The following is a 72,089-nucleotide window of genomic DNA, read 5'->3' as shown; positions in this document are numbered from 1 at the left end:
GCTTTCTCTGGGTCAATATAAGAGATTAAGGCAGTGGGATCGAACTGGTTGTCTTTTAGAGCGATGTTGATGATGTCCTCATAGTCGAGATGCTTGATATTGTCTTCTCCGAAGAGGAGACTCACGGCTTGCCCGTCCAGACAGGGGGTGATTCAGATTTGGTTGACGCAGCTTTTGTGTTGTCGGGGATGAAGTAGCAGTCTTGAAAGACCTCTACGCCCGGGTGTTTGACCTTTACTACGGGGTCGTAGATTGGCTCAGGAAAGCCGTTGTAAATCTCGGACTCTCCTTGGGGATGAAGTAACCATTGAGAGTCAAGTGATAGGGACGGAGGATGACTCCGTGCTTTTTGCGCTTCCGCACTAGGAGACCCATTTCCTGGATGTCTTCATCGGTCGGCTCATAGCCTAGCCCGAAGGGGATGTTGGGGACCTTGGCTTGTTTCATGGGAGGCAGGATGCTCTTTAGCGGGTTGAGAGGTAGCCCCGGGAAATAAACCTGGCGTATCAAGACGCATTTGACTGTGAGGTTCGAGAACGGGTCACAATAAAAGGGCGTTGATTCATCGGTTAGGGCATTCACAGCTTGGAATCCCCACATTTCGTTGTCGTCCTCCTCAATGACTTGAGAGGCTATTCCCTTTTTCATGATAGCCTTGATCGGGGAAGCAGGAATTGTGATTGTTTTCCCGTTGAATGAGACCCTGATTTTCTGATGAAGGGTTGAAGTGACGGCCTTGGCCGCATGAATCCAGGGGCGTCCCAGAAGCATGTTGAAAGAGGCGTCGATATCGACCACTTGAAAACTGGCTTGTTTTTCCAGGGGTCCCGTTGCAATGGTCAAGGTAATGAGCCATGCGACCTTACGACGAGTCCCGTCATAAGCACGTACTCCTTGATTAGTCGGGACCAAATCAGCTTCCTTGATACCCAGTTTATGAGCCGTCTTGAGGGGAATGACGTTGACCGCAGATCCGTCATCCACTAGGACCATAGGCATGTTCTTCTTCAGGCATTGCACAGTGATGTACAAGGCCAAGTTATGGTTGGCTTCGAACGGAGGGATATCTTCGTCGGAGAAGATGACCAAGTTGTTCAATTCAAGGACATCCCTGGTCATGTGTGCTACCACTTCTTGAGGAGAGGAGGTAGAGGGAACTGTCAATTTCCCCAAGGCTTGTAGCAAAGTCTGTCGATGTTCGAAGGATGTGGCAATCAGTTGTCAAATGGAAATTTCGGCCTTGGCCTTTTGCAGTTGCTTAAGGATCGAGTTCTCGGGAACCTAGGGTTGAACGTCCATGTCCGGGACGATTTGGTCATTTGTTGTCGGACCCGTTGTTTTATTGTTCGGATTCTAGTAGGGGCGTTCGGATCGGGTAAGGTGACCAATCTCTTTTGCCCGTTTGCCTTTTCCCGAAATAATGTAGCCATCCTCTGCGTCGTCTTTCCAGATACCGTTGATTTCGGGATCGCGAGGGCACCTTGGAGGGGTATTCCTTGGCGGATAGTTTGTGTAAGGGAAGTTCTTGTGGGGGTAGTTTTTTGTGAGGTTGATTATTGTGGGGTTGATTATTGTAGTGTGTATGCCAGAATGGTCGCGGGAGCAATCCATTTTGGAACTGGGAGTTTTGGGTGCTTAGAGGACGCTTCCTTGGGTTTGGTGCTGGTGTTGGCGGGTTGAATACTAGCCGGTGGTAGGCGTCTTCAAGTAGGGTGATCCATATGAGAGACTGGCTATGGCTTCTTCAACCTGCTGGAACATGGTGAGCATGGTTGTGGCGTTGAATATGAACATCCCGTCCGGGGTGCCCTTTTCTAAGGTGTTCACCTCGTCCTCAATAGGCAGGATGAGGTGTGAGCAATCCAGGGTTGATTCGTCATCGGAGATGGCATGGATTCCTAAGGGGTTTGTCTTGTTATTTTGTTTTGTTGGCGGAGGTAAGGGTAATTCCCCTTTCTCAATCGTATCTTAAATGGCGTGCTTCAGCTTGAAGCAAGATTCTGTGTCATGACCTTTGCCCCGCTGGTATTGGCAGTAGGTTTTAGGATTCCAGAAGCGAGGTTTCTTGGCGTCGGGCGGGTCCGGAGTGGGCCTAATCGGCTGTAGTTTCCCTTGGTCCATGAGTCTTTTTAGGGCGTTGGCATAGGTTGTTTCCAAGGTCGTGAATAGCCTTTGAGGACGCTCAGTTTCCTTCGTAGTTGGTTCGAGGAGGTTGACCTCATCGATTTTCTTTTTCTGACCACAGGGACGAGATCGAGTTGATGTAGACTGCTGATAGCCTCTACCGGTGGTTTTGGCTAGAACGCCCTTACGCAGGTCATCCTTAATGCGGGTTCCGAGAATTTGTAGATCCTGAAAGGTTTTGATGTTTTGATACCTCAGCAGATTGGCATAAACTGGACGGAGGTTGTTGACAAATTTCTCCACCAGAGTTGATTCACTCGGCTTACTGATCAATTGGTTGCTTACCCTCCTTCAACGGGTTAAGAATTCTGTGAATCCTTTCTTGTCATTCTGAGTCAGGACCTCAAGAGTGTTGGGATTCATTAATCTCATTTGTTTACATATCCAATATATGAAAGTTTAATTTAGTCATAAAATTAAATCGGATCTTATGCATGCAAAACAATTACTAGTATAAGGAGAAAATCAATTCTTACATTGATGATTTCGGAATATGGGCACTAGTAAGTTCACCTTCTTACTAGTTCTTCATCTTTCCAAAGGTGGAAGAACAAGATTCAAGTGGAGAATCTCTCCCAAGGAATTATACCCAAAGCAACACCCTTAATAATTATAATTAATATGATCTAGTATTAATTAAAATCTAACTTAAAATTGACACAAAAATTGATTTTGGCCCTTGAGAATTTCGGACAAGGGGAGTATTTTGTGAGGTTTCTTTCTCTAAGTTTATTTCACAAATTGTAGAGAATGGTTCTTTTTCTAACACTAGAAAAAGTAGTGAAGTAGTGAATAATTATAGAGGAAAAACCCTTGGCCTTTTTCATGTAGGAAAACCGGTTGGGGGGGGGGGGGGGTGTTATAGAGGCCAATGCATGGTCTTTGTTCTTCTCAAGATTAGACTAGGTGTGCATGGCCATGTGTAGAGTTTAATCACTGTGTTTCCATTTTAAAATAATCAACACAATTAAAAACCTAACCCTCCCCATTTTTCGGTACACACATGTATAAAATGGGGTTCCATTTTATCTTTGTCAATTGTCAATTTTGTCTAATGTCACATGTTACATGACATGTGACAATATTATGTAATTTTTAACATATTAAAAATCAACATATTTATAAAATATGTCACATATAAAATTAACTAGTAATTCTTAATTACTTGTACCAAAATTGGTTTATATAATTATAAATCACAACTACTTGTGTTCATAATAAATTATTCATCCTGTTTTAATTGTTTCGTAAACAATAATTTAATCTAAATAATAAAACGATTCGATTACTTAGACCGTATCTTATTTAATCGAATTACAATAAGACACGTTAATTTTACTCACAAAATCATCCGTCAATTTTAAGCATTTTAATTAACTCGTATCGGCATACGATTAATTAAATAATCAATTAAGAGCATTACCCTATAGGTATGACCTTAGGGGATCAACTGAACACCACCGTCGTACGACAGTAATGTCAAACTCTAGTCAGCCAATCATTACCGATATGTGTGGACCAGCTGACTGTAAAATATTACTTTCCCTCATGTATTCTTAAATATGAGATTTAAACATGTGATCATCATGATCAACAATTATGATCGCATTATTTTCGGGGACACTTACTCCAACAATCTCCCACTTGTCCTCGACAAGTGTGCGTCACCAATTCTCTTGTCCTATTACTATCTCCTACTCAATGCAAGGTGTCTTTCGGTTCGTGCTCGCAAGTGATCATATCGAGAGTGGTTTCCTCGATCTGGAGAATAACTGATTGACCGGAATTATCTACCATAGATACCTTCCGAGCGTGGCCACGCATTTCCAGTTCATTACTCCTCAAGTGGCCCTGAGATATTGTTTTAACCCTGAAAAAGGGGTGGACAATTCCTATCGCACTATTCCCTTCGACGAGCCACGGCTCATCATAACCCAAAATAAGCCCTTTAAACCCCATTTACGAAGGTCGTAGGGCCATAAATCAAAGTTACTCTGAAACCGTGCCACCTTAGGTGAACAGTCTTTAGTCAAAAGAATCGACTCATTAGAATACTATAGAAGCTCTCGCCACGACTAGGCTAAATGAATTTTCCAGAACTCTATAAGCGGTCATTGGCCCGACAGAGTGTTCCCAACCGTCTGCCTATGTGATCGATTAGTCATCTCATATGACTCTATGGCACTTGAACTTGCCATCAATCGCATCACACTTTAGTCACTTCGAGACGCCATCTCATACAAGTGACTATGGGCAAATACCATGTTAATCTGGTTCACTTTAACGGGGTTCAGTATTGTCTCTACAACCCGTTTGGATGTAACAAAGTACAAGATGAGTTAATGATAACTCAAACAATAAATGTAGACAGTTCATTTGAGTAGTCAATACCATATTACTACCATATGTCTAACAAGTGTGTTAACACTTGTTGATGCAATAAAAGTTCAACACACCATGTGTCCACGTGCTCAAACTTTTGAATTGCGATTTCCCTTATTTTCATGTCATCTCTCATAGCATGAACTCTACCAAGTACATGTCTAGTCTTCAAACTAGACTTTGGTTCTTTAATCTTGTAAGAAACCCTTTTGTTATTATCACATAACCAACAATTTGTATTATGGTGGATGATACAACTTATACTAGTCAAGTGTTCCACCAACTCACAATGCACTAGGTATATGTTTTGTAGGATCCTGCAATAATTGTCAAGATGATTAGTCTAGGACTACTCACAAATCCTTGCATATTAGAAAATACTAGTTTTGTGTAACTTCTTACGACAACCAAGTATCCTTCCAAATTCTTATTTTTCTTAGCGCAATTGGCTTAGGATCTTCATAAATCCTTATGTGTTTGGAAACTCCAGCATGTGTAACTTCTTATCACACAACTGAGTGTTCTACCAAACTCGAGAATAGCTCATTAGTTCTCCTCGAGAATTCATGATGATTCTTATATGGCTTAACAATGACTCATCATGCTCTAAGCATATGATTTATTTAAGACATGTGCATGATTATTCTAATGGCGGAAACATCAGTGATCTTAATCATGCAGTCAACAGTTCTTAGGTTCAATGAATGACCATGACCTTCTCATGGTAATTCCATCTTCATCGATATGAATACCCTACGTATCTTGTTGATTTGATGTGCGCAACTTAATGCCAATCCAACATCCCATATTTTAACTGGATTCATCTTAGTCCATATTCATCCAGAATTGAAAACTTAAGTGCTTTCTTTATCAAAGATAGTATATGCTCGTCATTCTCAATGAGTAATAAGTTGAAAAATTCATGGAGGATGATTACTCCCACTAAATCTCATGTCTATACATGACAATTTCAAACTTCCACTCAATTCCACATGTTTCGTGTTTGACCACTCAATCGAAACATTTCATGAATTGAAATCATTTTTGCTTTGCTAGGTTGTTATGATAAAACCACATATGTTATCAACATATCCTTTCAAAATACCTATCTGGAAAGAGGTTTCGATCTCTAACAATGGAAAGAGATTTTAATCTCTAACTTATTCATTTTTAAAATGAAGCGAAGCAATGTCATTACTAAAATGTAAAATTCAATATGGAGTTCATACGTCCCTCTCAAAATACTCATTTCGGAAAGAGGTATAACTTGTCCATTTTCATGAAGTTTAGCGATGCCTCTAGCATGGTTAACCATTAACTTAGCTATTATAGACATCGATATGTCTTTCTATGCAACTCTTAATCATAAATATCATTTATATTCAAGGACGCATTTCATTTCATTAGGCTCTTAAGTAAACGTTAACGTTGAATCTTTATGTTTAGTTTGATCATAATCAAACAAGAATCTTTATGTTAAGTCTTTTCATTAGTCATGTTCCTTTAAGCACTTTCTTTTGGTCTCCTTACGTAGTTTCCTTAAGAACATCTTCTTTTGGTCTCCTCACGTAGTTACCCTAAGAACATCTTCTTTTGCTTTCTTCACATGGATTCCATCTATACATAATTAGTAATGTATACAAATTATTTTCTCTTATATAGATCTCATCTACCCAAGGTATACAAATCATTCTTTGTGTCTTAATATTACTCCCACTGTAACACCCGCGAATTTCTCATTTTGACATTTAAAATTTAATTAACCGTTCGATTACTTTATTTCATACTTTTAAATTATTTAATTTAATTAATCTCCTTTTGAACATTAATTTTATAAAAGTTACATTTTCACAAGCTTGTTTATATAAAATAAATATTTTTGTCGGATAATATTAATAGCGACAAATCGACAATAATAAAGCTCCGTCTTAAATTATAGTAGGTTTAAGACGAATTTCCATCTAGCCATAGACCGTCACATTTTCATATGTGAGACTATTTTTAATCTCGACCAATCAAAAATGGACCAACACTCATACCTCCCTCTTACACTCTATTATTATTATTATTATTATTATTATTATTATTACTATTATTATTATCTACCGTCCCCACCCCCCTCTTCATTTCCCTTTCTTTGTTTTCACGCAGCAAAGCAGCAACAACAATGGAATAATCCCCATTTTTATCCCGACCTTAAAACCGAGATCCCGACTTCGTTTCTCAACCTTTTCCTCTAATTTTTGTACCACTCTCCTCCTTACTTCCTCCTTCATCTTTCAAGGTAATAAAGTCTCATTTTTGTGACGGTTTCGTTTTTCGCCGTCTTATAAAAGTTTCGATTTTTGCCTCAGTCCTTTCTTTTTCTTGCTCCTTGATAAATGTTTCGAAGACCCGGTGGAAGACTCAAGCTTTGGGGACTGTTTATTCGAAGAATAAGGAGCGTTTGAGGTAACGGTGATAGGTTACTCAACAAAGTGTCGAAATTTCGTCCCTTAGCTCGATTTTATTCCCTTAATTGTCTTAAAGTTTAACTCTTTATGTACCTCTCATATGTGTGGTTGAATGTGTGTGATATTGTTAGTCTTTTACGAATTTCACCGAAGAATTTAACTCTTTCAAAAGTTGAATAATAGTTAGTTACCTGTGTAATCATTACCAACCCCATACAGTTTTATCTTTGTAAAACTATCACTAGTATTTATGAAATTCCTATCTATTCGTATTGTGTTCCAAGTATTTATTTACAACTTTCGGTCATTGCTATTAGTACTCGACACTAGCGATGATAATGGGTTAATTCCAATTGATTGATCTTGCACCTAATTCCTCTACATGTTGTTTACTGATGATTATGGAAATCTTTTTCATTTACTAAAATATTAAAACTATCGTGGCACCATAACATCTGTATCACTTCATTTTGTTAGAGGTAGTTTTCATGGCTTGGTCTCCCCATGAAGTGTCGGGTAATGTAACGTTTTAGCTGAATACATTTCCGTCTCAATGTGCTCGTAAATTGGATTGTTTTGGGATGACTTTGTATAAGTTTTCGGGACTGTTTTAAGACGGGAAGTGGACTGTGTTGTGCGGTCAATGTTATGCGGTTTTACGGGTCAATTTTTGGGCATGAAATCGGTGCCTTTCGGGACTGTTGGCTTTGTTTGTATGCAGTTGAAATGGCTGTTTTGGCGCGGTCTTAAGTAGCTGTACTGGACTGGTTTTTAGTCACTTTGTGCAGGTTGTTCCAAGGTTGTTTCATGGACTGTGTGGGGCTGCTTTGGGATGGTTTACTCGGGTTTTTGGGGACTGATTGCAGGTTATTTGGTCAGCCATTGCATGATGTTTGCGGGGCTGGTTTCTGGCTGTTTGGCAGCCGTGGGGGAAGTGTTGAGCAGGCTGGTTATGTTGGAGTGTCCCCGACAATAATGCGATCACAATTGTTGATCATGATGATCACATGTTTAAATCTCATTTTAAGAATACGTAAGGGATGATTCAATTATATATAGTCAACTGACCAACATTAATCGGTAACGATTGGCTTGCTAGAGTTTGACATTACTGTCGTGGGACGGTGGTGGTTAGTTGATCCCTTAAAGTCACACCTAAAGGATGATGCCCTTATCTGTAAAGTTGATTAATTGTATAACGATACAAGTTGATCAATTCCTTAAAATTGAACAATTCAATTGTGAGAGAGAATATTATTTCTTATTGTAATGAGATTAAATAAGATTTATTTTAGTAATAAAAATGCTTTGTTACTAAAATTGTTTATTGTTTGAGAAACAATAGAGATGAGAATGAATGGTTAATTATAATTATAAGATGTTGTAAATTATAATTAAATGACCCATTTTATTTATGTGATCAAGTATCACTAGTCAATTTGTTATATGTAATTTAATTAATTTATTAAATGATATTTATGTGATAAATATGCATCAAATTAATTAATAACATGTATTATACTACATGTGACATATTGTGTGACAAATGACAAATTGACAAAATAAAATGGTAGTCCATTTTATAGAAGTGGACCGAAATGGAGGGAGTTATAATGCATTATGGTTGATTTATTTTATGTGATAAAATAGAGCTAATCATACCTATAGCATGATAGCCTTACACACCTATTTCTTGTGTAGACCAAAAAGCATAAAGTAAGATGCCATCCTTGGCATTTGTGGCTCTCCAACCATGCTCCCTCCTTCTTTTTAGAGAGTTCTAGTTCTCTTATTTTATTCTTACACATCACATGCAAAAGTTTATGCATTATTCTCTCTTCTCACTTTAATCTTCATCTAAAATATGAGAAGATTCAATCAAATTGTTCAAATCAAATTACTAATATTATTAATGTAATATATGAGTATTAGTAATCAATTTTAAGGTAAACTACTAAACTAATATCTAGCAAATATTATTTAGTGGGGATAAGGGATAATCATGGGTGCAATCAAGAGGAGAATCTCTACTTTGGGATTTTTGGAGGATCATCCTAATATTCATTATAGCTCAAGAACTAACAAGTGGGAGATCTTGTTGGTGCCCAAATAGCCAAAATATTCATATGGTATGAAACGTTTTTTTTTTCCTTACTCTTATTCTAGTTTTGCATGCATAAGATCTTTAAGTTTTATGACTAAAACTTTAAACCAAAATATGTGATATTTAAAATATAATTTCCTACAAGTGGTATCAGAGCATTATGGTTGTTGCTTGCAAGATCGGGTTAGTTTTTCCGAGTTAATTTAATTAACATATAAAACTTGTTTTTAGGATTTATGAAGATAAATCATGAAATAATTTTGAATGTTAAAAGTTTCTGGTCCTAAGTGATTTTTAGGACATTTTGGTTTATTTATGGATTTTTATTGTTCATTTTATATATTATTGGCATTAAAATGTGATTTTTATGATAAAAATGTCATTTTTGGACGAAAAATAGCTAAACTTCGAAATTTTCAGTGGTTTTTGGATATGTTTTCACATATATTATCTACTGATTGCCTGTACATTTTCATGATAAAATGAGTTGTTATGCTCGAAATATGGATTTTTCAAGTTAAAATCGTATTTAAATGGGAAAATAGGTTAATATGAGTTATATTTTGAATCTGGTCATGGAAATTTATTATGTTGTCAAATGCCATTTTATAAGATGTGTGTAAAATATTTGGCTATAATGAAGTCTTTATGCATGATTTATGAATTTTTGATGAAAAATCACATAAATAGTGACTTTAATTAGTAAAAATGCTAAAACATACTTCATGACTAAGTAAAAACGTCACGTGTTGCATTTTATCATATATTTCAGATCTAAAAGTGAAAAGTTGATAAAAATAATTTTTCTCATATTTTTATGGTAATAATTGATAAATCCGATAAACCGCAACATTGTTTTTCTCGATAAATTTTCAAACTTTTTAACCTAAGTTTTTGAACATTATGAGTGTCATGGTATTTTTCCAGAATGTTCATGAGTTTAAATTTCAAATTTTGAAATTATTTGAAATTTTTATGATTTAATTTGAAGTTTATGATATAATTTTGTATTTTTAAGTCCATTTATGAACAATATTAACAAATCAAGGTTAATTATTGTCAAAATGTTAGTGGAGACTAATTTTTGAGTCCTAAGATGGTTAGGGTAATTAACTTGTACATAAATATGAATTTATGTAATTATTGTGATTTTAAAAGGTTAAATCACGCAAATCCGTAAAAACCGTCCACGATATTGGCTCTTTAAAGGCGATTTAGCATAAAATTTGGCATGTTCATACATATTATAATGCTGCAGTTTATTTATGATTGTCATATTTTAATTTTATGTAATTTTTGAATTATGTAATTTTACTTAGTATGGCCTTAGTTTTTAATTGATATTACCCGAAATGTACGGGAATATCGATTTGGTTGTAATTTATTGTGATCTCATATCACCGTTTTGTAATTTAATAGATTTATTTTTATTTTTAATTACAAATGTAAAATAGGAAATTATGTAATTTATTATGTAATTTATTTATTCCGGAGTACCTTGAAGACGGTGCCACTCAAGAAGGCGATCCACTAAAGAAAGTATTGCCTTGAAATACGTGCCAAGACTGAAGTTCAAGGGACCAAAGGAGTTGGTTTCCGAATTTGTAATAGTTTATTAGATTTACTATTCTAGGAAGGCCATACTAGGATTTAATTTATGCTTTACATTTTATTTATATGTTGCATGCATCGCTAAATCGCCATAACTAAACATGCATTTTAAATCGAGTTTATCGACCGTGTCAATTAGAATTATCGTAGTTCACCGCTTTAGTTCACTTAAAACGTGATAGATAATAAATTGACATGACCTCTCGCTAAAAATAAACAATTGAGACTTAGCCTTACCAAAAAGTAGAAACCATGAAAACCTATTTCGTGAGGGAGTGCACTCGGCCACACCGGGGTACAAACCTTGTTACGTAGGGGAAGTGGGTGATAAATGTCTATCCACCGAATTCATGTTGATGAGGGATTTATCGGCTACACCGTGCCCAAGTTAATGTGGGTTTGGATTGTTGGGAAATGTGTCCTCCACAATAGTGCGATCACATGATTTAAATATCATTATTAAATCTCAAATTAAGAATACGTGAGGGATGATTCTTTATACAGTCGACTGACCGTCATTAATCGGTAATGATTGGCTAACTAGAGTTTGACATTACTGTCGTGTGACGGTGGTGGTCAGTTGATCCCTTTAGGTCACACCTATAGGATGAGGCCCAAATAGATATTTAATTAATTGTATGCGATACAGATTAATTAATTCCTTAATTATGGGAGTGCAATTTTGCGTCTTATTTTAATGTGATTAAATAAGATTAAATTTAGTAATTAAGTGTTATATTACTAAATTGGTTGAGGCATTAATAGAAGTTTTGAGGTAGAGGTAATTAGTTATTTAAAGTTACAAGAAGTTGTAATTTTAACTAACTAGTAATTATGGGACCCATTATATGATGATATAATGGTAGTATACTACTCAAAAAGTGGAGTGTATATTATATTATTAATTATAATATTTAAGTGTTAAATGATTACATTAATAATTAAATATGTAAGATTGTTAAACATAAGACTTATAAGCATTTGTGGGACAAATGACAAAAGGCAAAAATGGTCCATAAAAGGACCAATATTTCGGCCATAATAAGATGAGCAAAGATGCTCTTTTGTCTTATGTTGATGTTGTTTATTGTGTGATTATGACATATCACACTAGGCTTTATATACTACATCTTACAAGCCTACATCCTACACTCTACCTATAACTAAACAATAGACTAAAAACAAAAGCACAAGATTCCCTACATGGGAAGAGGGCCACCGGTTTTGGCCTTAATAAGAGAGCATTTTTGCTCATTTTTCTTGTTGGTGCTTGTGTTGTTTTTCTCTCTAAGTTTTCTTCACATGCAATTGCACAAAACTCTCTATAAATACTAATACACTCATCATATATTACTAGAGGTAGTAATGCAAGAATATTAGTATTATTAAGGAATTATTTCTACTATATATCTAGTTAATATTAGTAGGAATTTTTGGGATTCATCTTGGGTGCAATTTATTGGAGTGGTTTCTATACTTGGAGTCTTAGGAGGATCATCCACAATATTTAGCTCAAGAACAAGTGAAGGAAGGTGACCTTACTTGTGCCCACATATTTCGAAACCAATAACAATGTAAGGAACATTGTTTTTCTTATAAATCTCTCATTTTGTTATGCATGCACTAGATCTAAAGAACAAATAATTAACAAGTTAATTAGTTCACTATTAGAGGAGTCTAATAATAGGTATATAAACCTAACAAGTGGTATCAGAGCTTAAGGATGTTGCATGCATAATCGGTTATTGTTTTTCCGAGTTAAAAGGTTAACATATAAAACTAAAAATTTGTGATTTATAAGTATAAGCCACGAAATCACCATGCATGTTATATATTCTGGTCCTAAAGTGTTTTTAGGTCATTTTTATGATTCATGGAAATTTATTGCTCATTTTAAGGATTTTTGGTCATTTTATTACATTTTTATGACTAACATGGGAATTAAAATGCTAAAAATAGTTAAATTTCGTTTCTGACCTTGGAAAATTTATATGACCTCACATGCATATTTTACAAGTTGTGTGTAAAAGGACGAGTTAATTTGATTAATTTTGCATGATTTATGATTTTTATGAGATAAAGATTGATTAAAAGAGGTTAAATGGTTAAAATTAGTTAAATTTCGAATTAAGCCATGATCTTTTAATATGATGTCACATGAAAGATTTACAGAGAATATGTAAATTTTTAGATTTAAATATCTTCTTTAGCATGATTTATGGATTTTTGAGTAAAAATGGTATAAATAGTGACTATTTTAGCAAAAATTAGCTAAAACGTATTTCATGGCTTGAGAAAATTATTTTAAGTTGCATTAATATCCCACTAATCAGATCTAAATTTGTAAAAATTATTGGAGTAATTTTCGGATACTTTATGTATTTTATGAGATAAAACCGATAAAATGCAACTATATTTTCTCAAAATTAATTCGAAAATTTTAACCATGATTTTTGACATTATGAGTGTCATGGATTTATTCCAGAATGTTCAAAAATTTAAAATTCAAATTTTGAAACTTTTATGATTTAATTTGGATTTATTTCATAAATATTGTATTTTTAAGGTCAAAAATGAGCATAAAATTAAATCAAGTTGAATTATTGTCAAACATTTAGTTATGACTAATTTTTGAGTCCTAAAAGGTGTTAGGATAATTAACTTGAGCTTAGATGTGATTTAAGTGTTAATTAGTGATTTTAAAAGGTTATTATCACGCATTTCCATGAAACCGGGTTATATGTACGACATAAGTTAAACAGGGCGATTTGGCACATGATTTTGCATGATAGGTACATATTATAATGCTGCATATTTCAATTGTTGAATGTCTTTTATTTATATAATTTTGAATTATGTAATTTTATCTTAGTATGGCCTTAGTTTTAATTAATATTACCCGTAATGAAAGGGAATATTGATTCGGTTGTAATTTAATGTGATCTCATATCACTTTTATTTTATTTTATTAGTTTTTCCATTTTACAAATGTATAATAGGAATAGCTTTGTATTTTTATTATTATTTGTAATTATGGAGCATCTTCAAGACGGTGCCATTCGAAAGGGTGATCCGACAAAGACGGTGTCTTGGGAGGCGTGCCAATTGAAGATTCAAGGGACCAAAGGAGTTGGTTTCCGAATATGTAATAGATTATTTGATTTTCTATTTTAGGAAGGCCATACTAGGAATTTTATTTATTGCTTTGCGTTTCTTTTAATATGTTGCATGCATTGCCAAATCGCCATATCAACACATGCATATCATATCGAGTCATCGACCGTGTCAATTATAATTATCGTAGTTCATCGCTTTAGTTCACTTAAAACGTGATAGATAATAAATTGACAAGACCTCTCACATATAAAAATTGAGAAATAGCCTTACCAAATAGTAGAAACCCATGAAGTACCAATTTCATGAGGGAGTTAATCCGGCTTCACCGTAATACAAACCTTGTTACGTTGGCGAAGTGGGGTAGTAAAATGTTATTACATCGAAATTTGGATTGAGCTCAACGGAAGTATTGTTGACCGTAGTCGCATGTGTTCCGGGCTAAAGATGAGAATTAGAGTAATTTTTGTCGACCGAGAGTTCTAAAAGTAGAATCGATTAAAGAGTTAATCCACCGAGTTATATTAATAAGGGATGAATCGGCTCACCGTGCCCAAGTTGATATGAATTTGGATCTCGGAATCATTTATGTAGTTGGGTGGAGGTCACTATATAAATGCAATACTTGTAGTTAAATTTGCGAGTATTATTAAAACGATAGATGATAATTATTTCCTTTATTTCCATTTTTTGTAGTTAATTATACGCAATGAATTCGTCTAATACTCCTACACCAATCACCGTTGAAACATGGCTCCAATCATACGATGAAAAATGCTCCGATTATGACAATGAAACGATTAGAGAATTACGCATTGGCATTGGTCACGATGGAAATTTTTGCTTCTTTACCACCTCCACTCCACCCACTCCAATATTATTGCCCACCACCTTGGAAAGAAAATCTTGTGAAGAAAATCTTACAAAACCCAAGGCATCCTTGTTTGAAGAAACAATGAAAAATATCAAATTGAGTGGGAGTTCTAGCAAGAGTGTCCTTGCAAATGAAAGGGGTTTTGGTTTTAATAAAGGGAAGGCAAAAATGGGCGAGAAACCCAAACCTGATTATAAATTGGAAATGGATAGTGGGACTACCAAGACCAAGACCAAGAAGGGTGCCAAATCCTATGAGGAATGTCATTATTGTAATGTCATGGGCCATTGGAGGCGAAATTGCCCCAAGTATTTAGAAGATATCAAAGTTGGGCTTGTTACTCCAAGTGGGACTTGGAAATGTGGAAAAGCTAAACAAGAGTGATATGAATCTCCAACAATGAAATGGAGCTCGGGTAGCCGCCACTTCAAAGAGAAATTTATGTACTTGTTTTGCTAATAGCTTTGAGTTATAATTTACATAATTGTTATTATGTATCCACTTAGTCTAAAACATTATTTCCATTTCTATGTGAGACATGAAAGGATTTATGTTTTGTCTTCAAAGACAATTATTGTATTTTGTTGAAAATAGACATGGATGTGAGCCATGTCACTTATCTTTATGATACACAAGTTTTAGACAGTTCCAACTCATGTAAAGATATCTGCATAATACGCACCAAAAGACTCATAACAAGTTATCCAAATGATTTGTACATTTGATTTTTCAATTAGGTTACATAAATGAGAAACGCATTAAACGCTAGTGTCGACTAGAATTATTGAACCATTTGATTTTCAATCATATGGAATATGCAAATCTTGTCTCCTTTGCAATATAATTTGTACTTCCTTTAGTGGTAAAGGGACACAAGCAAGTGATTTGTTGAGACTAATACATGCCGATGTATGTGTTCTAATAAGCATCACCGCAAGAGGAATTTATGACTACTTCGTCACTTTTACCAATGATTCAAGTAGATAAGGGTATATTTACTTAATCTAATAAAAGGTGAAGCATTTGAGAGATTTGAGAAATTTCTAAAATGACGTAGAGAACCAATTGAATAAAGTTCTAAGCATTACGACCCAATCGTAGTGGCAAAGATCTAAGTAATAAATTTGATTTATTGAAGATGGATTATGACCTAGGGTCACTACCCATAAAATCAAACTAATATGAGTTGGTTTGAGTTGTTGAACTCAATTTTGGGAATTTGCAATCCAATACGGACAAGTAATTCTAATCGGATGGTCAACCATGAGATACCTAGAATAGAGAGTCTATTAAACCATATGACATGAATCGATCGCCATATATGTATCAAGTCGCCATGTTTGGGATGGCCTTTTGAAAGCTAATACATAGTCTAAGTAAAACACCTAATACTCCGTTAAATATATATGTTTATGTCTCACAAAACTATCTCTCAAGAAGATAGATGTATTTCTGAGAGATAGAGTGGGAGAAAATTGTATCGGCACAAACATCTCTTATAGTTGAAATGTTACTTTGTGAAAGTAATAGAATTATAGAGTGGGAGTTGGTATTGAACTATTATCTATGAAGATAGTATAAGAGCATAGTTCAGTGGGAGTTTATCGCACATGTCTTATTGTTCAAAAATTACTTTGTGAAAGTGATAGTATCATGACCTTGTTACATACGGGCCGAAGCATTACAATCCGAAAATTGTAGCTCATGAGTATATTTACTTTAAAGTGAGGGTCTCTTTAAAGGTAAATAGAGCTTTAGAGTACACAAATGCATAAGATTTACATGAAGATGTTGATCAAGATAAATTATGTTAGGAATTGCCGCATTTCATTATAATGAAGAATGGCAAATATAAATTCGCTTTTCTAAAATGGGAATTTTGAGAAGGAAGTGTTTGAAACACAAAACCTTAGATGAAGATCTAAGAATCCTAACATATTATGCATAGCTATCTTAAGTGATCACAGGATGGTCTTAAGCAAGCATTAAAGGATTATATTTTTCGTTCATGTGATTATAGTGAATTGTTTCATTCACATGATTGAAGAATCATGATATACATGAAGTTAAGTGGGAGCTAGAATTGTTTCTCCATGTCTTATATGTTGATAACATATTACTTATTGAGAATAATATACCAATGCTCTCTTCTGGTAAGAGTAATTGGAAGACTTGGAAAGGGATACAAAGTATTCAAGATTTTGAATCTATGTGAGAGTAAATTGGCATAGAGTTGAGAGTCTTATGAAGATAAGTTCTTTCGTATCTGTTTAACATCAACAAAGTTGAATGGCTTATTCATGATGATGAAAGTGGAATTACTATGATGGAATCATAGTCGTTCACTGAACCCATTAAGTTGTTGATTACATGAAATCGATTGCTAATGTTTCCGCCATTAGAACGATTATGTATGCCTACAGACGCACGTGCTGTGATGTACCATATGCTAGGTGCATGATAAGTCAATAATAAGTTAATTCATAAGATGGGCTTGTGAAAGCCTTAAAGTACAATTGATAACTTGTACACATGTTTGGATGATAAACTAAGGGTTGCACCAACTTTAGTTTCCAAGCTTAAAAGGATTTGATGAAATCCTAAACAAATGTTATTGACAAAGGAGTAAGAAACTAAGAAATGTGTTTTAGTTTCGCGCATTGCAAATTCTACAAAAGGAATCTAAGTAAGTTGTAATAAAATGGTCAACGTAGGGATTAAGGATGAATCCCTCTACAAATGACTTTATCACATGTTATGCGATAACAGTGGGAGCTTCTTTCAAGTTAAAGAGCTCGGGTCTAGTATGAAGTCTAGACATATACTTAGAGAAATTCATGTCATTAAGAGATGACATTGAATGGAAGGAAATAGCAATTAATTAAGTTGGTATATATGGATATCGGGTATATCCACTTGCCAAGTTTGTATTGCATTTTAACTAGTGTTTTAATACACTAGAGATTAAAGAATATGAAGTAGTAATAGTGTATTGACTATTCATATGTGATAATCACATTTATCGTTTGAGTTTTATTAAACTCACCCTAAGGTACTTAATGTCGTGTCCGAATGGGTTGTAGAGACAAATTGAACCCCATTAAAGTGAACTGGATTGACATGGTATTCGCCCCTAGTTATTTATATGAGGTGACGTCTCGAAGTGACTAGAGTGTGATGCGATTGATGGCAAGTTCAAGTGCCATAGAGTCATATGGGATGACTAGTCGATCACATAGGCAGACTGTATGGGACAATCATCGAGCGATGACCGCTTATAGAGTTCTGGTAATTCATAAAGCCTGGTCGTGGCAAGAGCTACTATAGTATTCTTATGAGTCGATTCTTTTGACTAGAGACTATTCGCCCAAGTTGGCACAGCTTCTGATTAGCTTTGATTTACACTCTACGATTTCGTAAATGAGGTCAAACTGGGTATATTTTGGGTTATGATGGACTGTGGCTGAACGAAGGGAATAGGGCGATAGGAATTGTCCACCCCTTGTCAGGGTTGTTTGAAATCTCAAGGCCACTCGAGGAGTAGTTAATCGGAAATGCGTGGCCACGCTCGGAAGATATCTATGATAGATAATTCCTGTCGACAGTTAATCTCCAGATCGAGAAAACCACTCAAGATATGATCAAATGTAAGTACGACCTGCAAGACACCTTGCATTGAGTGGGAGATTGTAATAGGACAAGAGAATTGGTGACGCACACTTGTCGAGGACAAGTGGGAGATTGTTGGGAAATGTGTCCTCAACAATAGTGCGATCACATGATTTAAATATCATTATTAAATCTCAAATTAAGAATACGTGAGGGATGATTCTTTATACGATCATGATGACCGTCATTAATCGGTAATGATTGGCTAACTAGAGTTTGACATTACCGTCGTGTGACGGTGGTGGTCAATTGATCCCTTTAGGTCACACCTATAGGATGAGGCCCAAATAGATATTTAATTAATTGTATGCGATACAGATTAATTAATTCCTTAATTATGGGAGTGCAATTTTGCGTCTTATTTTAATGTGATTAAATAAGATTAAATTTAGTAATTAAGTGTTATATTACTAAATTGGTTGAGGCATTAATAGAAGTTTTAAGGTAGAGGTAATTAGTTATTTAAAGTTACAAGAAGTTGTAATTTTAACTAACTAGTAATTATGGGACCCATTATATGATGATATAATGGTAGTATACTACTCAAAAAGTGGAGTGTATATTATATTATTAATTGTAATATTTAAGTGTTAAATGATTACATTAATAATTAAATATGTAAGATTGTTAAACATAAGACTTATAAGCATTTGTGGGACAAATGACAAAAGGCAAAAATGGTCCATAAAAGGACCAATATTTCGGCCATAATAAGATGAGCAAAGATGCTCTTTTATCTTATGTTGATGTTGTTTATTGTGTGATTATGACATATTACACTAGGCTTTACATACTACATCTTACAAGCCTACATCCTACACTCTACCTATAACTAAACAATAGACTAAAAACAAAAGCACAAGATTCCCTACATGGGAAGAGGGCCACCGGTTTTGGCCTTAATAAGAGAGCATTTTTGCTCATTTTTCTTGTTGGTGCTTGTGTTGTTTTTCTCTCTAAGTTTTCTTCACATGCAATTGCACAAAACTCTCTATAAATACTAATACACTCATCATATATTACTAGAGGTAGTAATGCAAGAATATTAGTATTATTAAGGAATTATTTCTACTATATATCTAGTTAATATTAGTAGGAATTTTTGGGATTCATCTTGGGTGCAATTTATTGGAGTGGCTTCTATACTTGGAGTCTTAGGAGGATCATCCACAATATTTAGCTCAAGAACAAGTGAAGGAAGGTGACCTTACTTGTGCCCACATATTTCGAAACCAATAACAATGTAAGGAACATTGTTTTTCTTATAAATCTTTCATTTTGTTATGCATGCACTAGATCTAAAGAACAAATAATTAACAAGTTAATTAGTTCACTATTAGAGGAGTCTAATAATAGGTATATAAACCTAACATGGATCATGGACACATTTATTCGAAATTTGGATTGAGCTCAACGGAAGTATTCGTGACCGTAGTTGCATGTGTTCTGGGCTAAAGATAAATGTTAATGAAATTTTATCGACCAAGAGTTCTAAAAGTAGAATCGATTAAAGAGCTAATCCACCGAGTTATATTGATAAGGGATTTATCGGCCACACCGTGCCCAAGTTAATATGAATTTGGATCTTGGAATCATTTATCATAGTTGGGTAGAGGTCACTATGTAAATGCTTTACTTGTTATTTACAAGTATTAATAAAACGATAAATGTTAAGTTTTCCACTATTCCATTATCATATTGTTCTATTTCTTTACCACAATTCATATACGATATCATTTCGATTTTTGATTCAAATCTCCATTAAAACATTGTAACTAAAGACAAATATGAATTTGCTTCTAAAACTTCATATGAACCATTGCTAAGGATCTCTTGTAAAGAGTATAGATAAAAGTTATTCGTGATCAAAAGGGTTTTTGATTCTTGACTAACATATCTACTTACAATGAATTGTTTCTCATATGCTTAATTGAGTTAAGTATTTTGAAACGTTACATCATTTTGGTAACTAGATTTGTTTGAAATCAAAATTGACCAAAATACCGCAACCACTTCAATGAAAATTTTAAGATTAAACAAACGAATGAAGAGTAGTCTTCATGAATTTCAATTTTGCTTCTCTTAGCAAAGACTCATTGAAATAAGTGGGAGCATTCTCTTAAACCGTTAAGAAAAGGATAAGGTTTTAAAGAAGTAAAATTAGAATGGAATTGATACAAGGTAATGTTAAAAGTAAAGTTATTGAGAATAACGATACTAAACCTATCAATCCCGACCGATAAAGTTTCCATTGTCTTAATTGTTGGACGCTAGAAAGGAAACTACCCCAAATTATTGAAGAATCAACAAGTTAGTTGTGGGACATCTAATGGGACCTTCTTCTTTAAATGTTTATTTGATTGACATAAATTTTGCTAGTACTACTTCGTCAATATTAGAAACCGGTGGTGGTTTTCATCATTGTATTTGATATATATGATGATTAGAATATGACGACTAGCAACAATGATGTTGAGAGATAGAGTCATTGTGTACTCAATTTAAGTTTTGGGTTTAGAGTTGTACTTAATTGTGACTATTAAGTGCATAAACTCTAAATAAGAATATAAACTTGCTAAGATACAAAAGAGGTTTCACTTTTGTGACCCTATACACCATGATTTGATGTATGGCTAAGCCCATTATCAAGGTGATTATATTCTAAACCAAACTAGAATGATATATCATGAAGATGATGCAAGACTCAAATTGGTAACCCAAGATTAAACCTTAAATTCTGGAATGATGAATGCAAAGAGTTATCGAGTAATCTTGAAACCATTAGATTGTTAATCTTATGGTATATGCGTATCTTGTATTCAAAGCAAGAGGTCTCGTGCTTTTGGTTGAAAAGGAGATCGAGAATGTAAATCATTGATACAGAATAGGTTGATCATTTACTTTTACCAACGATTTAAGTTGACACTAATCTGTTCACTTAATAAGATAGAGAAATCTTTGAAGAAGTTCAAAGAGTTCAAGGAATCACGATTTAGTCGTGATGGGATTATCAAAGTGAAGACTTTGATATAAGCCAAATGAAATATGAAATAGTATCACAAGTTAATCTCTCTTAGCACGCATTATGGGATAATGTGTGGTTGGATAAGAAATCAAACGCTATTCGATATGGTTTGAACTTCAATCAAGTTACTTTGAGTTACTTGATTCTTTTGGGGAATTTATCATTTTGTCTAAATTATTTTTCCACTAAATCTAAAACAAATCATATGAGATATGAAATGGTAAGGTACCATGTTTGTAATTTTTTCAAAAGAAACATATGCTCATTTTTCCTTACTATAATCACGAGTACAACGGTTTTGTGGCTCGTGAAGCTGTCTTTCTAGAATACAAGTTTATTTCTAGAAGACAGAGTGGGAGAAATTATTCAAGATCCACAAAGAATGCTATGTCGCAAGAAACTGGTCTTTCTTGGCTACATAAGACGTTTTGTGTAAAACGTTGTTTCTTCAAAACCTAGGAGGTTAAAGTCATCACTTGTTGAAGATGATGAATTAATGTTACTTTTAGAAAGTAAATAGCTTGTAACTTACAAAGAAATTGTTTGATTCAAGTTGATTACTTCTGGAAAGTAATGAACATATGACTTACATGAGAATGTTTAAGTCACAACTCAATACAAGGCTTAGAGCCATAAAAATCCGAAATAAAAGGCTTGATTAGTGACAAAGGGTTTTGCACTAATAAAGAGAGATTTCAAAGCTTGATTGGTAGCAAAGAGTTTTGCACTAGTTGAAATGCTTAAGTCTATTTGGATCTCCTTAGGGATTGTGTTTCATTATGATGATATACATATAGCGAGTGAATCTAAAACCCACTTCTTCAATTAGAAGGAATGTATTCAATACATATCTTGAGTTTTGTAGATTCTTGCAATCCTAAGATAATGTGAAACTTAAGAGAGGGTCTTAAGTAGGACATCAATGAGTTGGAATCAACATTTTGATCATGTGATGAAACTTTTCTCAATAAGTTGAGAAGTTATGTTTATACATGAAGTTTAGTGGGAGTTATAATTAGTCTAATATATGGATGACATTGATCATTGGGAATGATTTAAGACTTTTGGAGTATTATAATACATCTTAATATCAAGATTTATGGAGATAAATCCACATGATATTAGCGTCAAATTAGAAGTCTTATGTTGATAAGATTCATGACTAGTTCAATCGAGTTGAACATATTTGATTGATTTCAATTGCTTCCGATGCCGAATCAATTAAATGAGTAATGATGTATAACACTTCATATACTTTGAGTATGATGAATTGTTTCAAATCGAATTTAAGTAATATTTACCAAGTAAGCCATAAAGATTACCCTTAAGTGCTTGCAGAAGCATTAAGGATATAATGCAAAGTGTTTTTGATGCAATTTTGTGTAAGGATGTTACACAAATGACAATTGACAATTGAGATTGCGCATGGTTTCCGACAAAACCATAATCAAAACACATCAGGATGGTTAAGATACCATTGTGGCTGGGTTATTTAAGAAATAGATTTGCTAGAATCCTTCTTGGCAATAAAGAACAATGAGAAATATTTACAACGGAAATTGAGTACACTTGCAATCATGGGATGTGCAAGAGGGATGAGTCCCACACACTGTGAAAACAGTGGGAGCTATTCTAAGGCTAGAGGGCCTATGTCTAGATTGGATCTAGACACGTACTCAGAAAGTTTTGTAATACAAATGTATACATTACAAAGGAAAACGAGTATAGTAAGGTTAAGTAAGGTACAAGAAGTTGATAAAACCTACTAACCAAAGCCTTCTCATAGGCTTAACATGATGAGTCATGTCATTTCAATTGGATTGAGATGAACAACTACATACATGATCAAATTGGATTATAAGAATATGAAGTAGTAATCAGGTATTGATTATTCATATGTGATAAACACATTTGTCGTTCGAGTTTTTATCTAAAAACTCCTTTTATACTTTGTTACATCCAAACGGGTTGTAGAGACAATATTGAACCCCGTTAAAGTGAACCCGGATTAACATAGTATTCGCCCATAGTCACTTGTATGAGGTGACGTCTCGAAGTGACTAGAGTGTGATGCGATTGATGGCAAGTTCAAGTGCCATAGAGTCATATAAGATGACTAGTCGATTACATAGGCAGACTGTTAGGAACATTTTGTCGGGCAGTGACCGCTTATAGAGTTTTGGCAAATTTATAAAGCCTGGTCGTGGCGAGAGCTACTATAGTATTCTAATAAGTCGATTCTTTTGACTAAAGACTGTTCGCCTAAGATGGCACAGTTTCAGATTAGCTTTGATTTATGTTACTACGACCTTCGTAAATGGGGTCAAACGGGCATATTTTGGGTTATGATGGTTGTGGCTAGTCGAAGGGAATAGTGCGATAGGAATTATCCACCCCTTTGTCAGGGTTAAAACAATATCTCAGGGCCACTCGAGGAGTAACGAACTGGAAATGCGTGGCCACGCTCGGAAGGTATCTATGGTAGATAAATTCCGGTCAAATCAGTTATTCTCCAGATCGAGGAAACCACTCTCGATATGATCACTTGCAAGTACGACCTGAAAGACACCTTGCATTGAGTGGGAGATAGTAATAGGACAAGAGAATTGGTGACGCACACTTGTCGAGGACAAGTGGGAGATTGTTGGAGTGTCCCCGACAATAATGCGATCACAATTGTTGATCATGATGATCACATGTTTAAATCTCATTTTAAGAATACGTAAGGGATGATTCAATTATATATAGTCAACTGACCAACATTAATCGGTAACGATTGGCTTGCTAGAGTTTGACGTTACTGTCGTGGGACGGTGGTGGTTAGTTGATCCCTTAAGGTCACACCTAAAGGATGATGCCCTTATCTGTAAAGTTGATTAATTGTATGACGATACAAGTTGATCAATTCCTTAAAATTGAACTATTCAATTGTGAGAGAGAATATTATTTCTTATTGTAATGAGATTAAATAAGATTTATTTTAGTAATAAAAATGCTTTGTTACTAAAATTGTTTATTGTTTGAGAAACAATAGAGATGAGAATGAATGGTTAATTATAATTACAAGATGTTGTAAATTATAATTAAATGACCCATTTTATTTATATGATCAAGTATCACTAGTCAATTTGTTATATGTAATTTAATTAAATGATATTTATGTGATAAATATGCATCAAATTAACTAATAACATGTATTATACTACATGTGACATATTGTGTGACAAATGACAAATTGACAAAATAAAATGGTAGTCCATTTTATAGAAGTGGACCGAAATGGAGGGAGTTATAATGCATTATGGTTGATTTATTTTATGTGATAAAATAGAGCTAATCATACCTATAGCATGATAGCCTTACACACCTATTTCTTGTGTAGACCAAAAAGCATAAAGTAAGATGCCATCCTTGGCATTTGTGGCTCTCCAACCGTGCTCCCTCCTTCTTTTTAGAGAGTTCTAGTTCTCTTATTTTATTCTTACACATCACATGCAAAAGTTTATGCATTATTCTCTCTTCTCACTTTAATCTTCATCTAAAATATGAGAAGATTCAATCAAATTGTTCAAATCAAATTACTAATATTATTAATGTAATATATGAGTATTAGTAATCAATTTTAAGGTAAACTACTAAACTAATATCTAGCAAATATTATTTTGTAGGGATAAGGGATAATCTTGGGTGCAATCAAGAGGAGAATCTCTACTTTGGGATTTTTGGAGGATCATCCTAATATTCATTATAGCTCAAGAACTAACAAGTAGGAGATCTTGTTGGTGCCCAAATAGCCGAAATATTCATATGGTATGAAACGTTTTTTTTCCTTACTCTTATTCTAGTTTTGCATGCATAAGATCTTTAAGTTTTATGACTAAAACTTTAAACCAAAATATGTGATATTTAAAATATGATTTCCTACAGGTTATGGGTTGGTCATGGGCACGGTTTACACGGTCTTGTATGGGCTGTTTTGTGACAGTCAAGCAGGGGTTTTGGTGGTTGATTTGGGTGGTTAGACAGGGTTTTGGTGGCTGTTTTGGACAAGTGTAAGGACTGTTGTAGGGAGTGTAGGGGAATGTGGCTAGGCACCAGCCTGGCTGGCCTAAGCAGTGGCCTGGCAGCGGGGCCAAGGCTGGCTGGATGCGGCCTGGGTCACGGCTAGTTGTGAGTCGAGTTTAGGGCTGTCCAAATGACACCCTTGAGTCGTGTCTAAGGATTGTCTCGGCATAAGTTGGTTTTCGAATTATTAAACCCCGCCTCGTGATTAATATAACTTAATTCGTTAAATATCGTTCATTCATATATTTTCCTCACATTAATCATAAATGTGGAATTTATTATTTATTCAAGTTAAACTTTATGAAATGTCTTCCTTTACTTGTAGTATGAATTTTAATCCGTTCATCCTCATTTGTTTAGCGTATCTCAAATACGAGTGAATTATTCTACTTATTTAATTAAATTGAGTCATTTATGATTGGATGTTTGTTTTGCTTATTATAAATGGTTCACCTCCGTTTGTTTACATTTTTATTCAAGTGACAAATATTGAGGAAATGGGTTACTTATTCATATTCATGATTATGATGTGGCATTAAATGTCTCACCTGGATTATCATCGGTTCATTACTTGTAGTAGTCTCTTTCCAAGTTGATCCGTATCGCTTGATTGAGTCGTATTCTTGATAATGCCTTTATGCTATACCGTATTGCTTGAATTATCTTTACGCCTCTTTCAGACTGTCCTGCCGATTGTGGGTTTAGCTTATATCTTCCGCCTCTTTCGGACTTTCCTGCCAATTGTGGGTTCTCGATTTCCGATTTAGGGTTCGGGTCTTGGATGCGGAATGTCGTGCCGCATGTCGAATCGGGAACTGTGTTGTACCGAGAGTCTGGCCAGATTTAGACTAGGACTGAGTCTTGGGAGTACCATTGTCGTCCTACCAGGGGAATTATATTTTGATATATGAGTAGTACAGGTCTTGCTTGGTTATAGATATTGGTATTTGTCTTTCAAGGCAAGAGTTATGCCTTGTGTTGTTTGTCCTGGTCCTATCGGATACTAGGGGTGAGCTATAAGCCCTCTAGTTGTGATATGATCGTCGGGATTGATGTTCCCATCCGTTCTTATGGTGAGATTCAAGCCATAAGTATGAATGGGACATTAGTAGCCACGTCCCGTGCAATGTTTGCTAAGTGGTTTTCCAAGTAATGGCTATAGTTTCTATTCTTGTAATTTGCATTGATTGATCCCTACTTAACTGTTTCACATGATTCGGATTCTAATCTCACATCTATATTGTATTTCCTTAAAATGCGTGCCTTGGTGTTGATTACCGCATTCTTATCTTTCATATTATTTAATTGTCTCACCTGAATAGTTTAATCGTTATCATGCTAATGTTGATCTATCTCGTTCCATCTCATTTAATTGTCGTGTTTAAATATAAACTTGATATTCATATCTTTTGTAAGTATCTTACATGACTTACCTGTTTTAGTTCTTTGTTATGTTCGTTTCGACATTTTGTGGCTGGGAGAACCTTGAGTTACTCCCCACTGACTGTGACGTTCATGTTTCCATGAATGACAGGTATTAGTGGTGCATTCATGGGGTGAAGACATGTGTGAGCTAGCGAGCACTTTGGCCTAGTAGTCGTTTTATTAGGATTGATTAGACTCACCTTTTATTGTATTGTCATTCGAGGGATATATTTTCCCTCACTATGAATATCACGTTTGTATAATTTAATCTTTATTTCCGCAATCTTTATTTGTGTTTTGGATTTTAATGAACCCGCGCTTTAAATTTTAAAAGTTTCAAAAATTTCCTAAATTCCCGCTTTAATCTATTAGTTATACTTTCCGCGTTATCGCGGGGTGTCACACCCACTCTATCTTTAGAATAAATACACTAAATATTCAAAAGATAGCTTTTGTGACACAAATGTGTTGGGGCTGGTGTCCTCTACAAGTAGTGCAATAACATTTAAATCTCTAAAAGGATCAAAGGGTATACTTTTGTATTATAATCAGTTGATCCACGTTTATCAATAACGGTTGGCTTGCTAGATAAGTTTGACGTTATTGTCATACAGATGGCGGTGATCAACTGGTCCCTAAAAGTCACACCTATAGGATACGTTTGAGAGATGTGACGGTATGAAAATACAGTCATGTTGATGCCAAAGTTGACTAAGCAGTTAGTCGGAGTCATTGACTAATAATTAGTCAAACGCGATGTTGAGATGATTATTTGATACGGATTAAATAATAATGGCTAAGACGAATTAAGCGGTTAATTCGTAAATTAAATATTAACGATTATATTTAATTGATGTATATTGAATTAATTATACAATATTGTCTTTGTCGGACATGTATTAATATTTCAACTAATCCGTGTTATTAGTTGATGTTTTAATAACCGATAACCGATGACGATTTATAATAAAAGCGTGTCATATACATTTAGCGTTTTTCGAGCCGGACCACGAGGTAAAATTAAGAGGAAGTGGAAGGCCACTTCCCCATGTAGGCTCACGGTTGGCCGAGTGAAGGAACAAAAGGAGAGCTTCTCCTCCTTTCTAACCTAATCATTCATTTGCAAAATTTTTAGGGTTTTGAGAACATTTTTCTCTCAAAACCTAGATCTCACATCTGAAAAACTCACAACAAATTCTCTCAATATTGCAAGGCAATTAGAGAATACATTCTAGCACAAGGGCATAATCTCAGACGGTCTTGGGTGCAACAATTAGGAGGAAATCTACGTTGATTTCTATTCATTTTGCCGATTTGCACTAGGACCCGAGGTTGATTCTTTACCTTTATCATTTTTATTGTATTTTCGTTTATGACCATAAATCACATGTTAATTTTGCGTTATAGTCCGAATTTTAAGGGTATTATACGGATATTACCCCACAAAATGATGTTCTGATGAAGAAGGAGAGATATCACATTGATTAATAGACTTATTTGATTTTTAAAGATTTAATGGGTGTATGTAGGTTATTAAGTTTCCCTTAAGTGAGTTCATTAACTCAATATTACTTTATAATCGATCATACACAAACTCCAAGCTTATGGACATATAATGAATCTATCATTATAATTGTCTATTGGATCAATTTAAGTAGATATTCATATGTTTCTATGTCAAGCATATAAAGATGAATTTTAGAACAATTAAAATACGATAAACGTAGTGACTTGGGTTGAAAACCAAGTCACTATTAATCCAAAATTACAACCATTGTTCAAAGGATTGAAACAAATTTCCATGTCAAACAAGGAAATTAAAATAGTTCTAGAATTCAAAACATAACATGAAATTAAAGACAATAAATAAAGCCAAGCTTCATGGGTGGCTACTCCTAGCTCCCTCACGATCTCTTAAGCTTGCTTTTCCTTGCCCTTGTTGTTGCTTGGAGGAGGCCCTAATTACAATAAAAAGGGGATACTTTATCACAACTTGTATCAAAATACCAAATTTGAAATAGAAACATAAAAGAAGGGATAGTCATTTACCTACTGGAGTGATATTTTCAGATTTGATGTCGCCTAGGTACTTAGGACAATTCCTCTTCCAATGCCCAACACCATTACAATAGCGGCATTTGTCCCCGGAGGGGGCACCCTTCTTGGGCTTTGAGGAGCTAGCTTCACAAGCCTTTCCTTTGTTCTTGTAGGGAGTTTGCTTCTTTCCCTTGTGACCACCTTTCTTGAAATTCCATTTGCTCTTTTGATTAATGTTGAGCACATCCTTGGTGGTGTAAGCATTTAGCCCCATGTCCCTTTCGGCTTGCACAAGCATTTTGTGCAACTCATCGAGGGATACTTTCAAGTTTTACATATTAAAATTCACCCTGAATTGGACATATGCTTTAACCTTGTTCAAGGAATGAAGAATTCACTACTACAGATACAGGCTATAACAACGGTCAAAAACCGTTGTTATATAAAAAAGCGGACGTTGTTAAAGCGTCTGTTGTAAAAGGTTTTAACAACGGTTGGTTTTCTTAAGGAAACCGTTGTGAAAAATATTAACAACGGTTTTAAGTATAAAAACCCGTTGTGGAAAGTGTGACTCAATTTTGGGGGGAAAGTTATAACAACGGGTTTTAATATACAAAACCGTTGTTATAACTAAAGACAACGGGTTGTTTGTAAATAACCGTTGTTGTTTGTTCTTAAAAAATAAAATAAAAATTAAATTAAATATTACTAGATGCATGTATAATTACGGCCCGTTAGAATTCCGATGCATGCAGAATATCCCTTAAATTAATTACCAACGGTTTTGAAAAAACTTATAAATGTGACTATAAATATTAAAGCATCCTTTACTAACATTCATTAATTGAAACAACATGGCAATGAACCCTAATTTTATCAACAACGAAGAATGGCTTACACAAACGATTGAAGATGATGGGAAGGTTCTCGCCAAGCTTCCGCGATCAACACCCATTAATCAAAGCATCCCTTGAATATCAACGGAATTATTGGATTAAGAGGCGTGAAGCAGTCCGGCTTGTCAACAAAGCCTCATCATCATCATCATCTTCATACCCTCGTCGGCACTTTACTCGCAACTTGGCTGCGACCCAGAGATATGTTGAGTTGTACTCTTCCAACCTTATCTCCACATACAAGTCGTGTCCTTGCATATATTCAATCTGTTATTGCAAAATAGGAAGCCAATGACCCGAAAGTTAGCGGTATACCAGAGTGGCGTGATTGGTGGCAGGTTGAGAAGCGCTTTTTACGCTTAACCGGGGTTGTTCCGGCTTATTATACATCTTTTGATTTCTGATAATTGCTGTAATGTATTTGGTTTAAAATTAAATGAAATGATCATTTTGAAAGTGTTGAGTTATGCTTGTTTGATTTGCTTCCATTTTTTGAACTCCATAGATCATCATCATCAAGATCCGTTATTACCGCCATCATTTGTGCATATGAACGGACAATATGGAATGAGGAGGGTTAGTAATAAGATTTGAAGCGAAAGATTGAGAGATATGATGATGCTGATTATGGCACAACTTCCTAACATATATATTAATTAAAAAACAACTCAACCCACACATTGCTTAGTATAAATACATTGCATTATCTCAACTAACATGCATTTCCATTATCTCAATATATTCTCCAAACCCTAACTGCTAAAACAAACTCCAAATAAATTAACCCTCTCCTTAATCTTTCAAAACAAACTCCAAACTCCAACAAAATGAATGATATCATCCTTAAGACTCTTACTATGCTCGATCCGTACTGAAGGACGCCAAAGAAGATGGCTTGACGGAGCGGCGAAGAAATGCAGCTATATGACGATATAGCGGATCTTTGAACGAGCCTAATGGTCGATAAAAACACATACATGGAAATGAAATAATTAGAAAAATAAAATAATGACGATGAAACAAACCTGATAATTACAGAACGTACGTAAAGAGACGATGAAATCAACAGTGACGGCGAGAAGATAAAGCGACGATGAGAAAGAGAGAAAGAGACGATGAGAAAGTGTGTGTTTTGTGTTTGTGTTTGGCTCACTGCTTTGGGTTTGTGTTTGTGTATTAAGGTTTGTGTTTTGTGGGCTGCAGAGACTTGTGTTTGTGTGGTTTATAGTATGGAAGGTATTGACAACGGTTATTAAACAACAACCGTTGTCAAATAAGTTTTAACAACGGTTGTAAATTTACAACCGTTGTCAAAGAAGTTTTAACAACGGATTCCAAAAGCAACCGTTGTGATTACTTTTCACTAACTTTGCGTCAATTTTGCGCCACATTAGTAACAACGGTTGTGTATGTGTAACCCGTTGTTAAAACTAATAACAACGGTTTTTATAACCATACCTGTTGTAATTCATTTTAGTAAAATTCGCGCCATACATTCTACAACGTCTATTGTGATTTTCGTGAATACTCGTTGTTAATGGGGCGTTGTAGTTGCCTGGATTTGTAGTAGTGATTCGATCAATGATGAGTTCCTCGGGAATCTCTACCTTTTGCATTTTCAAGGTCTCAACATGCTCCATCAACTTGAGCACATGAGGGCTAACTTTTTGGCCCTTCTTGATGTTGAGATCAAAGAATGCGGAAGCCGCTTCATATTGAATGATCCTCGGAGCTTGTGAAAACATGGTCACAAGCTTCGTATAGATCTCATAGGCGGTGCTAATCTTTATAGCACTCCTTTGGAGTTCGGCCTCCATTGAGAAGATCAACACATTTTTGATCGCGGCCGACTCCTTTTGGTAAGTCTCATAGGCTTGCCTAGCGGCGAGGGTAGACCTAGAGGTAGGTGCAGCGGGAGAGGCCTCGGTAAGGTAACGAAGCTTGTCGTCACCCTCCGCGGCCAAGCGAAGTTGTGCGTCCTAATCGGCGAAATTTGACCCATTCTTTTCAAGTTTACATCGATCCATAAAGGATCAGAGCCATGAAACATTGGTGAGAGTGTTCGAGCTAGTGGTTGCGTTTGAATTTGGAGTTGCCATTGCAATAGAGAAAACAAATTTGACTACAAAATAAAAGTGAAGGAATTAATAAACATCTATTGTTTTGATAATACTTGTAAACATTTTAAACAAGTTTTAAGCATTTATATAGTGACCTCTACCCAACTATTATAAATGATCCCGAGATCCAAATTCATATCAATTCGGGCACGGTGAGCAGATTCATCTCTTATCAATATAACTCGGTGGATTAACTCTTTAATCGATTCTACTTCTAGAACTCTCAGTCGATAAAATTACTCTAATATTTATCTTTAGCCCGGAACACATGCGACTACGGTCACGAATACTTTCGTTGAGCTCAATCCAAATTTTGATGTAATAACATTTTACTACCCACTTACCCAACGTAACAAGGTTTGTATTACGGTGAAGCCGGATTAACTCCCTTATGAAATTGGAATTCATGGTTTCTACTATTTGGTAAGGCTAAATCTCAATTATTAATTTAGCGAGAGGTCATGTCAATTTATTATCTATCACGTTTTAAGTGAACTAAAGCGGTGAACTACGATAATTATAATTGACAAGGCCGATGACTCGATTAAAACAAAATGCATGTTTAGTTATGGCGATTTAGCGATGCATGCAAACATATAAATAAATGCAAAACATAAAATATAAAATCCTAGTATGTCCTTCCTAAAAAGAAAATTTAATTAACTATTACAAATTCGGAAACCAACTCCATTGGTCCCTTGAACTTCACTTGGCACGCAGTCCAAGGCAACACCGTCTTGTCGGAACGCCTTTCCTAATGGCACCGTCTTCAAGGATCTCCGGAATTACAAGTAATAATTAAAATTACATAATTTCCTATTATACATTTGTAATAAAAATTAAATCTATTAAATTACAAAACGGTGATACGAGATCACAATAATTACAACCGAATCGATATTCCCATACATTCCGGGTAATACCAATTAAAACCTAAGGCCATTCCGGATATGTATGAACATGCTTAATTTTATGCTAAATCGCCTTTTAAGAGCCAATATCGTATATTTTATAGGTTTTTATGGATTTGCGTGATTATAACTTGTTAAAATCACAAAATGTTACATAAATTCATATTTATGTTTAAGTTAATTACCCTAACCATCTTAGGACTCAAAACTTAGTCTTCACTAACATTTTAACAATAATTTAACTTGATATTTAATATTGTTCATAATGGACCCAAAAATACAATTTTATATTATAAACTCCAAATTAAATTATAATAATTTTAAAATTTGAAATTCAACTCACGAACATTCTGGAAAATACCATGACAATCATAATGTTCAAAACTTAGGTTAAAAATTTCGAATTTTTTTCGAGAAAACATCGTTGCGGTTTATCGATTTTATCAAATATGACCATTAAAATATGAGATAATTAATTTTAATCAACTTTTCACTTTTAAATCTGAAATATGGGATAAAATGCAACATATGACGTTTTTCTTTAGTCATGAAATATGTTTAGGCTAATTTAAGTCACTATTTATTGAATTTTTACTCAAAAATTCATAAATCATGCATAAGGAGTTCAATCCATCTAAGATTTTTATATATACTGAGTAAAAATGCATGTGACAACATATTAAATTTTCATGACCAGATTCGAAATTTAACTCATATTAACCTAATAAACCCTTTAAATTCGATTTTGATTTATAAAATCCATATTTTATGCAAAATAACTTAGTTTTTCACGAAATGTAACATGCAACTAGTAGATAATATATGTGAAATTATATCCAAAAATCACTGAAAAATTCGAAGTTTAGCTATTTTTCGTCCAAAAATGACATTTTTAATCATCAAAATCACATTTTTATGCCATTTATAAATAAGATGAACAATAAAATCCATAAATCAACCCATATGACCTAAAATCCATTTAGGACCAGAAACTTTTAACATGCAAAATTATTTCGTGATTTATCTTCATAAATCCTAAATAACAAGTTTTATTTGTTAACTAATTAACTCGGAAAAACAAACCCGATTTTGCATGCAACAACCTTGTGCTCTGATACCACTTGTTGGGATTCATTAATCTCATTGTTTACATATCCAATATATGAAAGTTTAATTTAGTCATAAAATTAAATCGGATCTTATGCATGCAAAACAATTACTAGTATAAGGAGAAAATCAATTCTTACATTGATGATTTCGGAATATGGGCACTAAGAACTTCACCTTCTTACTAGTTCTTCAGCTTTCCAAAGGTGGAAGAACAAGATTCAAGTGGAGAATCTCTCCCAAGGAATTATACCCAAAGCAACACCCTTAATCATTATAATTAATATGATCTAGTATTAATTAAAATCTAACTTAAAATTGACACAAAAATTGATTTTGGCCCTTGAGAATTTCGGACAAGGGGAGTATTTTGTGAGGTTTCTTTCTCTAAGTTTATTTCACAAATTGTAGAGAATGGTTCTTTTTCTAACACTAGAAAAAGTAGTGAAGTAGTGAATAATTATAGAGGAAAAACCCTTGGCCTTTTTCATGTAGGAAAATCGGTTTGGGGGGGGGGGGTTGTTATAGAGGCCAATCCATGGTCTTTGTTCTTCTCAAGATTAGACTAGGTGTGCATGGTTATGTGTAGAGTTTAATCATTGTGTTTCCATTTAAAATAATCAACACAATTAAAAACCCTAACCCTCCCCATTTTTCGGTACACACATGTATAAAATGGGGTTCCATTTTATCTTTGTCAATTGTCAATTTTGTCTAATGTCACATGTTACATGACATGTGACAATATTATGTAATTTTTAACATATTAAAAATCTACATATTTATAAAATATGTCACATATAAAATTAACTAGTAATTCTTAATTACTTGTACCAAAATGGTTTATATAATTATAAATCACAACTACTTGTGTTCATAATAAATTATTCATCCTGTTTTAATTGTTTCGTAAACAATAATTTAATCTAAGTAATATAACGATTCGATTACTTAGACCGTATCTTATTTAATCGAATTACAATAAGACACGTTAATTTTACTCACAAAATCATCCGTTAATTTTAAGCAATTTAATTAACTTGTATCGGCATACAATTAATTAAATAATCAATTAAGAGCATTACCCTATAGGTATGACCTTAGGGGATCAACTGATCACCACCGTCGTACGACAATAATGTCAAACTCTAGTCAGCCAATCATTACCGATATGTGTGGACCAGTTGACTATAAAATATTATTTTCCCTCATGTATTCTTAAATATGAAATTTAAACATGTGATCATCATGATCAACAATTGTGATCGCATTATTGTCGGGGACACTTACTCCAACAAAGAGTGCGGGCGTTGGCTTGGATTTTGACGTTGTCAGCGTATTATTTAGCAAATTCAACAGCAAATTCGTCCCAAGTGGTAATACTCTTTAGGTCGAGGGAATAGTACCATTGGCGGGGTATCGGTTCCAGGGATGATGGAAAGATCCGGGTGAAAAGTTCTTGTTTGACCCCTTTGATGGACATGTAATCCTTGAAGGTCCGAATGTGATTGAGTGGGTCCTCCACTCCTTTGAACTTGGGTACATCAGTTAAGGTAAAGTTTTCGGGCAGCTGATCCCCAACGGGTTCAAATCTTCGATTGTTCTCAAGATGGATGTTGTTACCATGGGCTAGGAGTTGCTCTTCCAAGAGCTTGAGCCTTTTCTCAGTTTCGGTTAAAGGCGGAGTGTTATGTTCTCAGGTTTCCTTGTTTTCCACGGTGTCGATACGGGTCTCGACACGGTCCAGGGTAACCTTGAGGGCAGTGAGCAAGCTGGCTAGCTGAGCCGTTTGAGATCTTTGTTGTCATCGTTGTTGTTGGACGAAGCTGAGGATAGGGCCATGGCACTGAAGCAGAAAATGGCTCACGTTACATCCCAATCTGACACAGTTTAATGACTAAGCGCAGACAACACAAAAGACGGAAAGACACTTTGGACTTAGCGAGACGAGGGCAATCGTATATGGCGCTTCAGTGCTAACTCGATTTATGGTGTGACGGTGTTGACCGAACTTTGACTCGCGTTCAACGTAAGGGCGTGACGTCGTTAAACGAGTCTCGAGGTGAGACGACTCATAAGTAAAGACCCATAAGTACGTTTGCCTTAACTCGATAGACACGAGGCAGAATTGGAATGGTGGACTGAAATTTTCGAAAATAGAAATTTTCAAAAGATTCATTTATCGTTTTATGTAGACCTGGCAAAAGTATACCGAACCCGAAAAACCGATCGAAAATACCCGAATTGACACCTGATCGTACACCCGAAAGGTATAACTGAACTTCACCCCGAAACCTGAATCGACCTGAATTGATTCGAAATCGAACCGAATTTGTAATATCCGAAATAGACCCAAGATCGAATGAACCTGAACTGTTTCAACCTGAATTGTTTTAATCCGAACCGATATATACCTGAACCGATTTCAACCCGTACATTGATGACAGAAACCCAACATTGAAACCCGAAATGACCCGAATGTACCTAGGCGTCACATTTAGGGTGTCTTTTTGTACATGAGTGTCACCCTTTTGACGTCAATGAATTAATATTATATCGTAGTTATTTAAAAAAACATTATTTATTACTTTTTTTAAAAAATTATTCGTATTATATAAAAAATTTTGAATAAAGACTTAATCCCTTGATATCCGATCCGATTATGACCTGACTCGAATCTCATCTGCTCTGATATTGACCCGACTCGAACATTATTTGTACCGATATTGACCCAACTCGAACCTGAACCAACCCGAAATATCTACAGCCGATTAAAAGTGAAAACTGAATCCAACCTGAATTGAACCGAACTGAAATCGAAAAAAAGGATAAACCGAAATAACCCGATCCGAAAGAACCCGAACCGAAACTAATCCGATTGACCCGTTTGCCACCTCTAGTTTTATGGATGGCTTTCGAAGATTAGATATCTTCAAAAGTCGGTTAGTTAAAAAGTTGTCTTAGGTTTGTTTTCAAAAGACGGTTTGAGTTCGAGTTGCGGCGGGTCTGAAAACAATGTGTTTTTTTCGAATACGGCTTTTGAAATTCAAAGTCGTGCATTTTGAAAATCGAGTTTTGAAAGGTTTGAAAAGGTTGTGGTCTCGAGGACGGTGTATAAGCCTCGAGATTTGAAAAGCCTCGAAAAAGGGTGTGTGTCATTTTCGGGTTTCGGAAGAGCCATTGTGTCGGCGCGAGACGGGTTAAAATCTGTGTCTTCACGCGGCGATTATAACGGCGTAGAAAGGTGTTTTTGAAACGGTTGTAGAAAACGGGGTTTGAAAATCATCATTACGACGGCTGTTTGGCCTAGAAATCCGCAAATATTTCAGGATGATATTTTGCCTTACCCTGACCATCAAGGTGTCAGGACGTCAAGCCACCGGGGTACAAGAAGAAAGGCGCCAGCCATGGAGAGGACAACGGTCAAAATATATCTTCTCTATTAATGCTCCAATTATTGTCCAAATATTATCAATAATATAGTCATTGAATTGGGTCAAATATTGTCCTTTGGTAATAAAAGACAGCAATTAAGAGAGTAATAAAGAGCATTAATCCGAGCAATTAAGGAGGAATATTTACCATTAAAGTAAAAGATCTGGCAGCCGTTCAACATGGACTATATAAGGAAGCACTTGAAGATTATTTCCGACACACAACATAGCACATACAAGAGCATACAATATTCTCTATACTTGAACTATATTACCATTTGTGCTAAAAACTTAATATCATAGTGAAATCCTCTCCTTGCTTGGTGCTCGTGGTTTTTTCCCATTTAAGAGTTTTCCACGTACAAATTCTTTGTCTCATTACTGTTCGTTTGTCTTACTTTACTTTTCTAGTTTCGTACCCTGCCCTGCATATTTATAGATAAGTTCGAGCTAGTTAACCCTGCCTAGACCTACCCTGACCTGATTTCGCTTTGCGCAAAACCCATACAAAATAATTGGCGCCCACCGTGGAGCATCTAGCTCTTTAAAATCTTTTTTCCTTATCTCACAAATATCCAAATAACCTACAAAAATGGCCCAGCCTACCATCGAAGAACAATTGAACGCAGCCTTCCAGCAACTTGCTGAGTTGGAAGGTTTGAAAGACAAGGTAGCCCAAACTGAGGCTGAAATACTTCAGTTAAGAGAATCTGAGTCAGCTCTGAGACAAAAACTAGAGAAAACTCAAGGAGAAGGCTCTAGATTCCAGCCATGAACGCCTTTTGCATCAATTATCAAAACATTGATTTCTCCAGCTTTGGGAGTCCAAGTGGCTCTAAATTTATCAACATTGATGGTGATGGTGAGCCAAACAATAACAATGAAAAACCTGATGAATCTACAGCAGCCATCAGGCAGTAGTCCAGGAAATCAAGAAACTAAATGAAAAATTCGAAAAGATACCTGGAGTTCCTGCCAGCGTGGAGGAAGCTGCCCCTGATAGTTATACTGATTTGCCTTTTATAGACAAAATAGCAAAAGTGGATCTGCCTAAAAAATTTGTGATTCCGTCTATGAAGATTTATGATGGGACCACAGACCACAGAATCATGTAGCTCTCTATAAACAGAAAATGTTAGCTGCATCTATCCCTAGCGAGCTCAGGCAAGTTTGCATGTGTAAGGGATTTGGAACAACCCTGACCGGACCTGCTCTACAATAGTACATCAACCTGCCAATTAGGAGCATCCATCCTTTTGCCAACCTGATCAACAACTTCAACCAGCAGTTTGCAAGCAGCAGGGACTTGGAGAAGCGGTCAAGTGATCTTTATAGGATTACACAGAAGCCAGAGGAGACTCTTAAGGTATTCCTCGCCAGGTTCAATAAGGAGAAAGTATCTATTCCCAGGTGTGACGTTAGAACACCAGTGGAGGCATTCAGGCAGGGGTTACTACCTCATAGTGACTTGTACAATGAACTCACTAAGTATCCCTGCCATACCTTCGAAGATGTCCAGGCCAAGACCCTTGCAGATATCAGGCTGGAAGAAGACAAAATCTACAAAGTCGGATCATCCAATGGATCAAAGGACTATGAAAAGACCAATAGGAAGAGCAACAAAGGAAACAATTACAGACCTACTCTATATTCCAGGCCAGGCCATTCAGAAGTCAATCTGGCATATGAGTATCAAGGTAAGGCTAAAGTTTTTCCACCTATTTCAGAACATAACTTTATTGTTGATATTGCAGGCTTGATCCAGAGACTTAAAAACATGGGATCAGTAGTCAGATGGCCTAGGAAGGTGGAAAATCCCAAACCTAGGAGAGACAACTCCAAGTGATGCGAATTCCACATGGACATTGGGCATACGACGGATGATTGCTTTACCCTGAGGAAAGAAGTGGCCTACCTGTTAAAATCCGGATACCTAAAAGACCTGATCAGGACGAAGGGTAGGAATACAGACCAGAGCAAGGAGAACCAGGAGCAAAAGCAGGACCGCAACCTTCCTCCACCACCCCCAATCTATGAAGTAAAATTCATATCTGGTGGATCGGAAATTTGTGGCCTGACCAGTTCAGCAGCAAAAATATAGCCAGGACGCCAAGGACTACATCACCCTGCAAACCGAATCATGTCCCATCAATCACTTTCAGTGATTGTGACCTGGTAGGAATTCCTGATGTTCATCATGATGGCCTGGTAATTTCTATGCAGATTGGAACTGCTACAGTGAGGAGAATCCTAGTAGATGGAGGCAGCTCAGTAAACCTGATCATGCTTGATGTACTGAAAGCCCTGAATGTTAAAGAAGACCAAATCACCAAAAAATCCAGCGTTTTGGTAGGGTTCAGTGGAGAAAACCAAAAGCACATTAGGAGAAATTCATCTTCCAACCTATGTTAAAGGAGTCTCATCCTATGAGAAATTTGGAGTCCTGGATTGCTTGTCATCCTACAATGCAATCCTGGGTAGGCCATGGATCCATAATGTCAAGGCTATACCATCAACCTACCATCAATTTATCAAGGTACCAGGAGATTGGGGCATAGCCACAATCAAAGGAGAACACAAAGCAGCCCAAGAATGCTATACAGCGGCCTTAAAACCTTTCAAGGCAAGTAACTCTCTTGCATAGCAATTGCCGTATCCTGTCAGGAGCACTTATATGGCACCATCTAGGATAGAAACAGATCAGGTAATCCTAGACCCTGAGTATCCTGACAGGTATGTTCTAGTAGGGTCTGACGCCCCAGATTGTGTCAGGCCGAAACTGGTAAAATTTCTCAAAAATAAATCATCTTGGTTTGCTTGGTCTCATTTTGATATGACTGGAATTAGTGCTGATGTAATTACACATAAACTTAACATTGATCAATCTTTTAAGCCTGTGCAACAGAAAAAACGAAAATTTACACCGGATAGAAATGTAATAATCAATGAAGAAGTGGAAATACTTCTGGATATGGGAATGATTAGGGAAGTAATGTACCCTGAATGGTTAGCTAACGTGGTTGTTGTGCAGAAAAATAATGGTAAATGGAGAGTTTGTGTAGATTACACTGACCTGAATAAAGCCTGCCCTAAGGATCCATTTCCCCTGCCACATATTAATGCCATGGTAGATGCCACAGCAGGGCATGAGATGCTGACATTCATGGATGCCTCCAGTGGATTCAACCAAATAAAGATGCACCCTGCTGACCAGGAAATTACTACATTCATTACAGACCGGGGCATATACGGTTACACAGCCATGCCTTTCGGCCTAAAGAATGCAGGGGCAATGTACCAGTGCCTGGTCAACATGATGTTCAAGGATCAAATAGGTGATATCATGGAAGTCTATATAAACGACATGGTAGTAAAATCTAAAAATGCAGAAGATCATGTGAAACATATGGAAATAGCATTTCAAATATTGGAAAAATACAACATGAAACTCAACCCTGCAAAATGCCACTTCGGAGTCTCTGCAGGTAAGTTCCTTGGATACATGGTGACAAAAATAGGCATAGAAGCCAGCCCTGAACAGATAAAAGCCATCCTAGAACTCCAGTCACCCAAGTCTGTTGATGAGAGTGTCGTCGGGGCTCTCAATCAAACACATTTATATTTCTCAACAAACAACTAGTTAGTGGTTAAGTCGAGGTCGATCCATGGGACGGGGGTACTCAAATTGTTCAATCTAATCTTGAGGTTGTCACAATTGTAATGGGTTGATGATTCTAGTCTAATGAAAGCAATGGAAAGTAAACAAGCAACACAAGGGAAAGATGTAAACAAATGATTAAAAGTGCTAGGATATCATGGGTTCATAGGGGAATCATGGGAGTTGATCATACAAACATGTTCTCAATTATATGCAAGCATTTATTGTTATGATGGGATCGAGTTAGTGTATATCTTACAATCCCTAAAAAGGTTTGGGTCCCGGAGCCGAATCGATTAGATTATACAACACCTACAAGTCGACTTAATCCTTCCTATTCAACTATATGCATGATCTAATGAGGCTCGAGTTGGTTTATGTCTTACAAGCTTCATTAAAAAGATAAGTGATGGGTAAAAAAGGCAAGGATTCATAGGCTCGCATTTCATCAAACATAACATGTGCATAAGTTGAAATTACAACAAGCAAGCAAATAAATTATGTGAACATATTAGATTAAGCATGAATTATTCCCCATGTTGGTTTCCCTTAATTACCCATTAATCCCAGCTAGAAGACTACTCACTCATTATCAAGTTCAACATGCTAATAAGGTTGTCAATCATATTAACAAAGCAAAATATGATGAATAAATGAAAATGATTAATAATTAAAGCAAGCGTAAAGGAGAATTATACCTATGAAGATGATTCCAAATAATAAAGCAAAGAATAAAAGAAGAGAACTTGATTGATTAATGAAGAGTTGTCAATTCTCCAATAATAACCCAATAATCTTCAATTACCCAATAATAAACTTGAATTACTCAATAATAAACTTGAACAATAATTAAGGAAAGATTAGTATGTAATTTTGTGGAATAATTGAGATTAATCTATTCTAATCTACTCCTAATGAAAATTTAATCTAATCTAAGGAAGGATGATGATTAAACGAAAAAAAGATGAGAGAGAAACTTGAGAGAGAAAGCTCTAACATCTAAACCCTAAAATTCTGTGCGCAGTCATGGCGATTGTTCGAAATTCTCCAACAATCATCCGTTCTGCACCAAATTCCACACAAAATCACAAAAATTCTACTACCTCTGCTAATAAAAACCAAAAAAATACCAATAATAAAAATTTGGACCATCGTCTTCTGACGTTAATAAGACGAAGAGTGTGAATGAAATTACTGGTGTTACTCCTTTTGATCTTGATCATTTGGAGGTTGACGAAACAAAGTAGGAATGGCTAGTTCAGGGTAAAAAGAAATCGCTTTCCAATCATTGAGGAGGAACCGGATTTGTTGCGTTCTGAGGATATTCAGGAAGAGCTTAACTACTGGAAGTCCTCTGTTTACTGTTTCATTCTGGGTGCTAACCCTCCCTGGGATATTGTTGAAGGCTTTGTGAGGCGTATTTGGGCCAATTACCCTATTGACAAGGTATCATTCCTCCTGATGGAATTTTCTTAGTTCGTTTTAGAATGAGGCTAGTAAGGAAGCTGTTTGTTCTCGGACAAGGTCATTACCTTTTTGATAATAAGCCGCTTATTGTTCGTAGTTGGATGAGACTGTCACCCTCACAAAACAAAATGTTATGAATGTTCCTGTGTGGGTTAAAATCCTGGATTTGCCATTGAAATATTGGGGTAAATGTTTACCACCAATAGCTGGACTTGTTGGCAAGTATATCCGTAGTGATGCTTCTACTGAGGAGAAAACTAGGCTTGGTTTTGCTAGAGTCCTCCTTAAAGTTCCATTTGGTAAGGCTCTGCCTGACTCTGTGAAATTTTTAGATGAGGATGGTAAAATTGTCAAGCTTCGTGTTGAATGTGAATGGAAGCCAATTGTTTGTCAAACTTGTGGTGGAACTGGGCATGAAACTGATAAATGTAGGAAACCAAAGAAGAACAAATCACAACCTGCCCCTGCCACTAAGACATGGATTCCTAAGAAACCTGCAGTGCCCAAACCTGTCACTACCATACCTACTGTGACTACTCAACAGCCTGTAGTGCAATCCCAACCTGTGTCTCCTGTAGTTGTTCCAACTGATTTATCTAAGACACCAGAAGATGTGCAGCATAAACTACAGGTTACCTGGAATAAGGATGGTACTCAGCAGCAGGCCAACACCCCTGCCAGGCCTATGGTTACAATGAGTAGGAAAGAAATCATCAATGCAGGAAAGACCTCATCCTCCAACTTTAGGAAATACACATTCCAAGATGCTCTTAATAATGCTACTCCTAAGGTTGGGATTGGAGTTAATGGTAGTGTGTTACTCCCTTCAGGGAGTAATGCATAGCCTAGGTTTCTGGAACATCAGGGGACTTAACAGCTTATCTAAACAAAAACACATTAAATGGTTCCTACATTCTCATCAGATAAGTTTGTTTGGTCTCCTTGAGACAAAGGTCAAGCCTTTGTCTCTAAATGCTATTAGAAATAATATTTGTGATGGATGGGCAATCACTACTAATACTTTTTGCCATCCAGGAGGTAGAGTTTGGGTTCTATGGAAACCACATGTCTTTAATGTTAATATTTTGAAGTATAGTGCTCAAGCTATCCATATGAAGGTTACTGAAATTAGTACTAAGTTCCACTTCCTTTGTACCATGGTTTATGATTTTAATGATACCCATGAAAGGAAAGCTCTTTGGTTGGAACTCAATGCTTTTGCTGACTCAATTAGTTCCCCATGGATCATCTGTGGTGATTTTAATTGTGTCTTAAGTCCTACTGAGAGGTTAGGTGGTCAGACTACTATAGAAGAAATGGAGGATTTCCAAGCATGTATTGACTATTGTGGCTTGTTGGATAGTCCTGCTGTTGGTTCCTTCTATACTTGGAACAACAAGCAAGACCCATCCACTAGGGTCTATTCTAGGCTTGATAGAGTTTTAGTAAATCAGGAATGGCTCCTATCCAGGGGTGATGCTTATGCTCATTTTTACAATGAAGGACTTTTTGATCACTCCCCTTGCATAATTCAGGATTCTGATACTACTTTTGTGGGTAGGAAATTAAAAGCTTTAAGTACTATAATATGTGGAGTCAAGTTGATGAATTTTTGCCTTGTGTTCAGCAATATTGGAGTAAATTTTGGCAAGGTACTAAAATGTTTAAGGTGGTCATGAAATTGAAAAGCTTGAAGAAACCTCTGAAAGACCTGAATAAAAATCTTTTTGCTGATGTGGAGAATAGCACTGCCTATGCCTGGAAGATTTTGGATGCTATTCAGACGGCTCTAACTTCGAACCCAACTGATCCTCAGCTTATTTCTCAAGAAAGAGAAGCATCACAGACATATAGAGATCTTCAGAATGCTTGTGACAGTTTTCTCCTTCAAAAGTCTAAAGCTTCTTGGGTCAACCAAGGTGATAACAATACTAGATACTTCCACAGCTTACTCAAAGGGAGAAGTACTAAATCCAAGGTGTTTAGAATTACCGATGTTGCTTTGGTCATACTTTTTACCGATGGAGACAAAATTCAAGATGCCTTTCTAGGTTATTATGAGCAGCTTCTGGGCACTTCTGCAACAGTTACTCCTGTGAATGTTCCTTTGGTTCAGGCTGGTAAACTTTGTACCCAGGATCATTGGGCTATTTTATTATCCCCAGTTTCAAAAAAAGAAGTTAGAGATGCTATTTTTGCTATTCCCAACCATAAGGCACCAGGGCCTGATGGTTTCTCTAGTGCATTTTTCAAAGATAGTTGGTCTATTGTGGGTGATGATGTGTGTGCTGCAGTATTGGATTTCTTTGATACTTGGCAAGCTTCGCAGCAGTGAATCATACTTTTATAACCCTTATCCCCAAATGTGACTGCCTCGAATGTTACACAATATAGGCCTATTTCTTGTTGCAACATCCTGTATAAGGCCATCTCCAAAATTCTATGTACTCGGCTTGCTTCTTTCTCCCGATATCATTAGTCCCAACCAGGGTGGTTTTGTTAAGGGGAGGACAATTATTGAGAATATATTAATTTGTCAGGATATTGTGAGATTGTACAATAGGAAATCTGTCTCTCCAAGGTGCTTGATGAAAGTGGACTTAAAAAAAGCTTATGACTCTGTTCAATGGGATTTCCTTGAGAGTATGCTACATGCCCTGAACTTTCCTGCAAAATTCATTCATTTAGTGATGACCTGTGTTAGAAATGCCTCTTACTCTCTTGTTTTGAATGGTGTGAATTTTGGGTATTTTCGTGGTGCCAAGGGCCTAAGGCAGGGAGACCCTATCTCCCCACTCCTCTTCACAATTAATATGGAGTACCTGTCTAGAATCCTGGACCATGTTACTACTACCATGAAGTTCAAGTACCATCCTTTGTGTGGAGGCCTTAAACTCTCTCATCTCCTCTTTGCTGATGACCTGCTACTTTTTTCCAAAGGAGATGCTTCTTCAATAATGATCCTCTTGAGAGCCTTTGCTACATTTTCTGTTGCTACTGGACTCCAAATGAATGCTATGAAGTCTAATATCTACTTCAATGGAGTTCCTAGTTCTACTAAAGCTGATATCTTACTTGTTTCTGGTTTTGTTGAAAGGACCACCCCCTTTAAATATCCGGGAGTCCCCATTGTGGGTGGCGGGCTCTCAATGCAACAAATTAAAGTGTGCGGTGCTTATTGATAACATCACAGCTAGAATTAAAGGTTTTGGAGCAAAAAAATTATCCTATAGTGGCAGGCTCACCCTTGTTCAATCTGTACTAACCTCCCTGTACAGTTATTGGTCCACTATATTCTTAATTCCCAAAGGTGTCCTAACAAGAATTGATTCTATTTGTAGGAACTACTTGTGGGATGGTTCTGCAGATTATATCAGGTCACCTATGGTTAGTTGGGAAAAAGTTTGCTCTCCTAAATGTGAAGGAGGCCTGGGAATTAGACATAGCCTCTATTGGAATGCAAATTTGCCATTGGTAAGGCGGCACAGGTGGGTTTATACCAAATCGACAGACTTGTGGGTTAGATGGATAAACCATGTCTACCTGAAAGGCCAAGATTGGGACACTTACTCACCAAAATCTGAGGTTTCATGGAGCTGGAAGACTATTTGTAAGGTTAGAGATACTTTTTCGTGGGTTATAGTCTTTGGGCGTGGATCAAAACCCAGTGGATATACAGTATCCAGTGGGTATCAGTGGCTCAGACAGAAAAAGCCACTGGTTCTTTGGTCTAAGATTGTGTGGAATTCTTGGAGTGTTCCAAAGCATACTTTCACAAGCTGGCTGATTACAAGGGAGGCTTTGCCATTAAAAGCTACTTTGTTTCAGTTGGGTATTATCCAAGATGAGAAATGCTTGATATGTGGTAATGCTGCTGAAACTCACTCCCATTTGTTTCAGCAATGTATTTTTCTGCTCAAGGTGTTAAAGAAGGTTAGTGCAATCTTGCATATTATATTGCCTGCTACAAACCTGTTACTTTGGATTCAAGCTAAACCTTGGGCCAAAGTGAAGAAAATGGTTACTATTGCATGGATTCAGGCTGTTCACTACTACATTTGGCGACAACGGAACCAAATCAGAGTTGATGGCTTCCTGAACCATCCTGATAGAGTAGTTCACGAGATTAGGTGTATAATGAGAATTCGTGCTATGTATTGGTTTAAGCTAGTTAGAACGAGTAGAGAGAAAGCATGGCTTATGTCAGTTAGCTCCTAATTGTCATAAATTATGCTTAAATTGTACCGTTGTGGTAGTTTGTAATAGTTTGTTCTTGGTTATTAATGAGAAGCTAACCTTTCACCAAAAAAAAAAAAATAAGGAAGGATGATCCTTTGATTATTACAAATGGAGTATTTATAGTGGTACATCATTAGGTTAAGCAAGGGTAGATTAGTAAATAGCATTGCTAAGTGTTTGAGTAGGGAAATGCTCCTCTCGAAGGAGATGCGCGAATCACGTAGCAAGAAACTTCCTGTCAAACAATCCGCTCATCCCGAGCGAAATATGAGCATCCTGAGCCTCAACCCGAGCGGGTTGAATTTGACCCGAGCGGGTTGAGCTGCGTCCCGTTCTACTTGAGCTTGACCCGCACGGGTTAGGCTGTTGTTCCCTTTTTTTTTTGCTTTTGAGCCAATGATCCTTCTATATACTCTTTTATTCTTCATCCTTGGTCATCATTCTTGCCTCCTCTTCATATTAGTCCATCCAATATCGTCAAAAAAGCTTCTAAATATGCACGGGAGACGGAAATTTCCGCCTAATTATCTTCTTTCCTACAAAATATACGAAATGCACTAGGAAAGCAAAATAGAAAGAATTTGACGGATAAAATGGCTATGGAACGTTATAATAGTATGCAAAATAGGCTCAATTAGGGGACTAAATATGCGCAAATATGAGTCACATCAATTATCCCCAAATCGAACCTTTACTCGTCCCGAGTAAAGAGGTGACTAAAACTAGACCTTTATTTAAACTATCCTAATAATATAACCAATGTGATACAATTAGCGGGTCTCACTCCGCCCCTTCAACTCACAACAAGACATCCATGAGGTAGGATGCCTTCTTGCAAGGCAAGGTGGGGCTTGCCAAAATGGCGATACATCCAAGCATTAAGCACACAAAACAAGTAATGAATGCATCTACAAAAAGTATAGCCACTTTCCTCATCTAAGTGGCGGAAATTATCTATAAGGGAAACAATCTAAGGGTACACACTCCTTCATAGATATGGTTTCTTCAAACTACTAAGCCTAGAAGGATACCAATAAATCACCTCTAAGTTGTGTCAAGCTAGGGTACCTTTTTCCTCAATTGTTAAATGCTTTCGTCAAGGGTAGACTCTCTATGGTGTTAGAAACACTGGAGGATCGCGGAATTCCCCTTCTTGCCTAGACAAGAAGAAGGGTCGTCCCCTCTCTACCATGCACAAAAGTGGATTCGATGGATAAAGGGATCATTTGTATTTGAGTTTCATATGGGAGTTTTGCTTTTGTTGTTGTTTTCCCCCAATTTCTTGTGGCATTTGACATTTGAGAACATTTTCTTTGCCATTTCTTTTGATGTTTGGCATTTCAATACTTGACAACTTTTAACTTTTTGCATTTTCTTTTGAACATTTTCAAAGTCACCCCATTTGTAGTGAGGGTGCTTATATTTGAAACATAGGAGTTTTCATTTTTGTTACTCCTCTTTTCTTTTGATGCAATTGCAAACTTTTTGACTTTCATTTCAATTCTTAAACTCAAATTTGAACAATTTTTGTGCCCATTCCCTTTGATGACAAAATGTGGAAGAATATGGATGATGGATGCGTGGTTTCAAGGGTCACCTTGGAATAAACGGTAGCCAAGGAGTTATCACACCACAAGGTACTCTTGACTAGGCCTTAATCCATGGGTCAAAGGATACTAGCATGACACATCCTAGGGTGTTCTACAAGTATTATAATGAGCAAATTCTTAAGAAGAAAAAGTATCTACAAGGGCCTTATATACACTTGTCAAGTTTCCCAAATAGATGCTTTCACAAAATTTTTCTAAATGCAACTATATGCCATGATGCAACTATCATATATACAACCTAATGCATATGCTTCTACCAACTAGTATGCCAAATAAGCTAAATGCAAGTCCTATAATCAACATTGTTTATACCGCATCAATCAAAATAAAGCCACATAGTCATTAACATAAAGAGGAAAAAAGAGATTGGAAAGATCATACCTTGCGGTCTTCAATATCCTCATGTCTCGGATGTGGTGTAGTCAATCAATGTGAAAAAGGATAAACAAACAAGCAAACAAACAAGTATATACAATATATACAATCTATAAATATTATTAAAAGGCATCCTAAAAAATGCCAATTAGACAAAGCCACGTAGGATGTAGAAAAGCCACGTAGGATGTGGAAAAGCCACATAGACATTCACATTGGCACCTTGGTTAAGATTGACACACGCCTACCCAATCATTCTCCACGCAGACTTATTTTAATTGAATGTTTTGTAATAAAACATGTTAATGAATTGATTAAAGTTCTTCATAGTTTTTTTTTTTTAATTTATTTTCATATGATGAAATATTGGTTGAAAATGGTATATCTTTTTTTTAAGGTAAAAAGTTAAACTTAACTTTCCTGAAATTGTACCACTTAAAATTTACACCTACATCTATTTATTTAAGATCGTTATATAAACGCTTTTAATAAAAATAAAATAATTGTGAAGTTTATTAATATTCTTAAAAGTAAATGTATGACATTTTATTTCATATACTATTTAAGATCAATAATAATAATAATAGTAATTTTCATTAACATTTTTTCCTATTTGTTTTACCTCTTGAGCTCCTCACTAATGAATTATCTTATTTAATAATTCTCATAACTCAAAAATAAATGAAAAGGCAAATTAAAAGATAGTAATCAATAGTTTATAATGGCTACTAAACCTACAATAGTTTTCATTCACTAATCTTGTAACACCCCACGGTAATTGAAGAGGTCCAGTGATAGGCTTAAATGACTAGTGCTTAAAGGGATTTAACGTACTACTCATATCAACAAAGTGCACTTTCTTCTATGGTCATCCATGCGAAAGAACTTCAAAGTTAAGCGTGCTTGACTGGGAGTAGTCTTAGGATGGGTGACCTCCTGGGAAGGTTTCCGGGATGCGCATGGGTGAGGACAAAATGCGCTATAAAGGACCCGTGTTGATCTGTGGGACATGTACACAGCCTGGTGAGCTATCATAAGTAACCGCTCCCGACCCGGTTTGGTCCGGGGTGTTACAAGTGGTATCAGAGCAACCCTGCGACCGTGTGGTGATGGGAGGCAGTGGTTATATGCTCCTGAAGGCAGTTGTTATACGCTCCATTGTGATCACCCACCTAGCGGGGGAGGATTCTAGGTTAGCGGTTATGCTCCCAGGCACAACGAGGACGTTGCGTTCTTCAAGTGGGGGTGACTGTAACACCCCACGGTAATTGAAGAGGTCCAGTGATAGGCTTAAATGACTAGTGCTTAAAGGGATTTAACGTACTACTCATATCAACAAAGTGCACTTTCTTTTATGATCATCCATGCGAAAGAACTCCAAAGTTAAGCGTGCTTGACTGGGAGTAGTCTTAGGATGGGTGACCTCCTGGGAAGGTTTCCGGGATGCGCATGAGTGAGGACAAAATGCGCTATAAAGGACCCGTGTTGATCTGTGGGCCATGTACACAGCCTGGTGAGCTATCATAAGTAACCGCTCCCGACCTGGTTTGGGCCGGGGTGTTACAAATCCTCCATTTAAGAACTATTACTCATGAACTTCCAAATTACAAACTATATTTCATGGTTAAATTAAAAAAATTCAAAAAAAAAAAAAAAAGATGTAACTTACCAAAATTCACATCAAAATTTCTTAATTTAAAATTAAAATTCTCATTTTATAATAAAAACATTGTTAGTGAATCGATTAACAGTTTTCATAGTAATATAGCTCATAAAAGTTATACATTTATTTATTTATTTAAAATTACACAAACATGAAAACCAAAATAAATGAATAGCTTAATAATATTCTTAAATGTAAAATTATGGCATTTTATATTCAACCATTATTTAAGTTCAACCCACGATAATTTTCACATAAGTCCAATGATTTTCTTAAAGGCATCGTCAAATTTTCTCATAAGTCTCTTCTAATTCCCTACCCTAGCCTAACCGTTACTCCATTTAACTCTCATACTAATTTTGCAATAATTCCTACCACCATAAAGATTATATAAAGCAACCCATTATACACAACCTTTGAATGCTTTTGTTTTTTTTCCTAATTAATATTTATGTCATTTAAAGTTTGTGAACATTAATTTTAGTGTACATCATTTAACTTCCAAATTAGCATTATTTAGCCTCTCCTATTTAAGATCGTCTCATTTGTTTTCCTCCAAAACAATCATTTGGGGTGGTAAAAATTTGCAGTATTTTCTTTAATTTGAATTTGGAATGACGAATTACTAATTTTTGTATTGTTTTTTGTTTTATTTTGTTTCGTAGGCGGTACGAAAGGAAGACCTTGTGGTGAAGTCGTTTGGTTAGCGGCTAACTCTTTTTTTCTTTTTTTTTGTAAAAGGTTAACTCTTATTAATCAAATAAACCAATTACAAAGAAAAGCTAATACATCATCACTCTTAGCTAACAAAAGAACTCATCATTTCCTTACTAGGCATCTCATTTTGCCAAGCATACATCCTTAAAGCACACTCCACAGGTAAATTCCCTTTTTAATACAACTAACAATTTCAATATTTCAATTTGGTTTTAAAGTTTTCTAATTCGTACATAATCAAATTCTAAAATTTATGAATTTTTATTAGATGATGATCAAAATTAAAGAATAGGAATATGTATCAATGATGAAATAAATTCCGATTTTATTTGATATTCACAAAAAAAATCAATTATCTAAATTTTTAATTTTTCTAGAGATAATCCGTGATTTTCACGGGTAACAAAACTAGTTCTAAACTAAAAAGCAATGAACATGTTTTCGATTTTTTTCAATTTTTTAATTTTTTATGGTTTTTATGTTTATGAAATAAAAAGGACATGTTTTTGTATTTTTCAAAAATTTTCAATTTTTATCATTTTGGAATATAAATTCTCATCCCCCACTTTATTTTGAACATTGTCCTCAATGTACATGTAGGAGTAGGAATAAAAAGGAAATACATGTTTTTGGATTTTTGAATAAATGCAATGATATGAATGAATGCATGCTCTAACTAAATGCAATTCTATATGACATATATAACAAATGAATGCAATCTAAACTATATTATATGATGCATGATTTCTAGTAAACTATGGTCACCTATGATCAAACCTCCCCAAACCGATTTAAGCACTCTTTCTAGTGTAGGAGAAATGAGGTTGGGTCATTAGTGATTATGCATGAACTCAAGTCTATATGCAACTATCTACATGAATCATGTGAGATATATTACAATGCAAACTAATCTAATCATGTGAGATATATTACAATGCAACTATATTATATGAACTAACTAATATGAATGCAATATGAAATATAATACAAATGCAAGTGAAGTGAAGTGTAAACTAGATGCAAGGTAATTTAAAATGCAATGCAACTATACATAAGAGATAGGGAAAGAAGGGGTCTTACAATCACGATCTCAATCAAAGCCTCCATCATTAAGGCTATCATCATCTTCACTTTATTCTTCTTCCTCTCCTCCTCTTTGGTCATCTTCATTCATACCTTGGTTTGGAAACACAAGGTGTGGTTGCACCCAAGAAGGCCTAGGACCATTAGGATCAATAAACCCATGTTGCGCCATATGGTAGTATTGAGGATAAAGGGCGAAATAATTGTCTTCTTGCCCTCGGTGGATCCGAAAATCCATGTTGCTCATCATACCCATCAATATATCCATGGCCGATGGCGGGGTGCCGGGAGGAGGAGGAGAAGGTGATTAGGGTCGGTAGATATGGGGGAAAGGAGGTATCTCCGCATAAGAGGGCCGAACACCATGAAGGAATGGTGGAAATCCAAGGCTTGGACCTTTGGACGGTGGTGGTGCATGGGAAGGAGTAGAAGGTGCCTCCTCACGTCTCCTAGGTGGTGTAGCCGCAATCCTCTCAATGGGGAGGAGGTAGCTCGGTATAGGTGCAAGGTAGCTCGACCTATGCAAAATAGGAGGAAGGTCCCAACAAGGAAGGGTGAATGTAGTGCTTCCCTTGGTGTACCAATCAATGCATGCCAAATCATTATACTTGCACCATTTATGATGCCTAAAGATAGCCTTCTCATCAAGCAAAGTATCTCCGGGTAGAGCCACATACCTCCCATCATCATTAAACCCCGGACATAAAACATTGGCCATCCTAGTCACAAGACCACTCATCACAATTCCCTTTGATTTTGTCGCACCCCTTGATAGATTTCGAAATCGGACAAGTAATTCAAGAGCGGGATTAAAGTTGTACTTTGGCAAACCTTGGACATTCAAATATGACTCAAGAAAAAAAATGTCTAGTTGACTCACACATCCCGTGTCACTCCTACCATGAATAGTCCCCGCTATAAATTGATGCCACACCCTAATAACCGGATGATGAATGTAAAAGGCATGACACCTCTTAAAACCATTTAATTCTAACCCAGTGATCGCTCTCCACAAGTGTGACTCTGTGAACCCCACGGGTTTCTAAAGGTCGGTCTCGGGTATCGCAAGTCCAAAAATTTCACCAAAGGTACCCAAATGTATTTGATGGATCTCATTACACAACCTAAATTCCAAAGACACCCCATATCTCTCTCCTTCAAATACTTTGAGACTACATAAAAATTCCAATGTGAGGCTAAGATATGTTTCCTCATGCATATTAAATAAAGTCTCAAGACCCATTCCTCTAAATAAGGACTCAGTTTGTCCTTCAATACCAAGTTTATCCAAAATTTGACGACAAATGAAATGGGTAGGTTCGAATTCCTTACCAAGTAGTTTCAAATATCGCGTCCTATGCTCATTTTTTATGAATACTACCTCCGGGAAATCATCAAGTTGCTCAATCTCCGGTACTAGCTCCTCTTCTTGCATTTGGAACTCCAGTGGAGCATTAGAATTGCTTCCTTTTCTCCTCTTTGATCCCTTAGTAGTAGTAGTCTTACTCTTGCCCCAAAAACTCATTGTTGTAGTCTTGAAATCCACCAAATATCACTACCCAAAGATGCTTCAAATCTCCACAAATAAGAACCAAACAACCTTGAAAATGCCTTATTAGAACACTAGAAGTATTGAAGTGAAACTAGAAGGCAAAAATCAAACCCGAAATACAACTTGTAGCTCACGGATTTTTGGAGCTCCAATTTTTAAAATGATGAAAATGGGTGATTTTGAGCAAGTAGAAGGTTGGAAAGTTGGTTTTTATTGTGTAGAAATGGATTAGAATGATTTTTAGAGTGATTTGATGGTGATTTGGTTGGATTTGATGGTTATTTGAGTGAGTTTTGTGAGTTGGTGTTGAGCCTGAAGGTAGAAGATGAAGATGGTAGGTGAGATTTGAGTGTATAGCAAATTTGTGGCTGAAACAGGGACATTACACGGGTTATAAGCTGAACACGGGCGGGTTGGAATTATTCTGCCCGTGATCCTGAACAATTTCTGCAAATCTGTGTTGAACCCGCTCGGGATAAGGATGACCCGCTCGGGTTGACAGTGATCCCGCTCGGGTTGAGAGCTGAGACGAGCGTTTTCTTCAGAATCTGCTCAGATTCTTAGGCATGAACCTTTTTGATTTTTCTTGTCCTTCAACCCGCGCGGATTGGACTCGGGATGAGCATATTTCGAGAAATTTCGACCCAACACCTTTTTAATGATAACAAAGTTGCTCGCAAGCCCAAATTCTCCATTTTCTTCATTTCTTTACATTTTCCATCTTCTCAATTTCATTAGTTTCTTTCAAAAAACTCAATTAAAATATGAGATCCCTCCCTTTCATCTCTCATGCAATTTATTAAATGAATGCAAAACTACACTAAATGCACATATATATACAAATTAATGGTTATTTTGGGACTCCATCAAACCAAATATTATCAATAAACAATTTCATGGAAGATTATCACTAGCACTCAAAGCACGTAGAAGTCGGTCAAATTCTTGGGAGTGAGATATAAATAGACATGGATAACAACACAAGATTATGCAATGAAATAATGCCCAAGTAAAACACCGAACAAGCATGTGAAGAACATTACGATAAAAATTATAGGAGATGTGATGGATGGTAAGAACATGAAATGGGTAGTTGGTTGGCAATTCTCTCAACTCATCCTCCAAATAGTAAAAATCACCACATTCAATGCAAGTGCTCTCATTATCATCTAAGGTGATTTCAAGGGTGTCTATTTGAGGTTCCCAAATGTCCTCATCATATTCCTCATCCCAACAAGGTCCATTATCAAAGGGGTTGTCGTAACAAGGCTCACCAAGTTCAACAAAATTGTCTCCCTCTAATATGTCATCCTCAAAGGGTGAGTTTTCACTCAAGTTCTCATCCATATCACTCTCACCTTGCCCATAATCATCAAGTTCCATGGAAGTTGGTTTCATTGGTACACAAGAAGAGTAGGATGACGGCATTAAAGCATTGGTTTCAAAATCAAGAATGTACTCCTCCTCATCATCACTCTCTTCATCTAGCAATCCATCTTCCCAAGGAGGGGCGAATTTGTGGACATACTGGGTAGGCTCAAGGTTATAGGAATGTGTCTCATTCTCACAAATCTCAATTTCATCATAGTTTCCCTCAATGAATTTTTGAAATGTGATTTTTATTACTTCCATACCTTCCTTGGCACTCTCAAATATGTCATGTATAGTTTGCTTAAGACAATGGGTGGTCATGAACTCAACAAATTCCCAAAATTCCTCACAACTCATCTCACATATCCTACCTCCACTCAAGTGAAATGCCAAGTTGCGGGTTTCAAGGTTCATGCCATTATAAACAACACAACATGCTTCATAATTTGAAAGAGTAAAACCATGATGCCAAGCATGAGTCATATAATCTTCAAATCTTGCAATATACTTATCAAAAGACTCATTTTCATATTGCCAAAAAGTGAATGTAGACATGTTAAACATATGAAATAATGCAAGTACAAGAAAACTCAAGAAAAAGAAGCACAACTAAAACTAGACAAAAGAACGATTCAAATACACAACACCGTCCCCGGCAACGGCGCCATTTTGATGAGAGTGTCGTTGGGGCTCTCAATCAAACACATTTATATTTCTCAACAAACAACTATTTAGTGCTTAAGTCGAGGTCGATCCATGTGACGGGGGTACTCAAATTGTTCAATCTAATCTCGGGGTTGTCCAATTGTAATGGGTTGATGATTCTAGTCTAATGAAAGCAATGGAAAGTAAACAAGCAACACAAGGGAAAGATGTAAACAAATGATTAAAAGTGCTAGGATATCATGGGTTCATAGGAGAATCATGGGAGTTGATCATACAAACATGTTCTCAATTATATGCAAGCATTTATTATTGTGATGGGATCGAGTTAGTGTATATCTTACAATCCCTAAGAAGGTTTGGGTCCCGGAGCCGAATCGATTAGATTGTACAACACCTACAAGTCGACTTAATCCTTCCTATTCAACTATATGCATGGTCTAATGAGGCTCGAGTTGGTTTATGTCTTACAAGCTTCATTGAAAAGATAAGTGATGGGTAAAAAATGCAAGGATTCATAGGCTCGCATTTCATCAAACATAACATGTGCATAAGTTGAAATTACAACAAGCAAGCAAATAAATTATGTGAACATATTAGATTAAGCATGAATTATTCCCCATGTTGGTTTCCCTTAATTACCCATTAATCCTAGCTAGAAGACTACTCACTCATTATCAAGTTCAACATGCTAATAAGGTTGTCAATCATATTAACAAAGCAAAACATGATGAATAAATAAAAATGATTAATAATTAAAGCAAGGGTAAAGGAGAATTATACCTATGAAGATGATTCCAAATAATAAAGCAAAGAATAAAAGAAGAGAACTTGATTGATTGATGAAGAGTTGTCAATTCTCCAATAATAAGTCAATAATATTCAATTACCCAATAATAAACTTGAATTACTCAATAATAAACTTGAACAATAATTAAGGAAAGATTAGTATGTAATTTTGTGGAATAATTGAGATTAATCTATTCTAATCTACTCCTAATGAAAGCTTAATATAATCTAAGGAAGGATGATCCTTTGATTATTACAAGTGGAGTATTTATAGTGGTACATCATTAGGTTAAGCAAGGGTAGATTAGTAAATAGCATTGCTAAGTGTTTGAATAGGGAAATGCTTCTCTCAAAGGAGATGCGCGGATCACGTAGCAAGGAAAAGCTCCTTGTCCAACAATCCGCTCGTCCTGAGTGAAATATGAGCACCCTGAGCCTCAACCCGAGCGGGTTGAATTTGTCCCGAGCGGGTTGAGCTGCGTCCCGCTCTACTTGAGCTTGACCCGCACGGGTTGGGCTGTTGTTCCCTTTTTTCTTGCTTTTGAGCCAATGATCCTTCTATATACTCTTTTATTCTTCATCCTTGGTCATCATTCTTGCCTCCTCTTCATAATAGTCCATCCAATATCGTTAAAAAAGCTTCTAAATATGCACGGGAGATGGGAATTTCCGCCTAATTATCTTCTTTCCTACAAAACATACGAAATGCACTAGGAAAGCAAAATAGAAAGCATTTGACGGATAAAATGGCTATGGAACGTTATAATAGTATGCAAAATAGGCTCAATTAGGGGACTAAATGTGCGCAAATATGAGTCACATCATCTGTCAAGGATATTCAGAAATTGACAGGCCGGGTAGCTACCCTGAACCGGTTCATATCAAGATCCTCTGAAAGGTGTAAAACATTTTACAACCTGCTCAGAAAAAATAAACAGTTCCATTGGACACCTGAGCATGAAGCAGCCTTTCAGACTTAAAATCATGCTATCATCTCCACCTTTACTCAAGCTAAACCCGAGAAGGAGAACCCTGTCAAGATATCTATCTCATCACGACACAGCAGAGCAGTGCAGTCCTGGTAAAGGAACAAGAAGGCCAACAGCATCCTGTCTATTATGTAAGTAAAAGCCTGTTAGATGCCGAAAGAGGTATGGTTTACTTGAAAGATATGTTTTAGCTTTAATTATGTCATGTGCTAAGCTGCGTCCTTATTTTGAGTGTCATCCTATCATACACAGGACCAACTTACCCATAAAATATGTCCTACGCAAGCCTGAATTGTCAGGTAGGATGGCCAAGTGGTCAGTTCAGCTCAGTACATATGATATTACCTTTGAACCCAGGACAGCGATTAAATCGCAGGCCTTAGCAGACTTTGTGGCTGATTTCAGCCCTAACCTAGAATCTGTCCTGAAAAAAGAAGTTAACCAGTTAGAAAATAAAACCCTAGACCAAGAATGGACTATGTTCATAGATGGGGCATCTTATGCCAGGGGGACAGGGTTAGGACTAGTGCTTAAATCGCCACAGGGGGGACATTATAGCTCAGGCTGTAAGCTGTGAGTTCAAAGCCACCATTAATGAAGCAGAATATGAAGCCCTGATAGCAGGCCTAAAGGTATGTCTGGACCTCAGTGTTCAAAACTTAAAGGTAAAAACAGATTCACTTTTAATTGCTAATCAAATAAAGGGAATTTATACGGCAAAGGATGCAAAATGATTTCATATTTAGAATATGCAAAAAACCTTACCGCTAAATTTAATTTATTTGATATAGATCAAATACCAAGAGACCTGAACACCCGGGCTGATGCTTTGGCCAGCCTAGGCTCAAATTTTACCCCCGCGGTTTTTGATAAAATACGAATTGTTCAATTATTAGAGCCAGCTATCAGTAAAACTGAACAATTCAACCCTGTCAATCAAGATAATAATTCTTGGACCAAACCTTATTATGATTGGTTCCTCCAAGGAATATTACCTCAGGGTAGACATGAAGCAAGGGCTTTTAGAATCAGAGCTTCAACCAATTCTATTATCAATAAGACTTTATTTAAGAGATTGCAGGCTGGACCATATTTGAGATGCTTAGAGCCTAATGAAGCTAATCAAGTACTCCAAGAAATACACGATGGACATTGTGGCAACCATAAAGGAGGAAAGAGCCTGGTGATGTAGAGTGATGTCGTCGGGTCACATCCAATCAAACACATTTATAATACTCAACAAACTACTAGTTAGCGGTAAGTCAAGGTTGATCCATGGGACGGTGTGCTTTGGGTTCTAAGTCTATCTATCTCAATTTATGTTAGTGTCACAATTTGTTTGGGTTTGTAGTTGTGTCTAGACTAATGCAAGCAATATAGTAAACCAAGCAATAAAAGAAGGATGTAAACAATTAATTAAATATGCTAGGATAACATGGGGTCATAGGGGATTCATAGTGTTGATCATACAAACATGTTTACAACTATAAGCAAGCAATTAATGTTGTGGAGGAACCGAGTTAGTTTATATCTTACGGTTCTTAAGAAGAGTTGGGTCCCGGAGCCGAATCGATTAGATTGTACAACACCTACAAGTCGACTTACTTTCCTCCTAATCAACTTCTATGCATGGTCTAACAAGACTCGAGTTGGTTTATATCTTACAAGTCAAGTTGAATAGATAAGGGATGGTTGTAAATGCAAGGATTCATAGGCTTAGCATTTCATCAAACATAACATGTGCATAAAGTTGACATCACAACAAGCAAGCAAATTAATCATGTAAACATATTGGATTAAGCATGAATCAATCCCATGTTGGTTTCCCTTAGTTACCCACTAATCCTAGCTAAAAGACTACTCACTCATTATCATGGGAAACATGTCATTAATGGTGTCAATCATCACAACAAGTATAAACATGATAATAGAATGAAGAAATGAACAATAAAGATAAAAGGGTAAAGGAATTATACCAAACTTGAGATGATCCAAATAATAAAGCAAAGAATAATAGAAGAAACTTGATTGATTGATGAAGGGTTGTCAATCCTTCAATAATAACCCAATAATCTTCAATTACCCAAAAGTAACAAACTTGAACAATAATTAAGGAGAGATTAATGTGAGATTTGTGAAAGATTAAAGAGTAGTCTATTTTAATCTACTCCTAATATAATCTAAGAAGGATTCTTAATATGGAGACTTAACCTAATCTAAAACTCCATAAAAGCTCTCCCTTTCATTATTTACAAGTGGGGTATTTATAGTAGAGTTTCATTAGGTTAACTAAGGCTAAATTAGTAATTACATCTTTGAGTTTAGAACAGGGAAACGCTAGTCTTTTTGGAAGGATGAGCATCTCAGCGGAAGATGTCGCGGTTCGTCCGTCCAGGGAGGAAGACACTCGGATTCATGAGTTTGGGCACGGGCGTCTTCATGGGAATCCGCTCGGATTCTTTGGAGGAATCCGGGCGTCTTTGTTGCTTGGACGCACGGGTTGTCACTTCAGGACGGGCATCTTGTGTGCAAGCCGCTCGTCTTCTGTGACAGAATCCTTTTTCTTCACTTTCTTTTTATTCTTGTAGGATTGGTCTTTAGTTCTTGCTTCCTCTTCATACTAGTCCATCAAACATCGTCAAATAGCTTCCGAATACGCGCGAAGGACGGGAATTTCCGCCTTATTATCTTCTTTCCTACAAAACATATGAAATGCGATAGAAAAGCAAATAGGAAGGTTTTGACGGATAAAATGGCCATATAATGTTATAATAGTATGCAAAATAGGCTTGATTAGGGGACTAAATATGCTAAAATAATGGTCACATCAAATATCCCCAAACCGAACCTTTACTTGTCCCGAGTAAAGAGGTGACAAAAACTAGACCTTTATTTAAACTAACCTTCTAATATAGCCGATGTGAGACAATTAGCGGGTCTCACTCCGCCCCTTCAACTCACAACAAGACAACCATGAGGTAGGATGCCTTCTTACAAGGCAAGGTGGGTCTTGCCAAAATGGCGACACATCCAAACATTAAAGCACACAAAACAAGTAATGGATGCATCTACAAAAGGAATAGCCACTTTCCTCATCTAAGTGGCGGAAATTATCTACAAGGGAAGCAATTCAAGGGTACACACTCCTTCATAGATGCAATTTCTTCAAACTACTAAGCCTAGAAGGATACCAATAAATCACCTCCAAATTGTGTCAAGTTAGGGTACCTTTGTCCTCAATAATTAAATGCTTTTGTCAAGAATAGACTCCTTATGGTGTTAGAAACACTGGAGGATCGCGGAATTCCCCCTCTTTCCTAGACAAGAAGAAGGGTCGTCCCCTCTCTACCATGCACAAAAATGGATAGGATGGATAAAGGGATCAATAGATATTTGAGTTTCACTTTGGGAGTTTGCTTTTGTTTTTGTTTCCCCCCCCCAATTTCTTGTGGCATATAACACTTGAGAACACTTTCTTGCCATTTCTTTTGATTTTTGGCCTTTCAATACTTGACAACTTTCAACTTTCCTTTGCATTTCTTTTAAACATTTTCAAAGTCACCTCATATGTAGTGAGGGTGGCTTATATTTGAAGCTTTAGGAGTTCTATTTTTGCTCCTCTTTTCATTTGATGCATTTGCAAACTTTTTCACTTTCTTTTCATTTCATTGAACTCAAATTGATTTCTTTTTGTGCCCATTCCCTTTGATGACAAAAATGTGGTAGAACATGGATGATGGATGGATGCATGGTTTCAAGGGTCACCTTGGAATAAACGGTAGCCAAGGAGTTACCACACCACAAGGTACTTTTGACTAGGCCTTAATCCATGGGTCAAAGGATACTAGCATGACACATCCTAGGGTGTTTTATAAATATTCTAACAAGCAAAGTCTTAAGAAGAAAAAGCATCTACTAGGGCCTATATACACTTGTCAAGTTTCCCAAGTAGACGGTTTCACAAAATTTTTCTAACATGCAAACTACATGCCATGATGCAACTATCATTTATACATCCTAATGCAAATGATTCTACCAACTAATATGACATATACACTAAATGCAAGTCCTAAGTTCACATTGTTATACCGCATCAATCAAAATAAAGCCACATAGTCATTAACATAAAGAGGAAGAAGGAGATTGGAAAGATCATACCATGCGGTCTTCAATATCCTCATGTCTCGGATGTGGCGTAGTCGATCAATGTGAACAAGGATGAACAAACACAATATATACAACAATATATATATATATATATATATATATATATATATATATATATATATATATATATATATATATATATATATATATATATATATATATGACTACACTAAAAAAGAAATGAACATGTTTTTGGGTTTTTCAATTTTTCAAATTTTTATGGGTTTTTGTTTTATGAAATTAGAAGACATATTTTTGTGATTTTTCGAAATTTTTCAATTTTTATGCATTTTGGAATATAAATTCCCATCCCCCACTTTATTTTGGACATTGTCCTCAATGTACATGTAGGAGTAGGAATAAAAAGGAAATACATGTTTTTGAATTTTTTGGTTTTTTTTGAAATAAAGTACAAATGCAATGATATGATATGAATAAATGCATGCTCTAACTAAATGCAATTCTATATGAGATATATAACAAATGAATGCAATCTAAACTATACTATATGATGCATGATTTCTAGTAAGCTATGGTCACCTATGATCAAACCTCCCCAAACCGATTTAAACACTATCTCTAGTGTAGAAAAGAATAGGATTGGTCATTAATGGCTATGCACGAATTCTAGTCTATATGCAATTAACTACATGAATCATGTGAGATATATTACAATGCAACTATACTATATGAACTAACTAATGTAAATGAGATATGATACAAATGCATGCGAGAACTACACTAAATGCAATGTATATACAAAAGAGAGAGAAAGGGAGGGGTATCATACAAATGGAGGTGGTGAGGTAGGCCTCTTTCACTCGTCATCCTCCTCATCTTGGTAACCATATTGGTGAGAGCTCCCGGCTTGGTCATACCCTCTTGCTTGGCCCCAATACCCTCCTTGGTCAAACTCTCCTCCTTGACCCGAGTACCCTCCACCTTGGCTAGGATGCTCTCCGCCGTCGCGATCCCAAGCTTGGTTCCCTTGATTAGGGAACAAGTGTTGTGGTTGTGCCCAAGAGGGCTTAGGGCCATTGGGGTCAATATACCCTTGTTGAGCCATGTTATAGTATTGGGGATAAAGGGCCAAGTAGTTGTCGACCCTCCCTTCATGTACCCCGAGGTCCACTCTATTCATGAGTTTCATCAAATCATTAATACCCGGGGTATTGTGGATTTCCGGTCGGAATTCGGTATAAGGAGTAGGGTATGGTGGGATAGGCAAATAGGAAGGTGGGCGAGTAGGCCTTCCCGGCACCCCACGAGGTACTTGTTGTTGGCGGGGCGGCTCTTCCCTTTGAGGGGGATTGTCGAGAATTTGGATATCAAGGAGGTAGCTTGGTGGAGGCGAATATGGGCTCAATCTTGGGTCAATGCCCGGTATCTTCCAACCCTCAAGGATGATTGAGGTGCATCCTTTGGTGTACCATTCTACACTCCCGTCTTGAGTGTAGTTACACCACCGGTGATGGTTGAAGACGGTGTGCTCATCAATCAAAATCCTCCCCTCAAGAGGAGTATAGATCCCACGGGCGTTGAATCCGGGGCAAAGGTAGTTGGCCAAAATAGTAATTAGACCTCCCATTACGAAGGTCTTGAGTTGGGTGGTCCCTTGAGCAAAATCATTAAACCTAGTAAGTATCTCAAGGGGCGTGTTGAAGTTATAGCGCCTCGTTCCCCGAACATTCAAATAGGACTCAAGAAAAGTTAAATCAATGAGAGTACACCTATCTTGTTCGTACCTCCCATTGATGGTACCGGCCACAAAGCGCTCGGTGATTCGAATCACCGGATGTTGGATGGCGAAGGTGTAGCATTGCTTTAAACCGGTAAAATTCCTCCCGGAAATAGCCCTCCAAAGTTGGTCCACATCGAAATTGTCGGGTTTATCGGTATAGTTGGTGGGCACTTCAAGACCGAAAATGTAGGCAAATTGATCAAGTGAAAGACTATGGTCTAGGTTGCACAACCTAAACTCCATGCCCACAGTTGTACGGGTATTCGTTACAATGCGAAGGCTACTCAAAAATTCAAGGGTGAGACTAAGGTACGTCTCCTCATGGGCATGGAAAAGTTTTCCAATCCCTAGGCCATCAAAGAACATCTCGGTAGGGTACCTTATCCTAAGAACTTCCAACACCCTAGTATCTATGAATTGAGTGGGTTCATAGTTCTTACCTAGCAATTTGACAAAGTTCTTGCGGTGGTCATCGGATTCAAAAAGCACCTCTTGGAAGTACTCAAGTTGTTCAATTCCTCCTCTCATTATGGGACGGAAGTTCCTTGGTAGCGCTACCTCTCGCGGAGTTGAGGAGGATGATCCCTTGCGTTTCCTTCCGGTGGATTCAACCAACTTCTTAGCCTTGCCTTTGAGGTTCATCATCTTGAAGTTGAGGAAATGGGGGTTTTGTTGGCTTTTGATGTGAGGGGAGTGTTTTTGAGGATGGAGATGAGTGTTTTAGGGTTTGATAAGGTGAAGAAATGAGGGAGAAAGGGGGTGATTTTATAGGAGAAGGGGGAATCCGAGCGGATAAGGGTGGGACCCGGCCGGATTATTCGAGAAAAAGGCAACAATCCGGGCGTCTTTCATGCGGGACGGGCGTCTTGTGCCAGTAGAAGACGGGCGTCTTCATTCAAATCCGCGCGGATTCTAAGACAGGGGCTCAGCAATTTTAGGAGCAGGGAGAAAACGGGCGTCTTCTGCTTTGAGACGGGTGTCTTGCTCGGGACGGGCGTCTTCTCAAAAATTCGCTCGGATTTCCTGGCAGTTTCAAAATCTTGTTTCAGATGATATTCAGGACAGGCGTCCCGTGGAGAATACGAGCGTCTTCTTTCAGGACGGGCGTCTTGCTCTGAATCCGCTCGGATTCTGAGACAGTGCCAACCAGTTAAGGGACGAGGGCCCTGGACGGGCGTCCAGGCCTCGGGACGGCCGGTCTTCAGCTCCTTTTCTTCTTTTTCTTTCTTTTCCTTGCACAATCATACCCTTTCACCGATTTGCTATTCCTCCTTATCTTTTTCTGAAATTTGCTCAATAAAAATATAAGATGACTCTCTCTCTCTCACTACTCTCATGCAAGAAATCAAATACAAATGCAAGAATGTACAATATTATACAAAGTAAATGGTCCAAGAAATATCATACAAATGGTGGTTTAAGATAGGACTCCACCAAACTAGTTCAAATTGTAGAAATTCTTGTCCATAGAGCTCAAGGCTCTTAATAAGAGATCAAAAGCTTGCGAACAAGCTCCAAATAGACACAAGTATGGGTTGCTCCATTTGAACATGAAATTTGGTCAAGGAAGCTTGTAAAATGTTCTTTCTTTTGCTTTGTCCTTGGCGTTAGAGCTTTCCCAATGCTTCTAATAAACAAGCCCATGATTCTTGTCAACACTAGGCATGAAGTATGGTTCATTTTCATCCGTAGACTTCCACTCACCAACTTCTTCTTCAATTCCGGCGATGATGATAGCATTTTGATTTCTCAATCCTTCCGAGGTGGGAGGGGAATTTTCATGGCTTTGATGATCGAGTTCCTTAGAAGTTGTCATTGTGGGTGCCAAACTTCCACAAGTAGCTTCACGAGCAAGCTTCTCTTTGAGCTTTTTCACCAAGTAGCTTTTGTACGATACCTTGGCCTTTTGAAGAAGATCTACCATATCCTCTTCAACGATCATTGGCTCCATGATAGGTGTCAAGTGGTCTTCATGAGGAATAGGGGAAGGACGTTCTTCTTCATGATAGGGTATCTCAAATGTCTCAAGGATAGGCTCCTCAAGCAAGGTGATATTATGAGTCCATCCTTTAGGCTCATCATCATTGTTGCTATCTTCATATGAATCATAAATGGGGGCTTCATTTAACTCTTTCTCCAATGTCTCAACATTCACTTCAAAGGACACACCCTCATACTCACAAAGGCTAAGAGTACTTGGCTTACTCAACCTCATGTCTTCCTCGTTGAACACAACACTTTCATAGTCACAAGAGCTCAAGGAGATTGGCTCTTCCCATTCTTCGCTTTTCATGTCAAAAGTTACTACTTCAAATTCGCATTCATGCTCAATGTCCAAAGAACGGTGGGGAGTGATTGCTTGGGATTCTTTCAATTGGGCAATTTGAATCTCCAATTCCTCACCTTGGGCAACAATGCCTTGGAGAACATTATTCCTCTTTTGGCTCTCCTCTAGCATTTGTTTGAAGAAGTTTTGTTGATCTCCCATCATTTGGAGAATCACATTTTGAATGGGTTCATTTTCTTGTTGTGGGTAAGTGTGAAAGTGGTTGTATTGTGGAAATTGAAACTCATTATGAAGTGGGTATTGGCTGGGTGGTTGTTGTGGATATTGGATGCGAGTGTTTTGGTTGGAAAATTTGGGGTAGTAGTTAGGATTTTCATTGTATAAGTTGTAAGGTAGGTTTGTGTTGACTTGCTCCTCAAACTCCCCATACCCATAGTCATACTCAAAAGATCCAACATATACTCCATATGTCAAGTCTTGAGCCATCATAGCTAAGACAAGGAAACAACTACAAGCATGGAAACTACACAAAAATGGTAAGAACAATCCTTGAGGAACAAGTTCCTCAAGGTGAAAGCAAAATCAAAATAGACAAACAAGTAAGAACTTAATCACATAGCACCATCCCCGGCAACGGCGCCATTTTGATGTAGAGTGATGTCGTCGGGTCACATCCAATCAAACACATTTATAATACTCAACAAACTACTAGTTAGCGGTAAGTCGACGTCGATCCATGGGACGGTGTGCTTTGGGTTCTAAGTCTATCTATCTCAATTTATGCTAGTGTCACAATTTGTTTGGGTTTGTAGTTGTGTCTAGACTAATGCAAGCAATATAGTAAACCAAGCAATAAAAGAAGGATGTAAACAATTAATTAAATATGCTAGGATAACATGGGGTCATAGGGGATTCATAGTGTTGACCATACAAACATGTTTACAACTATAAGCAAGCAATTAATGTTGTGGAGGAACCGAGTTGGTTTATATCTTACGGTTCTTAAGAAGAGTTGGGTCCCAGAGCCGAATCGATTAGATTGTACAACATCTACAAGTCGACTTACTTTCCTCCTAATCAACTTCTATGCATGGTCTAACAAGACTCGAGTTGGTTTATATCTTACAAGTCAAGTTGAATAGATAAGGGATGGTTGTAAATGCAAGGATTCATAGGCTTAGCATTTCATCAAACATAACATGTGCATAAAGTTGACATCACAACAAGCAAGCAAATTAATCATGTAAACATATTGGATTAAGCATGAATCAATCCCATGTTGGTTTCCCTTAGTTACCCACTAATCCTAGCTAAAAGACTACTCACTCATTATCATGGGAAACATGTCATTAATGGTGTCAATCATCACAACAAGTATAAACATGATAATAGAATGAAGAAATGAACAATAAAGATAAAAGGGTAAAGGAATTATACCAAACTTGAGATGATCCAAATAATAAAGCAAAGAATAATAGAAGAAACTTGATTGATTGATGACGGGTTGTCAATCCTCCAATAATAACCCAATAATCTTCAATTACCCAAAAGTAACAAACTTGAACAATAATTAAGGAGAGATTAATGTGAGATTTGTGAAAGATTAAATAGAAGTCTATTTTAATCTACTCCTAATCTAATATAAGAAGGATTCTTAATATGGAGACTTAACCTAATCTAAAACTCCATAAAAGCTCTCCCTTTCATTATTTACAAGTGGGGTATTTATAGTAGAGCTTCATTAGGTTAACTAAGGCTAAATTAGTAATTACATCTTTGAGTTTAGAACAGGGAAACGCTAGTCTTTTTGGAAGGATGAGCATCTCGGCGGAAGATGTCGCGGTCCGTCCGTCCAGGGAGGAAGACGCTCGGATTCATGAGTTTGGGCACGGGCGTCTTTATGGGAATCCGCTCGGATTTTTTGGAGGAATCCGGGCGTCTTTGTTGCTTGGACGCACGGGTTGTCACTTCAGGACGGGCGTCTTGTGTGCAAGCCGCTCGTCTTCTGTGACAGAATCCTTTTTCTTCACTTTCTTTTTATTCTTGTAGGATTGGTCTTTAGTTCTCGCTTCCTCTTCATACTAGTCCATCAAACATCGTCAAATAGCTTCCGAATACGCGCGAAGGACGGGAATTTCCGCCTTATTATCTTCTTTCCTACAAAACATATGAAATGCGATAGAAAAGCAAATAGGAAGGTTTTGACGGATAAAATGGCCATATAATGTTATAATAGTATGCAAAATAGGCTTGATTAGGGGACTAAATATGCTCAAATAATGGTCACGTCACCTGGCAAGTAAAGTGCTCAGGACAGCCTACTATTGGCCAACACTGAGGGTTGACTGCCTGGAATATTGTTCAAAATGTGAAGCCTGTTAAATTCATGCACCAATAATACACCAGCCATCTGAACTACTTCACTCAATCTCTACACCCTGGCCATTCTTGAAGTGGGGCATGTATATTGTAGGGAAACTACTTGTGGCCCCAGGACAGAAAGTATTCATGTTGGCTATGACTGACTATTTCTCCAAATGGATCGAGGGTGATTCTTTCAGGCAAGTAACTGAAAAGGAAGTAATATCATTTATCAGGACGAATATTATTTGCAGATATGGAGTCCCATCAGAGATAGTGTGTGATAACGGAACCCAGTTTGTGGGAAAAAAGACTAAAGCATTTTGCCAAGAGTGGAACATCAACCTGGTCACATCTACCCTTGGATATCCAAAAGCTAATGGCCACGTTGAATCTAGCAACAAGGTAGTCATAAGCTGCTTAAAGAAGAAACTGAAGAGAAGACGAGATAGATGGGCCGAAGAACTTCCATTAGTGCTATGAGCAGACAGGACAACTCCAAAGACATCAACAGGCCAAACACCCTATTCTTTGGTGTATGGCTGTGAAGTTGTCATCCCTTCAGAAGTCCGGGTGCCAACATCAAGATATAGCCTGAAAAATGTTGAAGCAAACAGCAGCCTGATGCAAGACAACCTGGTCCTGGGAGAAGAACTAAGAGACGCTGCCAAAATCAGGATGGCATCTTATCAACAAATGGTGGCCAGAACTTACAACAAAAATGTCAGGATTAGAGTCTTCAAGGAAGGAGACCTTGTCTTACGAAAAGTTTTCCCAAATAAGAAAGAAAAATCAGCAGGCAAGCTAGCCCCTACGTGGGAAGGCCCGTATTTAATTGACTCTATCGTTGGACAAGGAGCATACAGGCTCCAAACATTAGAAGGAGAAATGATCCCAAGATCCTGTAATGTAGCCCATTTAAAATTGTTCCATGTATAAATCTTATCCTGGCCTGATCAGGTAAAAATCACATCTTTACTATCAGTGTTTTACCCTGACATGCTACCTGAAAAATTATGTGTCTCACATGTTCTATGTGCAATCCTTGTCTATATATGCAACTAACCCAATTTCTCTCATTTTACTTGAATCCTGAGCAATTATACATGATAAATGATTATATGCATAAATATTCAGGATTGAGGGCTACTCTACTGCACATTAGACTTCTTATTCATGTACTTTTTAAATTTTTGCACCCCGCTGTGCCTGATGAAGTTGGTAACCATCACCGGATACGGTGAATAGCAGGACCAATCAGGCATGAAATAATTGCCTGACCTGACTATTTGCTGCACACATCTACAACCGGCTGGACGCAGCAAGATGGTGCAAGGGTGTTTTATCCCGACCATCAGTCTAAATGCCCTCTCGACAGGCCGAGTACCAAGCCCTCCAGTCAGGCAGGGGACATAAGCCCTCCTGACAGGCCGGTTTTCCCACTTCTTCAACCGCTATGGTAAAAGCTATATGTGGTTGAATGGCTTACGATGGCTTTAATCGCAAGACAGGGACAAAAAGTTGAAAAAAACAGGTTAACAAATTCAGAAACCTAACAGGTTAATAGGTCTGAAGAAATAAAGTTTGCAGGATTAAGGAAATTTTGGACAAAAACAACAAATAACAAGGCATCAAGGAATAAGTAAAGTGAGCCAAGGAAGGCCACTACCATCATATTTGTAAAGCCCTTACCCCCTGGGGCAAAGGCACCAAAATAACTGTTAAGGCCAGGGATAACCTCCCTGACCAGCGAAACACAGAAAAAAAACAAGAAAATAAAATTGTCTTTCCAAGGACATCCCCCTTAAATGGGCCAATACCGTCAAAGAAAAATATAAAATTACTGCTCCCCTTTGGAGACAGCACCAGCACTTCCATCTTTGGCCTGATCAGCCCCGGCATTCTGCTCCGCATCAACATCAACATCTTGCTCCCCTGGAGAGTCGACCTCTTGTTCATTACCCATATTGTGCAGGTCAGGGTACTTAGAAGCAGCAAAGGCTATCTCAGCTTCAGGGTTCTATTTTGCCCTGGCCTCCACAGGCTCTGACATAGCAGCCACTTTCCCCCTGATAAAAAAGTACAGGGAAGTATCATCAAGCTTGAACTACAAATCATCCCTCTCCAGGGTAAGCTCCTCATTCCTGTCCAGTGCCTCCTGCAGAAGCTGCTTACTCGAGCTTGCCTCAGTCTTGGCAGCATCCCTCTTGGCCTGCACCTTCGCCAAATTAGCAGTCCCTGCAGCCAGATCAACCCGAGCGAAATCCAGTTCAGACTTCAGCTTATCATAATTAGATCTCATCAGATCAATCCTAGCCACCAAAGAGGTAGCCTGATAAGCATTATAGAGATAAGCTGCAGCACCCTGAACAGAAACGAAAATAGTATAAATATTATATCGTAATAAAAAGAACCTCTAAAAAAACGAATACACATATTACAAAAAATGAAAAGCTATGTACCTCTCTCACAGCAGCCAAGGAACCTGCCAAAAGGCTGACAGCATGATCTACTGAAGTAACTGCCTGAGTAGCAGTCTCAATAGGATTAAGGGTGAGCATGACATCAGATTTGGAAGTGGCATAATCACTAATTTTCACCCTGGCAGCCTCCAAATTATCCACCCTGGCTCGCACCTCCCTGACTGGGGCAGACAAATCAACTTCCTCCACTTTTCTCTTCTGGGTTGTCGAACTTGCTTCAGCAGAAGCAACTGGAGCAGATGAGACCTTGGGAGTAGCAGGCAACTCAGTTAAATCAATGACAGGCCCAGTATCGCCACCTCCCTGAGAACTCTTCTCCTTGACCTTGGCCAACCTGGCAGAAAGGACAGCCATGCCAAACCTGGCAAGGCGAGTGGATGATCTAGTGGCTATAACACGAGACAATATATTAGCATTAAAGACAGTCTGTCATGAAAAAGCCAAAATAGAAAGAAAAGCAAAACAAAAAAGAGAACAAATAGACTTACTGCCTGAAGTAGAAGCACTGACAGCTTTCGAAGGCTTGGGCACCCTAGCAACACCTTCAGTCTTCAGGCAAGGAGGAAGATAACCAGCCTCACAACAGAGAGGCCAAGTCCTCTCCAATTGAGGAATTGCAAGGAAAGCAGATATTCTTGGAGTAGGATACTCGATCTCACTGGACCAATAATCAACTGCAAACAACAGAGGTATAAGTCATTTAAGTTTATTTACTTTCTCTAAAACTAACAAATAAATATGCAGGATAAGAGAAAAATTCAAGGTACTCACCACCAACACAGGCATCGTAGTTCAAATACGCCAGGTCAGGACCCACAGAATTGGTCCTGACAAACATATACCCAGCAGCCCAATTCTTGTCATGGCCGCTGTCCAAGTTGCTGAGAAGAGGAGCGGCTAAAGGCCTGGCCTTAAAACTGATCCAGCCAGGACTGTTGGTCCTGACAGCATAACAGGCCTTCAAGTCCTCCAAGGAGAAGGAAATATTGTGTTTTTTGCAGAGGTATTCAACGGAGCAGACCACCTTCCACACCATAGGCATCAGTTGGTAAGAAGGCACACCGATTTCTTTAATGACATCCACCATAAGTGGAGAGAAAGGAAGCTTGCAACCAGCCCTGAAGGCCCAATCATGGATACAGAACCAGCCAGGACATGACCAGTCTACCCTGACAGGAGAATTTTCAGGGATCCAGACTTCGGAATCGGCAGGAATGATTCCCTTATCCTTCAAGACTTTTTCAAATTCGGGTTTCAGACGGTTTGGAAGAGACTGATCATCTTTTAGAGCTTTTGTGGGTTTAAACTCAAATTCTTTATGGAAGATGGAAATCATTTCAAGAGGGGGATTAATTGGTTTTTTAACCGCAAGAGGTTGAACAGCAGAAGACGCTGGTAAATTTTCAGAGTTTCTTCAGGATTGGAAACGAATGGGGTTCCAGGAGACATCACTCCCCTGGAAC

At 37.0% G+C, this 72,089-nt stretch overlaps 2 protein-coding genes across 2 annotated transcripts; both read left to right on the top strand.

Annotated features, from left to right (window-relative positions):
- The first annotated feature begins 38,543 nt into the window (after positions 1-38,543).
- On the top strand, positions 38,544-44,871 carry LOC141620371 (uncharacterized). Its single transcript, XM_074437262.1, has 7 exons — positions 38,544-38,579; positions 38,700-38,777; positions 39,635-39,721; positions 42,399-42,515; positions 42,634-43,326; positions 43,460-44,089; positions 44,164-44,871. The coding sequence occupies exons 1-7, from the start codon at positions 38,544-38,546 to the stop codon at positions 44,869-44,871; spliced, it is 2,349 nt and encodes a 782-aa protein (XP_074293363.1).
- Positions 44,872-44,914: 43 nt separating this feature from the next.
- Positions 44,915-46,754, top strand: LOC141620370 (uncharacterized). The gene is made up of 2 exons (XM_074437261.1): positions 44,915-45,707; positions 45,904-46,754. The coding sequence occupies exons 1-2, from the start codon at positions 44,915-44,917 to the stop codon at positions 46,752-46,754; spliced, it is 1,644 nt and encodes a 547-aa protein (XP_074293362.1).
- The last annotated feature ends 25,335 nt before the right edge of the window (positions 46,755-72,089 follow it).

This window comes from Silene latifolia, chromosome X (genome assembly GCF_048544455.1).
Source record: "Silene latifolia isolate original U9 population chromosome X, ASM4854445v1, whole genome shotgun sequence".
NCBI lineage: Eukaryota > Viridiplantae > Streptophyta > Magnoliopsida > Caryophyllales > Caryophyllaceae > Silene > Silene latifolia.
Note: the sequence above shows the minus strand (reverse complement) of the source record. Positions and strands in the feature narration are given on the sequence as shown.

What these genes read in the sequence shown, in the direction of transcription:
- LOC141620371 (XM_074437262.1), top strand. Translation starts at nt 38,544, where the DNA reads ATGTTAGCTGCATCTATCCCTAGCGAGCTCAGGCAA. An exon ending in AGCCAGAGGAGACTCTTAAG is followed by an intron (nt 38,778 to 39,634) that starts GTATTCCTCGCC and finishes ATTTCTATGCAG; the next exon opens with ATTGGAACTGCTACAGTGAG. An exon ending in AGGATTCTGATACTACTTTT is followed by an intron (nt 44,090 to 44,163) that starts GTGGGTAGGAAA and finishes CCTTGTGTTCAG; the next exon opens with CAATATTGGAGTAAATTTTG.
- LOC141620370 (XM_074437261.1), top strand. Translation starts at nt 44,915, where the DNA reads ATGTTACACAATATAGGCCTATTTCTTGTTGCAACATCCTGTATAAGG. An exon ending in GCAACAAATTAAAGTGTGCG is followed by an intron (nt 45,708 to 45,903) that starts GTGCTTATTGAT and finishes ATGGTTCTGCAG; the next exon opens with ATTATATCAGGTCACCTATG.